The sequence below is a fragment of the Populus nigra genome, chromosome 15 (assembly GCF_951802175.1).
Source record: "Populus nigra chromosome 15, ddPopNigr1.1, whole genome shotgun sequence".
NCBI classification, from domain to species: domain Eukaryota; kingdom Viridiplantae; phylum Streptophyta; class Magnoliopsida; order Malpighiales; family Salicaceae; genus Populus; species Populus nigra.
Window position 1 is genome coordinate 12131643 of NC_084866.1, and position 63331 is coordinate 12194973.

Genomic DNA, 63331 nt, shown 5'->3' on the forward strand with positions numbered 1-63331 from the left:
TTTATCCATGATAACTTATATATATATATATATATATATATATAGCATTTTATTTGTCTTTTTTTAATTTGAATTATGTTCCATCACTGCAAATTATGCATTTATTATCATAATAATTTTTTTATTTTTAATATCATTACATTAAAATTCTTAGAAAACATTAAAAGATTAACAATTTGATATTTTTTCAAGCCATGTATAATTTTAAAATGCATCCAAACACATTTTTTTAATGTAAAAACAAATAGTATCATTAATTGATAATAAATAGACAAGGTTTTTGTTGATAGTTTATACTTAAATTTATGTGTTTTTAAAATAAAAGATAATTTATAGAGAGGAACGTTCGACTTTTTAAGAAAATATGAAAATGCTTTAAACATGTATGGCCCTTTTTGGGAGGAGTCCATGTATACATGTAATGAAGCGGTCTTTGATCTTTCACGCCTTGCGATCATATTGTTTAATTTTAAAACATGAAAACATGATTGAATTGAATTAAATTAAATTGTATAGTTAAAGGACTCTTTTGTAGTTTACCCTTTTTGTTTTTGCCAAGTGGAGGCTGTGGGGTTTATGAGCTGGTGATCAACTGGCTGACATGTATATCTCAATAAAATTTGTGTGCTTTTCTATTGGCCACTGGAGTGGAGGGCCCACTTATACTTGTTCCACGCGGTGGCCTGTCGTGTTGAAGCAGTTGTGGTCAATTTGGGTGGACTTGGGCCCTCTACGAACTACGAAGGCAGATCTACAAGGTGGGCCCCTTGTTTGGACATTTGGACCGCAGGAAATTATTCTGGTCATTGTCATTTGTTTAGCTTACAGGGTGGGGCCCCTTGTTTAGCTACATTGATTTTGGTTTTCTTAAAAATGATATTATGGGTTTTTTTTATTAGCGAAAACCCAAAGTAGATCAAATTATTACATGTATTAAAAGAGCTCCTTTTTTTCTTTTTCTTTTTCTTTTTATTGTAGCCTGATTATTTTTTACCATCTTGTAAATCATTGTAGATGAGAGTAATCATTTTTTAAAAAAATCAATTTATTTCTTAAACTTTTATTTTATATTATTTAAATTTTTTGAGTCTAAATTAACACTCAATTTCATATATTTTTTTAATGAAAGATGGTTATATTAAAAGATAAAAGACTAGAGTGAAAAAAACAGGTGAAATAAATGACAGTTTTGAAATTTGTTTTAAAAGTTTATTTTCACTGCTTTTTTTTTTGCTCTTTGATTAATCCGTTCCTTTATTTTTTTTAAAAAAAATCAATTTTGGTACCAAAATCCATATTTCTTATTTTTTTAGTTATTTTTTTATGGGAAGGGAGAGAAGTAGTGGTAGATTTCGAAAAGAAAGTTGTTATTAGCGACAATTCCAGCCACTAAAATAATTGATTTTTGTGTTAAATAGTTCTAGAAGATTAGATGAGTTCAAACTGGGTGTTTGTTAATTTTGAAAGTGCCTAAAAATATATATGAGCTCGGGAATATTTTTTGTTTAAGGTTGATTTCTAATTTTGAGGTTTTTTTTGTATTTTTTAGGCCATGAATTAGTTTAACATGGTTCCTATAGTGTTTTACAGGTGTTTTATGTAAAAAAAAAAAAAAAGTTGAAAATAAGTTTTTGAGTGAAAAAACATGAACCTTGTTATTTTCAACCACCTCAATGGCTAGAATCTGGGAATCCAGATGATGCATCGTTAATTTTTTTGAAAAAAAATTTGAGATAGATGACATGTCGCCCAACCCATTAACAAAAATAAATAAAAAGCTCACGCGTGGGCTATTTTTTAATGAGCGAGGCACTTGGCCTAACTTACCAAGTCCAATAATGTCTGACTTCATTCTTTTCTTTTCTTTTTATTTCTTTTAATTAATACTTTTTTATATATTTTTTTACATGATTTTTAAGTTTATGTTTTAATCAACGCTAATGTGATTTCTTTTTTTGCTTATTTAACAATTTTAAAATGGAGATAATTTTTTAATTATATCATGGGTGTTTAAATTTTTAGGAGGCTAGTATAATTCATATGTAATTTTTTTATTTTTTTATATATATTAAATTTACTTTTAAAAATTTAAAAATATTTTATTTTTTTATAATATTTTTAATGTATGTGGCCTTGCATAGTCTTTTTTTCCCCCAGTAAATTTGACGTGTGTTGATTTATGTTAATAAACAAATTCACTAAACACAAACGGATAAATAATTTGTGTTGCGATATAAAATATTGTGATCTACATTTGTTTCTCAATTTTCTCAATTTTGTTTTTATTTATTATTAATTTTTTTTTCTATTGAATTATCTTAATCTCAGAGTGCATAATAGGCATGTAATATGAACATGTTTCATGTCCAGGTCACGAGTTTCACGTGTTAGCTCAACTTTACCCTGTGAAATATTTTTTTTATTTGTTTTTGTTACCTTATTTTTTTGTATCATATTATTAAATTAATCAATATTTAATTTGGTTATCAAATTTCTCTTATTTTTCTAAAAATATAATTGTCTTCTAATTTTTTTTTTGTCTGGCTCGTGGCATCGAGCAAGACACCAATTTAGTAAACATTGTAATCAAGACATAAAAACTATGAATTAGAATAATATTATGGCCTTTTGCCTTTCTTAACAAAAAAAAAAAAGCCTTTGTGGATGTGGGTATTCGGTCTTTTTCACATGACTTATTGATCATTGTTTAACCGATTGGTGATACATCAATATTTTACTATTTTTAGAGCATAATAAAATTATTAAATTACCTAAAAGCAAGATTTTTTAAAACTGGTATCCAGGTGCTTTTCTAGTATTTTACTTTTTAAAGCATAGAAAAATGATTAAATTACTCTAACAAGCAAAAATCATTTGACTAGCATCTATGTGCTTTCTAGAATTTTCATAGTGGATTTTTTGGTAATAATTATTTGAATGGTGAACACTTTAGTAATTGAATAAATATAAATATTATTAAAAAAAAGTTTTTAGTGCGTACATTAAGGCGTGGATTGTTTCAGCTCCTTCAGGAGGCGTGCGTGGGATGATTTGGCTACCAAACAGTGACTTTCAGGTTGGCGTTTGAATCATCTCGATAGCCTTTCCATCCCTGGAAGGTACGCGTGATAAATAAACCTCTGATTTGGCTATATTGCTCTTTTTTTTCCTTTAATTTCCTTTTTTCCCTCTATCTCCATGATTAACCCTCCAAATATTTTTTTCTTGTTATTTTAATCAATCAATCTCAAATGTATTTATTTTTATTGTTATTTGATTAAATAAAAATTTGATTTTGATAAATAAATTCATTAAACATATATATATATATATATATATATGTCTTTTAATTTTTTAATTTTCATCTCCATTTATCATTAATAATTTTTTAACATGCATGGTTCTCAATGTATATGATTACATATATGCTTAAGCTTTTTAATTTATATCTAGAATTTTTTAACATGCATGGTTCTCAATGTATAGTATTTTACTTTAATATATGATGCTATGCTTATTACATTGAACATGAACAATTAACAATTAACAATTAACTACTGCAAAGGAAAATGACAACTATTAATGCCGATAACTAGTTCTGTCGCAACTGGTCGGCGGGCAAGCTTAGCAAGGAGAAGAGGATATACATACAGGGGGCTTTCCAGCATAGGAAGTATTTGAGATTGTTACGGTGATTGTAATTTAAAATATTTTTTATTTAAAAACATATTAGAATAATATTTTTTATTTTATTTTTTAAAAATTATTTTTTATATTAATATATTAAAATAATTAAAAAATTAAAAAAATTGAAATTAAAAAATCAACGCGTTCCTAGCCCTGAGATTCTCGAGCTGCATGTAATTGCTTGACGACAATTGAAATGATGATTATATGATAATAAGACAATTGAAAAGACAATTGTGATAATAAGGCTCTAAGTCTTCTGTAGTCTCAATAATTTATATATTTTTTAATTTGATGCAAGCTATGTTTGATGACGATACTAATAATATAAATTTTAAAAAGTTAAATTTAATTTATTAAGTTCTAAATTTATTTTCTGAAAATTAATAATTTGAGTTTCATAAACTTGAAAGGTACTAAAAATTTATATAGTTATTAATTTTAGAATATATGAGATTAGTTAAGATAAATATAATCCAAATATTTATATTAATAAAAAAATAATATCATTTGGAGTGGATGATAATGCTAATTTCAATTTATAGATGATCTGGATCGACTATGTGATACTCTGACTAAAAGGATTAATCCTGAACCCTAGACCTAATCCGAATCGATGGCATGTTGAGGCTAGACATAAATGATTGGAAGCTTTGACTCGGGAGAGCAGGCTAGAAAAAGAGGGGAGAGAGAGATAGAGAGAGAATTAATCGTTTTTCCATTACCTTTCCATAAGCGACCCAATTCCAGATCCATGATCCATCCATTCCATATTATCAAAGCTATTTTTGCAACATGGCAAAAATTTATGACAGCTCCATCCCATTGAAGACCATAAATCAAAAAGTAGCCCAGAAATCTCTATTTTAATTTTTCTACAACTTTTCGTAAATTTTAGTGTATATTTGTCGGGAGTTTAGTGCAAATTTGTGGGCATAATTAATGAGAGAAATTAAAGAGAAATCATGTGCACTTAAACTTCCATTAAACACTAATTAGCGGAGCTTCCATTAAGTATTAATGTTGCACTGGATTGTGGAGCTTTATTAATTAAACATTAATGGAGCACTGATCGTGGAGCATTAAGTGCACTTATTAGAAATATAGTATAGATTTTTGTTGAAAGAGTGGCACTTTTAACACTTCTCATTGACACTCTTTCCATACACTTCGAGTTTGCTTTTCAAAGATTCAAATTTGTTTTTGGGCAATGTTTAAGTTAAAATACATGCAATTTGCTTGTTTGTGCCACAATGGATGAGCATAACTTTGTTTGTGCCTTCAGTTTCTCTAAGAAAATGATATTTGATATTGATATACTTTGTTTTCATGTGTTGGAGTGGATTTTTAGCAATGGCTAACTTGTTACCGCAATAGGGAGAATTCTTCTTACTCATGTTGCTTGATTTATCGTTAGTTAGATTGCGCGTGTGTTTGATAGTGTGGTAATAATTATTTTTTAAAATGTTTTTTTATATAAAAACACATTAAAATAATATTTTTTTAAAAAAATTATTTTTGACATTAACATATCAAAATAATCTAAATAATTATTTAAAAAAACAAACACCCTTTTATCTAATATATCTTGTTTCTGTGACAGCCACAAAAATATACCATTTCCTAAAAAAAATTAAAAAAATGTAACTGGATTATCCAATGAATTAGCCCAATCATTAATTAATTCTGCATTTCCAATCATTAACTTGTACGAAATATCAAAATCAATAGTACATTTGACACACTCAGCAATCTTTTAGTTGCATTGTAATGTAATTAAGCTAGTTTTTGCATGAACCAGGCTTGTTGGAAACATGATGTCTGGTTTTTTTCACCAATTTGTAATTGGGAACTAGTGGGGGTAGTCATTGCCTTTCAATTCTCCATCTTGATTTTTTTTCAATAGATTTTTGGCAATGAAGATGCCTTCTTTATTTTAACTGATCTTCATGCCTAAAAAGGAGTTCAGAAAGCCAAGATCTATCAATTTTTTATTATTTTTTCATATCTTCCTTAAATATTGTGATCATATTATAATTGCTTCAATGTAACAATAATATCATTAACATATAAAGAGACAATCAAGATGTCTTTAGTTTCCTGAGCTTTAATGTAAAGTGAAGGATTGTTAGGACTCCTCCCATGTAACACCCTTAATTTCCAGGGCAAATTCTGCATAAAGTCCGATTTCATATTATGATATTAGCTCGTAGAATTCTTGGTTTCACAAAAATCAGGGTAATGTTTATATATATATATATACTTTACTAAAATTTGACAAAGTTTTCTCGTATTTTAATAACATCGAGTTATTAATAATCTTTAATTGTAACACAAATCAATTCAATAATCATGATACAATCATTCTCAACCTCAACTTTCAATATCACAATTCAAGAAGAAGATGGAATTAATTCAAATCAATGTATAAAAAGAATAAAATTTAAAAAGACTAATTCAACATTTACATATCTTGTATAATTAAATAATGCACACTAAGTTATATTTTTAAGGCAATCAAAACATCCATACAGTTATTTTAAGTAGTAAAGTAACCTATAATAAATACAACATTAATAATTAAAAACTTAGGTGAAATAGTGTCGTTTTGCTCAAAACACATCGTATGTCGGCGGGGATAATTTTTTTTATTTTTAAATGAGTCCTCTAAGTTTAAAGTTTTTTTCATCTTAGTCCTTGATTTGCCAATTCTTTTATTTTTGGCCAACTACAACCTTTTTCTCAATATTTCTTTTAATTTCGTCCATGTTAATTAAAAAAAATCTTGTATGTTGCTGCCTTTTACAATTTAATCCTTGGCCTTTTACTTTCAATTATTTAGCTAATTTCAACAATTTTCTCAATATCTCTTCTTAATGTCACCACTAACTATATTAAAATGTCCCCTCAACTTCTCTGGCTTTTCTACTTCAATCATTGGCTTTCCAATGAGCCAGGTTCAACCCTTTTCTCAAATTTGATTCACAATTACACCCTTGTATTTTGTTTTCAAATCTTTTTATTTAATATATATTTTTAAAAAATATACATTTTGAATCATAATATTAATTTTTCTGAAATATTTTTAATTTTTTTTATTAAAATATATATTTTTTGGAATATTTGAGGAGAGTAAAAAATTGGTTTCTGAAAAATTACATGATTATAACCCTCTAATGTGGTAATTTTTTATGCACATCTTATGTGCTAATTTAATGGGCCTTTAAGATTCTATTCACCTACACGACTGGGCTTGATTTCTCTTCTGCATTGTCCAGCAAACCCTCTCGAGCCAGGGCCTTTCCCAAGCCTCGAGGTATTTTTCAGTGCATATGCGTAGAGTAACAGCAATCAAATAAAACCCTAATATCAAATTTAGTTTCCATTTAAAGCAAAACCACAAATATATATAATTAACCCCAAAAGTATTAATAATTTATTCCATGTGATTTATCAAAAAAATTTAATTAATCCATATAGTACAAAAAATAATTAAATAGTCTTTTGATCAATGCTGATCATACCTAACTTGTAATTATTTTATTTAAAAACAATATCTTCTTCTTTCATTAATCTTTTCATCTTATTTTTTCTATTTCTCAAGATACACAAAACTTTTTTTAAAATAAAAAGCATGGAATGGACAAAATAATAATAATAATTGAAACCGTGAGAACTAATTAATTAATTAATTTTACTAAACTATATAATAAACTAAGTTATAATTAACTCAACTAAACAAGCAGGGGCGAAGCAAGACAAAAAAATTAGGGGGGTCAAATTATAAATTAAAGAGATCAATTTTTATTTTTATTTTTATTAAATATAGGGTATTTCTTTGCAGGGGCCGGGGCCCTTGCCACCCCTCTCTCCCTCCCTCCCTCACTGTAAACAACAAGTATATACTAATATTTTCTCATCAACTATATTATAAATTCTCATAAAAAACATCAACAACAATTAAAAATTTCGAAACATGATTAACTAGTAGGCAGAAGGTGTTTGATTCAGTGCTAAAATATTCTTTCTTTTTTGACCACTTCTTCCTCGTTCTACCAATCAAAATCTAAGATTAAACAAATAGCTATTAAACCAGATTCAAAGTTGAGATGATGTAAAATATCTGTCACGAAATTAGACAGATTAATAAAAAAATATATTTTAAAACTAAAACAATATTTTTTTTTAAAAAAGAACAACTAATTTTAATTAGATCATTCCATCCAAAGTAATTATTTTTTATATAATTCAAGCAGAAATTTAATCCAAGTCAACCTCTACAACACTACAAGATTTTACTAACATATATGTAACTTTTTTTATTATTATTATTAATATGAATATTCGTGCTAACTTGTGTATATTTAAATTAATTTTACGGGTCCTGAAATTAATGACTATATAAATTTTTAATGACCCTGAGATTTATAAAACTTAAATTGATGATTTCAAAAAAATAAATCTGGAATCTAATTAATTAAAATATACTTTTTGAAGTATTTATTTATTCTTTCTTAAAAATAACTAACCCAATTCATTGATATTTGATACAATTGGTTTGGGGCAGTGTGCGATCAATATATAAAAAAACGATGTTTTTCGCTAATTGAACCAAAATAAACAAGCAATATCTTCTTCCCCTTCTCGCCATGGTCAGCCACCATTCATGATTTCGAGATCCGATTGACATCACAGCTTAATTTGGTACTTTGTGCATACTTTTTAAACACTTACATGATGTGTACTTGAAAGGCAATGGGCACCGAACTCGGGGGAGAAGATGACAAGGTAGAAGACCTCAGATCCATCTGGTATCTTTGGCTTCAAGATAGCTTCTAATAATGGCATCATGAGGCAGAAGCAACAACTTGATTATTTTCTGACAGAAAACCTAGAAGTTCCTTTGGCGAGCATCAATCATGATCCATATCCCTCTTTCTAAGCATTTTTATTTGGATGCTTTAGATTTGTTTTTTATTTTATAAAAAAATTATATTATTTTTATTTTAAATTAATATTTTTTGATATTTTCAAATTGATATAAAAAATAATCTTTAAAAATAAAAAAATATTATTTTAATATATTTTCTAATAAAAATTATTTTAAAAAGCAACTACTGTCACGCTATCAAATACCATCTAGGTTTGGCTAGAAGTCCTAAACTACCATGTTAACCATGTTTTTCTTTGTCAAATAATCAATTTAAACCAAAAGTTTAAGTTTTTATGTGAAATCTCAAAATAAAATTTATATTATTTTTTAATACATCTCTTCAAGTGAAAGCTCTTTAAACTTGAAACTTATACAGACTCGCACTACTTTGTGTTTATTTTTTTTTATCAAATAAACAAGGTTGATGAGATTCAAACTCGTGATTGTTTGGTCATCGAGACTTTGATATCATATCAAACAGCCAATTCAACTAAAAAAACATGAAATTTTAGGTGAGGTCTGACTTGTATTATTTTCCAACAATAAAAACTGTTTTTGACATCAGATAATCCATGTCAAACAGTGATTATCACCGTTGATTTATCCTTCATTTTCACAACTTTGACAACCATATATTAGCAATATATCCATTCTGATTTCTTCCTAACATAGTCAACTCTTAAGTGGACATGGCATATTAAACGAATGATTCAAGTAAATCATTTGCGAGTCCAAATGCTAAAGTGTTAGGTGCTTAAGCACTCAAAAGGAATTCAAAAACATAATTAGCTCGTAAATTGAGATAAAGATTGTATGGTGGCTCAAGCACTCAAATCGTTCTAGAGGGAGGTCAATGGGAGAAGCAGTAGTTGTCCGAAAGTCAACAAAAGGGATATAAAAATGCCTTTCGAGAGAGAGTGCCTTGAAAGAATGAACAGAGAAGAGCAGTAAATTCTACAATCCGACTAATTATTAGTCTTTTAGTACTTAGAGGAGCCCTTATAAGTGTCATGATGTGCCGTCCACGACCCGCAAAGCAATCGCACCACAGGGTCCCGTGCTAAAATAATATAAATAAATAAATTTGTGGCGGTCTGCGGTTTAAAAGGGTGTTTTGTTTTGTTTTTTTATTTAAATTTATTTTTATGTTTTTAACTTATTTTTATGTATTAATATAAACAATATTTTTTTAAAAATAAAAAAAATATTATTTTAATTAAATTTTAATAAAAAATATTTTAAAAAATAACAACTACTATACTTCCAAACAAACATTCAAAAGTAAATGACTTATTAATTTCCTTCTCATTACTTTTCTTCCACTTAATTTCTCTTACACGATATTATTGATTATTAATACCCGAATTAATACAGACCTAAAATGATTATTTGAGAGTAAAATCTTTTTATTGCTTAAACCGGCACAACTTCCTATCATTTTCCAATTTGAAGGCAATGAAAGCACTTTTTTTCAACCGAGAATGAATTTTCCACATTATGAACTTCAAGGAAAAAGTCAGAACAAGAATCTTCATTAATGCATGATTTGAAGGATTAACTAAAGCAATTAGCCTCATTAAAAAATTCTTAATTTTCGTGTCATATATCATATCATATTCAAACCAATCAATGAAACATGAACCCACCCCCCAAGTACACGCTCTCTCTCTCTCTCTCTCTCTCTCCGAAGGTCAATAGAAGAGCTGAATTTTCACAAGGAACCCGCTGAGCAAACAAAATTCCATGAGATCATTTCATATAAGTTCAGATCACCACCATTGATCATCGCTCTGATACAAAACGCATGGAGAGAGAACAGAGCTGACATGGAGCCCACCATTTACTTGTATTTATATAAAGCTCAACAATGTCTGGTCCATTTGGAAGGAAGACCAAGGGAAAGATAGACGTGGAAAAACAAAGAGAGAGGGAGAGAGATTTCAGATATAAATAAATCAAAATGGAACAATATTTTTTGAAATCCAAGTGCTTCAAGTCTCCAATTCCTCCCTACCAAATTCCTTAAAAATTAAAAACCCACCTCTAAAAACCTTCCCTCTTCAAAACCCAGATCTTAATTTTCCTTAATTTCATCGAATTCTTTACCTTTTTGAACCCCTATATCTGTATGTCCCCTGTCTCAAGCTCTGTTTTTGTTCAAGTTCTGTTTTTTTGAACTTCTCTCAGTTCCAGAATCAGGCCTTGTGGTTCATGTGTTTATGAGCTTTCTGTCTCTGTTCTCTTCATGATCTTGTCTATTTCGGTTTCTTTTTTTAAAAGGGCTAGTTTTTCCTATTTTTAGCTCAACCAAACTACATCCCAATTAACACAACACGATCCCCCGATTCCCTCCAACGTTTTAGGAAACTTTATCTCTCCTTCAAATTATATCTACACGCACTCCTCCATTTTTCTTATAATTCTAATAATATCGAATTCCTAACTTTCTCTGTTTCAAAATTCTGCCTCTCAAAACTCATTTTCACCATGAAAATCCCCAAAGACAGAGTTAGATTCAATGTAGGAGGCAGAATCTTTGAGACGACCTCAACAACGTTAGCAAATGCAGGAAGAAACTCCTTTTTTGGTGCATTGTTTAGTGAAAACTGGACCTTAAAACAACCAAATACTGACTCATTTTCCAATTGTGAATTCTTCATTGACAGAAACCCTGATTGTTTCTCTGTTCTCCTTGATCTTCTTCGCACCGGCGACCTCAATATCCCTCCTAACGTCTCTGAAAGACATATCTACAGAGAGGCCTCCTTTTATGGTTTATTAGACCATGTAAGATCAGCGAAATGGGGCCAATTTGATGGCAACAGGCTCCGCCATTCGCGTTCTGTTACGGGGAGGGCACCAGGGGATGGGACCGCGATTCGTGCTGGTCCTGATGGTGGGTGCTGCGTGGCTCATGGAAGCGTCGTTCATGTTTATGATTGGATTATGGAAGAGCACCCTCCATTGAATCTTGATTATCAAAGAGTCAATGATGTTGCCTGGGTTGATAGTGAGAACATAATTATTAGTGCCTGTGAGAGATTAGGCCGCGGAGACGGAGGGATGGGGTTGTTTAGTAAGAGTACAGGAGAATTGAGGTATAAGTTTCAGGTGTGCCATGAGAATCAAGTGAAGAGTTTCACAGCCGGGGCTTTAAGTACTAGTTCAGATTATAAGATATTTAGTAGTTGTAAAGGAAGGAGTAATGAGTATGGGGTTGGAGTTTGGGATCAGGTTACTGGAAAACAGATTGATTTCCTTTACGAGAGTCCAGGTTGGTCATTAGGCGATGCTGACAAGTTGCAATGGTTGAATGGGAGCAATTGTTTGTTGGTGGCCACTTTGTTTCCTAGGAAAGATAACTGTTACATTAGTATGTTGGATTTTAGGGATAAGAGAATGGTGTGGTCCTGGTCTGATTTTGGTGCTCCTATAACTGTGGACGAGAAGCGAGTTCGAGATGCTATAGCTATGGAGGATAGTAATGCTATTTGCGTGGTGAATGAGTACGAGGATTTGGGATTTATGGATTTGAGAATGAATGGAGGGAGTGTGAGGTGGAGCTCAAGAAGTCGGATGATGAAGGGGAAACTGTCTGATGAGCCTTGTTATCCCAAGCTGGCATTACATGGGGGGCAGCTGTTTTCATCTATGGATGACTGCATTTCTGTGTTTTGTGGTCCTGACTGGGTTTTGACATCTAGGCTTCGTCAGGGTTATGGAGGTTCAATCTGTGACTTTTCGATTGGTGGGGATCGGCTCTTTGCGCTTCACAGTGAGGAAAATGTATTTGATGTATGGGAGACTCCACCCCCACCAATTTCATGATTCAGGTCATGGTCTGCTTGGCTTTATAGCCATGCGTAATATATCTTACAAATGGTTTTTCTTTCTTTTCCTCGTCAACTTATAGAAAATGATAGAAGATGAATCTTGTTAGAATTTACAGCATAGAGAAACCTTGGTATAGAGAGGTCTAATAGTTTTGTGTGTGTACAGATTATAACTATCATATAATCTCGAGTGCTGAATTTGTATGGGTTTTTGACGATTGTCACAGAAATGAAACAGATTGTTTGTTACTACAGAAGAGAAACTGATTGTCCAGATGCTGTAGAGCCTGTAATGGGACACCTTGGTTCTCTGTAGAGGATCGGATAATCATCAGATGGTTTTTCCAGAAATGAATTTGTTAAACTTTTCTTTGATATCCATTCCTAACGACACATCTGTTTGTTTGGTAGGGACGTGCACATACCATTTAGGATCTATTTCCACAAACTATTGCCTCTTTTTTTTTTTTTTTTTTTTCTCATTTTTGAACTGCCCACGGAGGCTCTTTTACATTTTCTTTTCTTTTTGACCCCTGTCCTATTTTGTTCTTTTGACCCCTGCTTTCACTTCAAGTTCTTGGTTCCTTTCCTCTTTAGTTGCGGTACACTCCACAGGTCTCTTTAGATCTCATTAAAGATTGCAGGCTATGCATGTGTCTGTGCGCGCGCGCACGACGAAGAGACAGAAATGCTCTTTGCATGTGAGCAGCTGCAGCTGCTAAATGTCTCGTTAGTTTGCCAGTTAGTAGTTCACTTTGCATAAAGTTCAGCTATTGCCTATTGCTTTATTACCGTGAGCTTGATTACTTGGATTCTTAGGATATTATTGTATGATAACATCATGTACAAGGAACGATTAACTTTTTTCAGTGCACCAAATCTGTTAATCATCACACCAGCATCAACAAATCCAATTCTCAGCTTTTATTTGTTTGCCACTGGGAAGTCTCGACTACTTTTCTTCATGAATTCTCGTCTTCATTTCAATCTTACAATATAATCCAGGAATGCCTTCTCCTCTCTCTCTCTGCTTGAATAAATTTCTCAATTCCATGGAGGGAACAAATCCCTAATAAATAAGGCCACTGACCACAAAAAGAACTGGGATCTTTCAGTTTTATATGCATGTGTCAGAGCTTTTTCCATGTGAGCAGTTGCAACTACTCAGCTGCCCGCCCGCCTGCTTTTTATGTATAAAGTTGATGAACCTATACCTTAGTGCACTTTCAGTGCCCATGATGTTATGCATTATGGTTCTCAGTACCAATGATCTTTCTTTTTTCTGCTTTACCAAACATGCAAATTAAGGTTCATCACCCAAACTCTGCCTACCTACAATACCATTCATGAACTGGACTTTCCAATGAATTATCTATGAATTGTTCAATAATTTCTGATACTAAATCAACTTTTTTTTTGGCTGGCTCCATGGTGTCAGTGTTCTAAATTAGATTCTCCAAAAGGGAATGAAAAACGCAGTTTGACCCTCTCCCTCTATTGCCATAAAGAAGACAGCCCTCATGTGTCACAAATTGTTAAAAGTTTAAATTCAATGTCAGCAACACGCACTTGCTTTACAAAAGAAAGATATCCTTCAGAAAGAGATAATTGTCTTTTATTTTATTAAGTAGAGCCAACCAGTTTATAGCATGATCTTTGTCCAATAGGACCATGTTTAACCTCAACGAGAAGGAAAAGGATGACAAGACCAAAACTTATCAATAAAACGTCACTCCTCTTTATAACAGATATATCTCATAGAAAAAGACAATAGTGGACTTCCAGGGAGCTTCTTCATTGAGATTATTACCCTCTACTTAATTAACAGATAAGAAAGAACCACGACAATAGACACGATGAGTCACAAAAAATCAGGCATAATCAGGCATCACTCTTTTGAGGAATGTGACTGGATGGGATTCTTCTGGGGCAAGCTTGTCAAAAGCAACTTAGTTTTCCTCCTTATCATAAACATGGCACACTGTCATTATTGTCTTCATCAAACGCAATTCCATGTAGCCTCATTCATATACTGCTAACATGATGGGTAAAACCTAGGTTAAGGTTCATGCATGTGATCTATACAAGTACCATTATTAATAGAAAGAAAGTTCATTCATGATTCTCATAAACAAAATATATGAAAGTGTATTGATTGATCATACCTTTCCCCAGTTTTCTTGAAGAGATTTATGAGCCAACCTTAGATCATACTGTGGTATCCTTGCTGAAACATGGTGGGATATGTGCACATTGATATCATGGCAAAGGATCTCAATCCTGTAAAGTGGGAGAACAGCACTTCACTAACCAACTATCGATGGCAACTATTTTATTAAAAACTGCAGCTCCAGGAAATAAACACAAGGAACATTTTAAATCATGGCAAACTGCATTGATCTGAAGCAAGTCCAGGCTTATGATAGAGTCTTAGCTCACAAATAATGATTTTATACATCAGCTCTATCAATTTGCTAAGCATTTTGTTTGAAGACAGCTTCGGAACTTTCCTAACATGAGGTCATTTTGTGTAGTATTGAGAAAGAACACATTATTAAATGACAGTCGATGAAAAAATCTGCCACTTCCCATAGTTGAAAAACTTCTAGGCCAGATGAGCAAGTATTTGGATGCATTTAGAAGGAGAATCAAACAACAGTCTTCAAAAGTTTGAAAGATTATGAAATTAAATCTAACCGATCTACCATCTGATTTCATCAGTTCCTAGACTACATCCTGTCAAGAGCAAGAGACTAACAAGAATGGAAACAACCAGGGCAGAGAAGACAATATTACCTACAGGGGTAATCACAATGAATTGTTCCATTAAGCTGGGCCTGAGCTGCATTCCACTTGTCCGAAGATTTGAAAGGAATGCGAGGAGCCGTATGATGCATCATTGTGAAAGTACTCATCTACAGAAGTCAAGAAAACCAAACTAATATGACACAAAGATAGATAAAATACAATTTATCAATCAAGTATATCATTTTTTGAGAGAAAAAAAACCCAGCAGATCACTAAGTCAAAGCATCGAGCCATAGTAAAAACACATGAAACTCTGCAGTTATGCATAATGCACTACTAATTTTTCTCAATTGCGAAATGGGCTGACAAGTTAAAGGTAACACCAAACTCAATCCTGAAGTTCCAGGCGCAAGAGCATAAATTGCAGTGAAGGAAAGCAATGCGCTGGGAACGAAGAGTTATCGCAACTCCCTGCACAAAGCATGTGTTATTTTGTGAGGAAAGCAATACTTGTTAACTTCTAAGAAACACCTGTTGGAAGTAACCTGCTTAGGCATTGAAATTTCAGCGTTTGATGCCTATAATGCATTCTGGTTAATGATTTCATGTCAACATGATGACAGCACCATAGAATGCATGTCGAGATTAAGGAAGGAAAGAGAGCAAATGAATTTAAAAGAACTGCGGTGGATATTGGAGAAGTGCAATGCTGAATCATACAATCAACGAAGACCCAGCAACTAGCATACACAAAAGTGATAGCCTAGCCATGGCATTAACCAGAACTTGATCCATCCCATGATCCCAGCTTTATAGATAATCAAAGGCCATCCGATTGCCATGAACCCAAAAACACATGCCAAACTTATCTTCACCCTTTGGATTTGATTTGGTCTGATTTTTTTCAAATCGAAGTGCCATATCAACCTGTTTGGAAGCTTAAAGATTTTAGGAGAACAGAATATAAAATTGGAGAAGGTGCATAAAGCTCAAAAAGTTACAGGCTCTGATATGATAATTAATATCATACCAGTGAGCTATAGACATCCAAGGCCGAAATGGGCCATATCCAAATATAATTGCCTTGCGTAAAACAGGAGAGCAATCAAACTCCTCTTCCCGAACAGGATGCCAAGCTGTATCTTCCACTGACCTATAAGTACAAGATGAAGCAGAAGAAGTGGCAATTTAGAAAGCTAAGACGAGAAACCAACTTTTTTGTCAACAATTTTAATAAAAGCAAGAACCAGACAGATACCAAGCAAAGAAACAATCATAAGCCAGGTGCAAAATACATGTACGCAATAACAAAAATTCAACATTTTCCACTGCTCCATGCTTCAAAGAACGTGAAAAACAGATAGCACTGATAAGCGAGAATGGAGCATTTCCTCTTCATTTATGCCACTCGGTCATTAGAAATGGTGACGTCCAAATAAAGCATTCCTTCCCAACATGACGAAGAGGTAGCTACTGGAATGATTGGGACAAACGAAATGGAATTTACTTCCACAAATATAAATGAATCACTAAGGAATATCAACCATACATGTTTGTTTTCGCATGATGCTAGTCGTGCTTAAACCTCCATGGCTCATATGGGTAGATTAACGGCAGAAAGGCCAGAGTTCCCACAATGTCTTCCACCAATTTGTTCTTTGAAAATGATTTGTGAGCACAATCATGGCCTATAACAAAGAACTTCATTGGGAAAGAAGCAAAATTAAGAAAGGTTTGCAGAGATGAGGAACTGATAGTACTTATAACATGTTGGCAAAAGAAACAAGATTACGGGTATGTAAAGAAAAGATGCTAGAGAACTGACCCCAGTAGCTGCAGTCCCTGTCCATGCCCAAGCAAAGGGAAGTAGATACCATGGGGCCTTTGAAATCATAAAGAGCCCCAACGCATATGAAGTGACTGTTTTTAGAACTGCCTTCCATGCTTTCACATTATCGATCTCAAACACCTGACGACCAAAATTTGAAATAGAAAGAGAAGAATAAGGAAATTGATACTAGAGTTGCAATTTTTTTTTTCAAAGCTCGTTTCCATTAAAGAATCAACAATAGCTCTTTGCCTAAAGGCATTGGAGGCCACTGCCTAGCTATAAAGAAATTAAAGGCCACCACCCAGTGATGATATCACACCCCACAGAAACAGAATCAAGATCAGGAAAACGCAGATATAGTCCCCTGATAATGCAACTTTTTGAATGAAATGGCTGCTCTTAAACTTTGAACTTGTAAGAAGCAGAGAGGGACAGGGCCATCCAGATCATCCCCATCAGCAAACCTTCTAAGCTTTCTGGGTTTCTGGGTTCATTAAATTACTCTGTAATCTTATAAGTGACATTTGAAGTTGGCATTAAAAAGTTTGGCATCAAAAAGTGAAGCATCATTCAACATTCCATGGCTAATCCCTTGTCACCAGAACATGTGTAAAGTGCAGTTATTTAAGCAGATAATTGACATAGCGAGACAGCTAAACTTATAGCAGGTCTGCAAGACTGATATCAGTTCAAAATTCCCCTAGGTTCTCAGAATGGAAATTTCTAAAATAGTGGACCATGTTCTGAGCAAACAGCATAGGCAAGTTGGATGCATTAATGTAGCTGATTCTTAGAAAATTCTACCTTTCGAAAGATATGTTGGTTTTACAGGAAGCAAATATGCAGGAATCACAAAACGTAGATTCACAGAAAAGTAACCAAATTGAATAAATGAGCATGCATGGAGCATTTGCAAAATTCACATCACCAGCTCCAAACTTGAATGAAATTTGAAAGCACAGCATGTGTAAAACGTCTGAAAACTTCAAGTCCAATAATTAAGTGAATTAATTTGTAGCCCTCCACTATTCATTACTTTTCAAGCTTTCTTTCAAGTTTCCTGAGCTTAAGCAATTTCCTTTCCACTCTTTTCATCAGCCGAGGGTGAAAGAGATTTCAATTCAAGTGATCCCCAGTCAAGGAACAACAGAGCTCAACTAGAGGACAGGGATGAAATGACTCAACCAGCAGGAAGGAAATTATAAGATGAAGATTTACCATAAATGAACATGGAAGTACTTGATACTGAAGGGAAGCCATCAGATAGATACATTGTCAGATTGTTAGCTATAGAATTTTTTAATTCCAATGCAGTTAAGAACTGAATTACAAAGAACTTCAACTAGATAAATTACTGTTACTATTACTTACGAAACTAAAAGATTTGGGTGTTTTCACTATTCATTGCATTGTTTAGGTGACCAATGAAGTTTTTTCTTTTCTTTTCTGGTTCATGCACTTTTTTTTTTTGCACTCTTCACAATTTTCTTTTCCTGGTTCACGCACTTTTTTCCCCTTTCTTCCTTTTTTTCAGCACTGTTCATGAAAAAAAGAGAAGAATTTCATGAATTGGGAAAGAAACTGACATTGGAAAAAAAAGGGTCATTTTCAGTTCTTCTTCCCAATTCATGCAATTCTTTTTTTTCGATTGTCCATTGCACCGAATTATTTTCAGTTTGTGTTTAATTTATTTGGCTTTTTTCCCCCATGGTTCTCCATTGTACTGTGTTATTTTCAGTTGTTGTGTTGTTTGCTCTCTAAAACTCATTTTACTTTTCTATCCCAAACTCTTTTTTTTTCAGTTCAGAGATGAGAGAGAAGGATTGTCCATTCCACTATGCTATTTCCAACTGTTATATTATTTGACCCTAAAGTTTTAAAATTCTATGTTTCAGTCATAAAACACATTTTTTTTCTTGTTTTAATCTTGGGTATTAAGAGATAAAAGAAAAAATTATCACATAATGAGAGAAGAGAGATTGAGATCGATTGTGCATATTTTCATCAATAAAATGATCTAGTGTGATATTAATGGTTCATATCAACGAGAGAAGTTTTATATAGATGGTTTAGAGATTTTATTTTTTTAAAAAAGTAATTAGATTAGGCTCAAGAAGAGGTTTTTATTTTGTTTATTTTCTTAGTTTTTAAATTAATTAGAAAATGTTTTTATATTAAAAACATGATGTTTCAAAAGGTTATTGAGATTCTTAGGTGCTTACAAGTGAATACAAGTTGAAAAATAGATTTTTTATATTCAAAAACTCAGGTTTTGCTTTTTTTATTACTAAAAATGATGGAATTCTAACCGGTGTGAACGACGTATTATCCATTCTAATAAAAAAAACAAATAAAATAGAACGAACGACATGTTGTATGCTTTTTATTAAAAAAAAAAAGCCAGACACATGAGTCTAACCTCCTATACGCCGCAAGACTTATTAGTTTGGGTCATATGCGTGGACCCCTCCTTTTAAGCTCGTGCATGCCTACTTTGTTTGTTATTATATTATTTCTTTTTTTGTACAATAATTTTTTTTTAAAATTAATTTATTAAAATGATATTTAGACATTAATCCAATTATTTCATAGTTTTCAAGAATATTAGAGATTTTTAAAATAATATTTATAATTAATTAATAAATATATATATATAACTTGATATGTAGAACTTTTTTTTAAAATATACTCATTAATATTCAATAAGAATATAATATTTATTTTATTATTATATATTTTGGATTTATAATTTTCTCAGATTTAGTATTTTTAAATTTATACATACATACATACATACAAATCAATTCATGATTAATTTTTTATTAAAACTTACTTTCACAATGATAATAAATTTTTATTTAAAAAACATTTTTTTGATAAAATAAAATATTTTTTCCAAAATATACAAAAAATACATTAACAAGGAAAAAGTGTTTTTGATTAAAAAATTACTTTGTTCTCTTCTATTCAAGTCATTAGAATTTTGATGAATGTTTTTTTTTAATTACCATTAGTATTTTTTTTTTCCAGAAAACCATGCTGCTAATCATAAAAAGATGGTATTGTGGAACAAAAAAAAAAAAATGAATAAGAGAAAACAATTTAATAACCTTGCAATTCCACCGAGATTGTAACACGAGTACATTAGCCAGTAAAACCTAAATCCCATTTAATACAAAGACAACTAAATTATTAATAAAAAAAACCAGATTAGAATAAAAGGAGGGATCATTACCATACATGGAGAGTAACGGGTTGCAATCTTTTGGCTCCTTGTTCTTTGATGGGGGCCCTGACAATAAACCAAGAAATTCCAATAAAAAAAAAACACCAAAAAGAAGAAGCAAATAACCATTTTAATTAACTCACACACACACCAAAAAAAAAAAAAAAACATGAAGAGGAAAACAGAAGGGTCTGCGATTTTGCAAGCCATGTTTTCGCAGAAATGCAAGAATCCCAGCACAAAAGAAACCCCCTCTACCTCTGACCAGGCACCATCTGCACTTTGCCTTCTGGGTTTGAGACTATATATGAATGCAACGATGAGAGAGGAGAGAAAGGATGTATCCTACCTGTCCTCTCTGGTTTTAAGACAAAGGGACCGACCATGGAAGAGGGTTTCAAGAGTCGGTCTGTGGCCTTGTTATTATACTGCTAACTGCCAATAAACAGAAGTCTGCCAGTTGTTGTTGCTGGTAGAATTTCAGGAGCTCTGCTAACCTGTCGACTATTGTTCCTTCCTCGCTGTCTCCTCGTTACCATTTCCTCTTCCTCTTCCTCTTCCTCTTCCCTTTCGTGCACCATCCTTAACACATGCGTGGCTGTGATAATTCCTACAAACCAAATTCTTGCACGAGTGAAGATCTCTTATAATGCAATTTGTGTATGATATTTGCAAGTATTTATAATAAAAACACAAAAATTTCCGGAATAATCTATCCATGCATGAATCCTAATCTGTATTAATTCCAGCTCTTATGTTTTTTATGCCCTAAACTTTTAAAATTTGATCAAATAAAACATTTTACAAATCATTTGATGATATAAATCCCGACGTTTGATTAAAAGATCAAAATAATACCATACATCATTTATATTTAAAAAATATAAATAAAAAAATCATAATATATCGAACTAAAAAATTATATGCGAATAAAAGGTTTAAACTATAGACCTATCATTAAGATATAAATAAATAAATAATTTTATGTTTTTCCTAAATGAGTTAAGCATTGCATGTACTTGTGTGTCAACATTAATTGATTTTATCAAATATATTGTTTTTTTGTTAGTTATTATTTTAAGGTTTCAATCTTTTGTGGTCTTTCTCTGATTAATTATTTTTTATATAATTTTCAAATCAATTTTTGATCTTTCTTTGTTTTTACTCTATACGTACTACATCGAAGAAAAAATAAATTCTAAGTTAATCATTGTGTTTTTAAATATAAATAATAACTGTGGTATTATTTGTACCTTTAATACGAATACGATATTTGATCCCATCAAAGTATTTTAAAGGGGTGTTATTTGATTAAATTTTAAGAGTTTAGGGATTTTTTTTTGTTATGTTAGTTTAAGTAACCTGAAGGGAAACTTCGATATATGATTGAAATTTTCAAGAGGGGCATTGCCATCATCAAAACCTAGCTTAAAGAGAAACTGGATTTGCTTTAAACATTAAGGGAATATGTAATATCCTATATTTTCAGGTGAAGAAGTGATAGTTAGTTTTATTAAGAATATTGGTTGCCAACTTGTCATATGTATTTTGAAGCATTAGACTTAGAAATAGACTCGAGTCACCAGGAATAAAACCGTGAGGATGGTAAAGTTCAAAACGGATAATATATGGCAGGTTGGGCCGGCCGGACTGTTATAGAATAAATTAAAATTAATGCTTTAATATTTTTTTAAAATATGTAAATGATGGTTCGATTTCTAACATGATTCATAAGCACGTTATTTTTTGAAAAAGAAGAAGTTTGAAAGGATAAAAAGAAGGAAGCAGATCCCTTATTTATTTTTTCATTGTCTACCCATGAAGAGTTACCTAATTGATAAATAGATTTGCTTTATATATATATTTTCATGCATGCAGGGAATTTGCAAAAATCCTTTTGCACTAATCCAAGAGTATACTCAAATGTGAAGGATGTAATTTTGATGCATGAAATTTGTTTTGATAATATTTCTAATTAATATTGATAACTAAAGGAATTTGTTAACCTTAATAAAATTGTTAATTAGCTAGTTCTATGCTCTAATTTGTAAGATCTTAAATGATCTTTTTTTTTTGGTTTAGTAATCGAGAGAGAATATTAATAAGATTTCGTCAGTGTCATTAAAAAATAATAAACTAATTAAAAACAAATTAATAGTGTAAAAAACAAAGAAACAACAATAAAATATTAATTTTAAGCAGTAATTAAATTACCTCGTCATACATACAATCTTAAATAATCTTTATATAAAATTTGATGGAAAATTGGTATGGATCTCTCACGTCGACAAAACTAAATGCAATAAGCAATTAGCATGTCTTATTCATTTTCCTCCTCCACCACCAATAAATTAATTAATAAATAAATAAAAACTCTCAAGTATTTCTATGAATTTCGTTTCTGACTTGAAATTGTCTGTGACATAAAATGGTCAAAGAAACCCAAAATTATATAGAAGTTCGAAGATTCGATACGTATTTACACTCAGGGTGAGATGAATAGCACATTGAGTTCTTTAAATAGCTAGAGGGAAAGCATAGCTCATATAATATGTGCAAGTAAGTTATACAAATGCTGGGAAATTCACCTTTAGGGCACTGCATAATTTGAGGGAAATATATACAGCAGCAGGTCCTGGAAAAATAAACCTTATTAGGTACTGTGCTAGCTGCTGCTATTTGGTGCACCTTTTTTGCACAACAACGTCCAATTGGTTCACGGATTAAATTGTTTTGGTCAAAAGTGATAATTTGGTTCCTTTTAAGGTTCCTAGATCGATGGTTACTTTATAATTAGTCATTGTTTTGGTCCTTTTTTTTGTTCTTTAGACCACACAATGTTGAAATTGGACTTTGTTGTGAATTCCAAGTTCTCTGTCATTATTTTGGCCATTTTTTTTAAAAAAATTAATACATTATAAGTACTTAGTTTCATATAAAGGCTTGTAATGTATGGATCACTTTTGTTTCATTATTCATTGCAGGCGCATTTGGCATGTATGATGCACCTAATAGCTCTCCGCAAGCAGCTAAGTTTTTCATGCATCAAGGGATTAAGATTAAGAAGAAGAAAAAAAAAAAACTAAACTGCATGGCGTTTCTATGTAGAGCCTCTCACAAAACATGGTCAGCCACAATAATTTTTTTGTTTTTTTTAAGTTTTCTCATATTTTTTTATTTCAAATTTTGAACATTTTCAAAAAAATTATCCTTGAATAACTATTTTTCATTCTTTTTTTTGGCACCGAGTCTTATGAATTATTTTAATTTGCTTATTATTAATTGTTTGGGGGTGGTTGTAACATGCATGACCTAAACTTTGCTTCATGCTCTTGAAAAAAAATGGTTCTTGTTGCTTGAAAAGAAATTGAAAAACAAGGAACTAATTTGATGTTGAGAAAAAAATTAAGTCCTTCTATAGGTAAGTGGAGAAGGAATCACATGTGGAGGCCGAGGGAAGAATGGGTTGCCGGAGCCAAGTTGGATCTTATCGACCGCCTCGCTCCGCCCCTTAAAAAAAGTCACCATCACCAATTTTTCTTTGTTTCTAATTATTTTGTCTTCAATTTTAATCCTAGATTTTATCCTATCCAAGCTCAATGCTGGCCCAACTAGAGAGGAGAAGAAAAAAATAAAAAAAGAAAATAATATTTTAATCCAGTTATCTCATTATTCTAGATTATAAATTTAATGAGTTAACTTGAGTGTACGAGGTTTGATTTAATATTATATATTTTTTAATTTTTTTAATTATATCTTATTGGATTAGGAAAATGTTAAAAAAATAACTACTTAAAAACTTTTTAAGAGCCACATTGGATTTGAGTGGAGTGACTGGTTTGGATGTGCTAAATTGAACATGCCATGCAGGGGACCACATATCATAGGACAAAGCCGAATCAATAAAAAGCAAACCAGCTATACTATCAAATTATTTTGTTTTGGTTAATTTTTTTTTAAATCATATAATTAAATAAAGATGTTAAATAACATGATGTGGCACAAGGTCATGCTTTTCTATTTACATATATCTCTTAATATTCCGGTTTATTTTTTTTATCATTAATGTTTTTTTTTAGTATTTATTAATGCTTGTGATAATAGACTAATTTTATTAAACACAAGAGTTGATTTTCAATTTTCATTTTATGAAAACAAAAACCCGCATGTTTTGTTTTTATTTGTTTTAGTTTAATGTGAGTGTTCGGGTCAGCTTGCGTGTACTTTGATTAATTTCACGGGTTCGGAAGTTAACGACTATGTAAGCCTCCAGTGATCAGCATATGAACAATCACAGAACTCGAACATGAGACTACAAAGAGAACAAATTTTTTAGTCCTAAATTTTTATCACTGACCACTATCTAAATGAATTTTTTTTTCTTATACTAGAATTGGCTTTAGATCATTCTCTGTTTATTTATAATTTATCGTTATTTATCAAATGATCGGGGGAAAATGGCCTAATATTCTATATCATGTAAACCTTTTAAGTGGTGACTCCAAAGGTACGGGAGAAGGCTGCGTAGTTAATTCTATAAAGGGCAGTCATTGTTTGAGTCGGTTGGCCCTCAAGACGGCTATGGTTATGGGGAAAGCAAAGTTGTCAAAACCTCTCATCTTCCAATCAAAACTTCTCTGTATCTCTTTGTTATACCTCATCACCACCCTCTTTCTAGCTCTCTACACCTCCATCTATCCAACCAAATGTCTCTTCAGATCCTCTCCTTTCGATCCAATTCAGACTCCTTTCTTCTCTTACCCTTCTTCTTATGGCGAACACAAGTACGTGATTCCCACACATCGCTCTTCTTGCTCCTCCCCTATTTATTTCTCTGGTACTGCATCATATCTTGTTTTGTTTTGCTCTTCTTGTATTGAGTTATGTGTTTTCATGGTAGGTGATAATGTTTTGATTAATGGGTTGTAGTTTTTGTTGTTAGATTATTGGATGGTTTTGAAGGAGATCCTACAATTGTGTCAGAATTCATCAGTTTCATCCCATGCATTGCGGTATATGAAAGGAAACAGTAAGAATTTTGGTGGGAATTTCGGTACCCAGAAAAGGATTTCCTATTTCGATCTTTTAAATGACAGTGTAGAGGTTCCTTGTGGGTTCTTTAAGAGGTTCCCGGTCAGTGATTCTGGTCAGTTGTTCTTTAATTAGCATCTTTTTCAAGAGCTCATTTTTGTTTGGAATGAGTTAAATTAAATAAAGGATGAACCTTTAAAGACTAATGGATTAAGATTCTCGTTCTAAATTTCATTTCTTGTTAAATTCAATTTCTTGAGTGATCAATTTCGATTAATGGGATTTGTTATCTTGATTTTTTTTGTGTGTGATTCAGATAGAATGGCGATGGAGAGTTGTCACGGAGTTGTTGTAGTCTCGGCAATCTTCAATGACCATGACAAAATAAGGCAGCCGAAAAGCCTTGGATCCAAAACTCTAGATAATGTGTGTTTCTTCATGTTTGTGGATGATATTACCCTAAAAGGACTGGACCATCACGAAGTCATATCAAGAAACTCCCATGAATACAATGTAGGTGTATGGAGAATTATTAAGGTCTCAAGCAAGGATTTGTACGATAATCCAGCTATGAATGGGGTGATCCCCAAATATTTAGTTCATAGACTCTTTTCAAACTCAAAATTTAGCATTTGGGTTGATGCAAAGCTGCAACTAATGGTAGATCCGTTGATATTGATCCATGCTTTGGTCGTGTCAGAGAAAGTGGACATGGCTATTTCAAAACATCCATTCTTTATTCATACCATGGAAGAGGCGCTGGCAACCGCTAGGTGGAAGAAATGGAAGGATGTTGATGGTTTGAGAAATCAAATGGAGACTTATTGTGAGAACGGATTGCAGCCATGGACACCGAAGAAACCCTACCCCTCAGGTACCAAAACAAACTCCATACTCTTAACGTCATAAGTTATTTTTTTTCTTTGCTTCGTCATTTTTTTTTGCAAATGCCATTACGAAATATCATATCAATGCATCATAACGTTTAAGACCCTTTATGGCTTTTTAAAGTGCGGAGGAAAATTAGGCTTGAAGCTTCTGATCCTTTATAGCTTTCGAAAAATACTCGTTAGAAATAAGCTTCATAATTAATGTCTTCCCTGTAGAGGGTCATTAATTGAGAGGTAGGTGCCGCCTACACCAAATGTTCTTATGAAACAAATAATGACCACCTGCGTATGGATTTCTCATCTGAGGTTAATTAAATATTGATGAAACTAATGGTTGAGGTGTGATCTAAGGAAGGGAAGATAATATATACCTGCGAATTTAAAAGGTTTCGCCGTGTCAATTCGATTGGATAGCCTTGATAAGAGAAATAAGTAATTACAAAAATAGGGAAACAAGCAGGCCCGCCATGCATTTATGGAATTTGTAGCTCCTGTCCACCTTGTCAATCCCTTGAATGACAACAAGGAAAGAAGCTGGCCAAGGTGGGACGTCGGGCTTTGTCATTAGTATTTCGTGATCTCTACCTTGTCATTTTCATTCTTTATACTGTGACATTATAGGGCATCATATCTAGCAAGTGGGTTTAAAAAATGAAATTAAAGTAGAGTTCCTTGCTTTCTTTTGGTACAAAAGACAATTTTTATATATATGCGAGTTGGCAACCTGGCGTAAGACAACCAGATAAAGAAGAAGAAGCTGGCGAGTCCTACATTAACTCAATGAATTTTGACTTGAAGTTAAAAGTGTGTTAGGTGAAAAAAGAGTAATATTTACACTTGCATCATTTATAAGAAGGCACTTTGTCGTTCAAGCAATAGAAGAAATCGCCTAAGAATTAAAATGCTTGCGCATGCCGTAAAATCCCATCATCATATATATGGAGCTCTGTAAATAAATAAATATTGCTTGTTTTAGTGCATGTGATTACGAGTCCTTGACCCCAAGTATGATCATCTTGCACAAATTGTACCCGTTAAAATGTCAAAGCAATTCTTTTATTCATAAAAAATACCGTACCTTCTTGATAAATAGTCAAAACCATAGAGATTAAATTTAAAATGGATTCTTTTTATTCTTTTATTTAAATTCAATAATTTAATTGGCATTCGTTTTGGGGTTCTGAACCAATCTATTAATAAAAAAGAAGATGCATTTCCTTCCCTCCTTCTGTTCTTCTTGGCAGATGTACCAGACAGTGCTCTTATCCTGAGGAAGCATGGACTGAATAGCAATCTATTCTCTTGCCTTGTATTCAACGAGCTGGAAGCTTTTAACCCGAGAGACCAACTGCCCTTTGCGTACGTTAGAGATCGTATGAAACCGAAGCTCAAGTTAAACATGTTCGAGGTGGAAGTGTTCGAGCAGGTGGCGTTGGAGTACAGGCACAACCTTAAAAAAAAAGGGACTAGCGCCGGTGGAATTCCCAGTTCTAAAAGTGTCAGCAATGATTTGTATATTAATAGCAGTTGTTGTAGCAAGTGCCATAACTATCTTTTGGAAATGTGGGGTGAATCCCATAATTGATCTTGTCTCCATCCTACAGAGAGAAAAGGAGGATTTAAAGAATGAAATTAAAAAAAACAAGAAAATAAAGCTAACAGGCACCATTGATCTTTCACGGGGAAAGGTGACAAACAATGAGAGGTTGTTAGGGGCATGTTCTCTCTCTCAAATGCCTAATCATTTTCGAGGAAGGCTTCAACCGGACTAATCAATGCGTTTGCTTTAATTTTTCCGTCGTCCCTTTGCCTCAGTATCTCGTGTCTTCCTTTTACTGTTTTTGCCGGCGTTATTAAACGCGATCGAGTGGAATCATGCTTTACCTGTATTTTTAAATGTATTTTTTATTTAAAAATATATTAAAATAATTTTTTTATAATAATATATTAAAATCATTATAAAACACTAAAAATATATATTAAATTAACATTTTTTTTAAAGCAAACACACTTACACACGGTTAAAAACACATTATCAAACATGCACTAAATCTATTTGAGACTCATTGTTTAACCATATGATTTGATGATATGAAATTTAACTTGGGTTAGATTCTATATTAAATTAGATAGAAGTTAAATCGATCAAACTCAATAGATTCAATGTATTAACTCGTAACCCAAACAAAATCCAGATGAGATCAGGTGTAGTTTTGGTTTTTTTAATTTTGAATACATAGGTAGATTACTTAAATGCCTTTGAAGTAAGAAAAAAAAAGCATTTAGTAAAATGGTTATTTTTGTCTTTTCAAGTTGCTTTTTGGGTTATTTGCTATTTTTTTCAAGAACATTATATAGTCTTTTAACCAATATTAAATAATATTATTTAAAAAAGAGTTATTTGTATGTGCATCATGTTAGAGGCACCATCCACTTTGGGCTGCGAGTGCGGCACCTCCCTTGTGGTAAAAAATACTCTTCCATTGTGTTTTAGATATACAATCATGTCCTCTTCCTTTAGTGTGGCTCATGTCGGTAGCAGTAGAGAGATTTGTCATCGATGAGCATTTCATTTTTCTTTTCTCTCTTCTCCCCATGAAATTATAGATTGATACTCTTTGTTTTTTATATATATATTTCTACTTTGATCCCTTCTCTTTTAATTTTTTATTTTTATCCTTGGCCCTTTTGGAAAAGTTTTCTTTCTTTTCAATTTAGTCCTTCAATTCTAATTTGTCATATATTTGTTTTCTTTTCAATTTGGTTCTTATTCTTTTTATTTTTATTTTTTTTCTTATTCATTTTATAAAAGTTTTATTGGTTTTCAATTTCACCAATTCAAGTTTATGATGTCTTATTGTTTTCAATTTGGTTCTCATTCATTTATTTTTTCCTTTTTGTTAAAATTATTTTTCTTTTCAATTTAGCCCTCAAATCAGAAATTTTTAATTGCTCTCTAATTTATTTTTTGTTTCAATTTTCACCCTTATTTTTTTTAATTATCATTTTTTAAAATCCTTTTGTGTAGTTAATTGTTATTCCCGTTTCATTCTTTAGAGTTTAATTTGCTTGGGATTATGCTATACTATTTTTTTCATGTATGGTGCTTTCGGTTTAATGATCCAGGTTATAAGTTTGAAAAATTAATTCAGGTTATTATTTTTTTTACTTATTTTTTTATAATTTCATTGTTCGACATTTATTTATTTATTTAGAAAAAATATCTTTGTGGTTTTCTTTAATTTTTTTCTATTAGGTTATCCCAATCTCATGACCTAGGTCATAAATTTTATGGGCTAACCTGGGTTAATTCGCCTTTTATTACCTATGTTACATGTCTATCGCACTACCTCAAGTTGACTTGAGCTATTTTTTTATTTTTTTTATTTTTTTAATCCAGTTTTGTACTTCCATAGTTTTTTTTTCCAAGTTATCATGATTTTTTTAAAGAACAATTATCCATTTATTATTATTGCTTTTTTTTTTATCATTTGATTAAAATAAAACTAATTTATTAAACACAGTTGGTGTTATAACCCTAATTGTTGATTTCTGTTATTTTCTTAAAATGTGCTTACGGCACCAAGATGTCGTAAGCAAAACCGCAATGTAATGCGGGCCCATGCCTAGTCTTATGCTATAATTATATATAATTTGTGAATTTAATTTGCTAACTATTTTACTTTTCATCTAAAGATTTATACTAATTAATGTAATTTACTCTATTTATGTAGTTTTTAGCATGTGTAGATGTAAGAAAAAGAAGTGTTAGAGTTAATAGTAATAAGAAATAATTTACTTGAATCTTAATATCATTAACAATATTCTACTTATTTAAATTATTTCATAGCAAATCAAATAATATTGCACCACATACTTTTAAATTCGAGCCTATAGATAACGTTCATTATTGACAGAAGTACTATGGTACGTACCATGGTGATAACATCCTTTTTTATACTCTAAAAAAAAAATTGATGGGAAAAATTCTGGGTTGAGATCGAGCCTCCGTGACTCAGTAAATTAAAAATAAATAGTCAATCGTATGACTTATTCTGTTCCCGTTCCGGATTCGACCCTCTATATGCACGCCTGTCACCCCCGCGGTGCCTTACCTGCTCCTGGACTTGCAAGATGTCCAGTGGGCCGTGAGGAATACTCGTGGTACGCGCAAGCTGGCCCGGACACCCCACGCAAAAAAAAAAAAAAAAATAAAAGGATATCTTTTAGAAAACAATATTACAAAACTAAAATTTGGAAGCTTTCTTTTCGTTATACCATTTGTATATCATCATACCAGTGCTGTTTCAGATGTTATAAAGTTGAATTAAGCCCGGTCTTCCTCCTTGATTTACTTGATTAATGGCATTTAGTTGTTTGGCCAGTAGCAGAAGAGCTACAGAATGAGTCAAGCAGAGTGCTCGAGAATCCAACAAAAGTACTTAGAGTGCACAACAGCTATACTAATTTTGTGATTAACCAGTAGCATTTGGCATGTATTGTTATCTTCCAAGGAAATTGTGAAATGCAAGGGTTGATATTTCCTCTAATGAATGAACTTTAAAACAGTAGGGTAGGCTAGCATTTGCGCTTGCATGCAGCTTCTGGGAATTTCTTAGTTGTGATATTATATTCTAGGACGGCATGTACGTGCCGCCTTATATCCTATTTTCGAAACAAATGGCTTCATCACAGATCGTTTTTTTTTTATATATTTTCTGGTTAAAAGGTAGTACTTAAATACAAGATTAAGGCACTGTTTAAGACCAAATCATTGTGTGCAGCCTGATGCTGCTCAAGCTTAAATGCTGGATTAGATCAAATCTTAAGCTTGTTTACCTAGAAGTTGTTGATGGGCAGCATTCCCATGTTAAAGATGAGGAGACTAAATCATAATTTTGGAATTAAAGAACAGATTTTCTTGATTATAAGTCACTGCAGTAGCTTTTATTTTTCAAAATATTTTTTAAATTACTTTTCATCTAGAAAAGCATTGATTTATATTTTTTATGATCATGATATTGATGTAAAAAAAATCTTAAAAAATAAATCATTTTGTATATCAAATTACCAAACACACATTAACAGACCTGCGTTTCACAGATGCAGGAAAAACTTATTCCAACAAAGAATTAATTTGGATGACTAGGTCAATTGCACATTGTTTTTGCCTAGTTGTAGACAGATTATGAATAGCGACAAACATTCATTCCTGACTAGTAAAGTACAAAAAATGAATTCATCAGAAACTCTTAGAGAGTGTTACTATTTGACTGACATTCTGTAAAGGAAAGAAGGTATAATCACAATTCACAAAACATATTTAGTGCAAAGAAGATAGCCAGAGAGCTCTCAATTGCAAGCAGCTAATGGCCATCTCCTATCTGTTGTTATTCATCTTCATGTTTCTATGCAATCCTCACACTAGCTATACAAGTAAGCCAAAACAAAAGGATGAAAAGAAATTATCTTTAATTGGTTTATGAGTTTTCCATTGTTGTTTTTTCAGGTGCTTGTTCCCTGGATTTCAACAAGTTCCCGTATGAAGCACACAGTGAGTGCTTAGGCGTAGCCAACGTCAAAGATTCAGCCATGCAGTCGTGCTGCCACTCGGCTTTACAATCTCTGTTCCAAGCAATGGCTATAAGAGCTAACAAGTCTGGGTCAATATTTCTTGAATTAAACGAGGCTCAAGATTGCACCAAAACATTCCAAAATCTTCACAACAGGACCAACCTCTCGACATGTGAACTGCAAGATTTTATCTCTTCTTCAAAGACACCAAACTTATGCTCAAAAGATGTTGATTCACTCATAAATCTTCTTGGGGTTGAGAGATTCGGTGCCCTTCAATCCAATTGCAATAACTTATCAACTAGTAATTACAATGATGATGCTTGTTACAGTTCTGTCATGTCATTTAGAAGTTCTTTGCAAGCCTTGAAACAAAGTGGTGATAGCCCAAATGGAGAGTACTGTGGGGAAGCTCTTCTTCTTAGTCTTTCGAGCACTGCTACAGATTCTGCAAACTCGATCCCAAGAATTTTTTCTTGTTTATGGGGTGAAATAGGTAAGATTTCTCAATGTTTTTCTACTATATACATGGAGGATTTTTTATTTATATATAATTCACATTTCCCCCCCTGTTACTACATTTCAGTGTCATCATGGCCTAAAAATACTAGCAAAAGAGGTGAACTTTCTTATTTCCAATTTTACATAACGCAAATTTTTTGTCCTTCACTTATAATGCAATTTATATGGCCTATTTGGTTGATGAATTTCAAGAAGGGAATCTCCTGGAATCAAAGAAACTCCTTTCTGCGATAATAGTAGCAGCAATCTTTGTCCTCTTAGCCCCAATTCTCTACAAGTTAACAAGGAAGCAACTACAGCATGCACGTGACAAAGACATTGGTGAAAATTTATCAGGTGAGTGCTTGGTATGTCCATAGATGGTATCTCCACTAGTCCTGTTTTTTTATGAGGCCAAACAGAACTAAATTCTGCATGATATTATAGTTCTTAAGAAAAAACAGGAGGAAGAATCTGTAAGTTACTTAAACTGTTGTGATCTCTACGTTTTCTCACAAGATGAAGTAGCAAAAGCTACCAATTCATTTGGTAATTCAAATTTTATTGGAGAAGGCGTTCTAGGTATGATCCACACTTTATTTTTATGCATTTTAAATAATAATTAGCAGTCACAAAAGCCCAAAAATTAAAATAACACCTAACGCATTTGATTTACAAATTTTGTTCAGGGAAAACCTATATTGGAATGATGCCTAGTGGGATGAGAGTGGCAGTCAAGAGACTTAAAGAAGGGGTTGAAGTTTGTCATTTTCTTGATGAGATATGTGAAAAAGCAAAAATAAGGCATCCAAATTTGGTCGGCATTATTGGCTATTGCAATAAAGGAGATCAATCTTTGGTCTATGAATATTGCCTTAATGGTGATTTAGCAACATGGCTTCTAGGTAAGTTTTCTTCGTCATTAATTGCACACATCAATCTTGTTTTGTTCTTTTCCTTTTTTTTCTTTTCTTTTCTTTCTCAAATAGCATCTATCCATAATTATAAAATGTAACTCCGTGCAGCTAAGGCCTGGATTGCAAGTTGAGTAAGTTAATCTAGATTTATTAATATTTTAATAAAATAATATTATTTTAAATAAAAGTTAAAAAAATCGTTGATCAAGCCTTGCTCAGATTAACAAGTTACCTAAATTATTGATTATCCCATTCATATTGATTTGGTCAATTTTCTAGATGGTTTAAAAATAAACCTAACTCAAGCTATATTCCATGTTATTAGGTTAATTTATAAATTGAAAACAGGTTTAATAATTATAATTTTAACCATATAGTAGGGTAACTCTCTGTAAACTTAAATCCTCATCTTCTCTTTTTCAAGAATGAACATAAGACTCCAAATAGAAATCTCAAAGTTTTAACCATTCCGCATCCCTTAATTTCGGGACAGCTCACACTGATGTTCAATTACTAGCCCATGCAACCATATCATATAGTAGGATAACAAGATTGGTGTTTAATTTTCGGGATTGAACAAGTAGGATTTGTTCAATTATTTGATCAGGCGCCCCGCGATGGATCAAGGAGCTAATGTTTTCTGCAGCACCCCTGCACTTCTTGGGCACACTCCCGATCCCTACCTCGTCGATTGGGTTAATGTAAGCTCGACACGAATTCGAAGAAGCAGTTCGGTTGGCATATCAGGTGTAATTTAACCAGCTCGGTCTAAAAGGGCACCTAAATTGGACCGAATCTTTTGTTGTTCTGTTTTCCCTGTTGTGTGCTGGATCTTGTGGAATCACGGTAAGAACGCGGTCTTCAACTCAACTCGACCACCTCTTTAGAGTGACCTTGCTTTTACTTGCCTACTCTCGCTTCCATTCACCAGCGCAGACTAAACAAAAATTGCTCTCCGAACCGAGCTGGATAGTCACCTATCTCACGGCTCTGGCCAGTCTCTCTTAATTAAGGAAGATAGGAGTTCGTCGGGTCTTGTACAGGTAAAGGCAAGCCAATCCCATCAACTTAAATGACTTTTGTTCTAGTATGCCTTTTGCTTTTAACACGGACGAAGGAGCTCCGGGCTACGCTCATGAGTTTGAAAACAAAAGGAATTCGTGAAAAAAGCACCCATTTCTGTACCGGTTCCGGAAGAAATTAAAGAACCAAAGCGTAAAAAATCCCAGGAACAAAAAAAAAGGAAAAAGAAAAACATCGTTGCTATCCACAATTTTTTCTTTCCAGGCTACGGTGTTTTTCATATGGCTTTGAGTTTCAAGTGGTGTTTTTTTAATGAACACTCATTATCTATATTAATATCCTCCAGGTGATCGCTTGACATCAATCTTGACATGGCAGAAAAGGATGAATATATCTATAGGCATCGCTAGGGGCTTGTGGTATCTCCATCACAATCCATTGAAGAAGATATGCCATGGAGACATGAAGGTGATTGGCTATTAATTAGGTTGAGGGTCAATACTTCCTTGACAATATAATTTTTCATGAATCTCCTAACACTATAGTCTATTGTGTCTCAGCTAACAAAAATATTACTGAATGAGAAACTAGAAGCCAAGATTTCAGACTTCAATCTGTCACGTTACAAATCCAAGGAGAAAACGGGACAGGAGAAGATTGCGAATGATGTTTTCAATTTTGGGATTTTACTGCTTCAAATCATGACAGGAAGAAAGTCCGCGTCTATTGCTGAGGTTTGCTCATGATTTGCACTATAAACTACCTTTCATTTATCATGACAAAAGGGTATAATTGATGCTCTACAGGCAAGGGATGCAGTTTTGAGAAAAGAAAGCTTGAGTGACTTGGCAGATCCTCGGCTAAATGGAGCTTACGATTCAGCTGCATTTCAAAATGCAATGTCAATAGCTGTTCATTGTACAAATCCAAGTGAACGCGAAAGACCTAACATGGAAGAAGTGCTGCAGAAGCTTGAGCAGACTCAGACACAAATCTTGGTGAGAACCAATTGTAAAGATGTGATTTATTAGATCGACGGCCATATTCGAGGTGTCCTGTGACAGCACTTGTGCTTGCCCATTCCTAATTTTCTTTTTTTGTTCTTTATTTAAGCCAAGTTGCGTGCTATAACATTATTTATTAGAATCAATCTTCTATTTAATCAAATAATAATAAAAATAAACATGTATGTATAAAAGAGATTGAATAAAATAAAATAAAAATAATATTAAGCAATGTTACACATATTAAAAAAAAATATATTATCATTTTATATGAAAACCAAGTAAAAACTAAATGATATTTAACCAAATACTAAATTGAAAAAAATAAAGAAATAGATGTTGAAGTAGATATTTAATCCCGAAACATGGGCATAAATCCAATTGTTTTAATAACATTGATTCTTTGAAACCAATATTTTATTTAATAAAACAAAAAAAAAACTTATAGAAAAACAATTGAATAAAATTGAAGAAAAAATATTTTAAGTAGGGTTGCACATAAAAAATGCCTTTCAATATAAAAAAAATATTTGAAATTATATTTATAAACTAAATAAATATTAATTCATATTCAATTAAATAACATCATAAAAATTTGATAAAATTATGCAAAAAAATTTGAAAAAAAAACATCCAATAAAACAATCTAAAGAATGAATTGGAAGGAAAAAAACCAATGGAAAAAAAAAAACCCAGCCATGGGCTCTTTAAGTGTAACCCCATGTACCTGAGCTGACTTTTTTTTTCTTTTTTTTTTTTAAGTTTGTTCTCCCTTTATTTTTTTTAAAAAAAGATAATGCATCTCTTGCTGGACCAATTTCAGGTAAGGGGTGATTGAAAATTCAAGTCATAAGTTTTTTTTTTTTTGCTAAAAAGTTTCTCAATATGTTTTTTATTCAAAATATCGGGAATATATATATATTCTTGAAAAGAAATAATCTCAAATAATCTAAAAAACCAGATGAAAAATCTAAAATTAACTTGAAAATTTTTTAAAATAACTTTTTGAGTTTACACCAACTTTTGATATAGAAATGACAAATATCATTTAGGCAGAACACCCTTCTTCCATGAGTTCAACTTATGGGTCCTTGAGTTTATAACTAGGGGTGCGCTTGAAGGCCTCGCCGATGTGATTTTTCCCAAATCATAAAGAAGAAGAAGAAGAAAAAACTTCTTTTATACCCAAAATACATCCAATTTTTGCAAAATTACTTCAAATTATTGTGAGGGACACGTTATCTTCAAGAGGGCCCATAGATAATCTGGGGCCTAAGCAGATGATATTCGGCTATTAGCCCACTGCTAGAAGTCAACAGAAAGTAGCCCATTTGTAAACTATTCAACTTTATCCAATCAAATCTTTTGTCATACTGACAATAACAATAAAAAACCCAAGTCACTGAAAAAGTCGTAAGGATCATGCATGATGACTTCAACTATTTCCTCGATGTCGATAGTTAATGGCATCCACGTAAGACCAAGCAACCCGTCATGCCATCCCCTCTTATCAGTTAGGTAATAGTAATAAAATAAATTTCATGCCGAGGGGCAACAGCTACCGGATGGATGGTTGATTCAATTGAGCTTGGCTTTTTTATGGTAACAAACAAAACTAACAACCAAAGACTTCCACTTTTCTTTCCCTTGAAGCCAACTTTTTCATTTCTTTCTTAGTTACTACCCAACCGAACTCCTCCTTGTTACGTAAAAGGTTGTGTTGCAAGAAAAAAGTTTGGAAATTTGAAGGAGAGATAGAGGAATCATTAAAAGATGTCGTTGTTTCGCAAATTGTTTTATAGGAAACCTCCTGATGGTCTTCTTGAGATCTCCGAGCGTGTTTATGGTCAGTTTTCTTTCATTTTTAAGAAAGATTGCAATTTTTCTTTTCTTTTTGAATTTTAAGTTCATTTTTTATCTAGGGAGAGAATTGGTTGATTGTGTTTGAATAATTGAGTCATGTTTTGAAGTGGGTTTGATTCAAAAAATTTCTTTTTGTGTTAGGATGGTAAGAAAATGTATTGTGGAGAATGCAATTCGGGGTTGTGGATTTTGATTATTACTTGAGTTGTGCTCAGTTTTAGACGTCTATTAGAAACTCATTAGCTTAATTACAGCAGTAAGTTAAAAAGTAATGAATTCATTTGTATATCGTAGGGATTTTGAAATTTGAAAATTTTTGGGGCCTGGTGGCTTGAGTCAAGAGGATTATGTTTGGGATCGTTTAGAAAAGAAATAATTTTTTGCTGCCTTGTGGGGGGGTTGTGACTTAAAACAACAACTGGGTTAAGTATTAATTTGATGGCTGACATTTACACATTCTGTGTGAATGCAGTGTTTGATTGCTGCTTTAACATTGATGCTTGGCAAGAAGATTATGAAGGTTACATTGGTCGAACAGTTGGTCAACTTAAAGAACATTTCCCTGATGCTTCATTCTTGGTGTTTAATTTCCGTGAGGGAGAGAAACAAACCCAGATTGCTGATGCTTTATTCAAGTATGATATGACCTTAATGGAGTACCCTTGGCAATACGAGGGTTCCCCATTGCTCACGATGGAGATGATTCACCATTTTCTAAGATCAGGTGAAAGTTGGCTCTCCCTTGGACAGCAGAATATTCTGTTAATGCACTGTGAACATGGTGGTTGGCCGGTTCTCGCTTTCATGCTGGCTGGACTGTTGATTTATAGGAAACAGTATAGTGGAGAGCAGAAGACCTTGGACATGATTCATAGGCAGGCTCCCCGAGAGCTTTTGCAGTTGTTCTCAGCATTGAATCCCGTACCTTCTCAACTGAGGTATCTACAATATGTCTCAAGGAGGAATGTGGCCTCATATTGGCCTCCATTGGATAGAGCTCTCACATTGGATTGTGTCATTCTAAGATCTATTCCTAATTTTGATGGGGAGGGGGGCTGCCGTCCACTATTTCGGGTATACGGGCAGGACCCTTTTCTTGTTTCTGATCGAACTTCCAAACTTCTGTACTCAACTCAAAAGGAAGGAAAAATTCCTCGGGCTTATAAGCAGGTAACTTTGTAATTCTATGTTGTATATACTTGCTTTTGTATTTTGTATATTCTTCATCGTCAAGCCATTTCCCACAAAGATCTATTAATCTGTGCTAGTCAACTGTTGAAACATCATGTGACAGCATTTATATTCCAATTATTTCTTCACTTTGCACTCTTAGATGGTGATGGTGTCTTTGGATTGTAAAATTTAATAGAAAAGGAATAGCTTTGGCCACCAACTAAGATTTTCAAAGAAATAAACTTGAACCAAAATAGCCTCATAATTGCTCAATTGAACAAGCAGTGTTCATCTCAACAAGGTAATTTCCCCATGAAAGCTGTCAGAATGGATGGAGAAAACCAAAATATCACAAGACACTTGTGTTTCTGATGAACCTGATTCTTGGGAACATTAATCACTAAGTAAGACCTTTCTTTTCTGAATATTTAGAGCCAGACATTTTTATGGTTCAATCTTTTTACTGGCGAGCAAATATTTTCTTGAATCTTTCTGGAGGTGTTCTTAAGAGGCTTATCCTTAGGGGAAAAAATAGGCCATTTATGATTAAGCACTTATATCCTGGGATCTTTTGTTCAATGACACCTTCCCACTAGTGGAATGTATTTATCTACTGTCCCAAGATGATAGTAGACACCCTGATTATCAGTCTGGTTATTTTAAGTGCAGGAAACCTAATAGTGTGAGAATTTAATAATGAGCAGCACAAGGTGAAAGTTTGAGTGGCTTTTGAATCTAGAATTGACACAATATGGTTGATGTTAACCAGAAGAATATGTTTTTTGTCAGTCCCTATACTGATCTGTTGTGGACAAAGGATTATGATTAATTCATGAGCTACTCTTTCTCGAGCTCATTTTTCAGAGGCTTAATCTGCAGTGAGCTTGAGTCTGTTACGTTTAAGTTTTGTTCCAGTGACATTAAAGTTGCATGAGAAATTTGGTTGTGTTTCAACACATTTCCTATTCTTTCTGTTGTAAGATTCACTTTTCTTCATATGTTCTATTTGCTATTTATTTTGGCATATGCTCTCCACAAACACTGAAACTGGTGTCTTTACATATATGATTTTCTGAACCCCTTATAATTTATTGCAGATAGAATGTGAACTTGTTAAAGTTGACATTAATTGCCATATACAAGGTGATGTTGTGCTGGAGTGTATCAGTTTAAATGATGACATGGAACATGAAGAGATGATGTTTCGAGCTGTGTTTAACACAGCTTTTATTAGGTCAAATATCTTGATGCTTAACCGTGATGAAATTGACATGTTATGGGATGCAAAAGATCGATTTCCAAAGGACTTCAGGGCAGAGGTTTAATATTTCACCATATTTCATTTGGCATAGCTGCTTGTTGATATTTTTATTCTCCTTCTAACACGGAGTTTATTCTTTGGATGAAGATTCTTTTCTCTGAAATGGATGCAGCCGCATCCGTTGTTGCAGAAGATTTCACTGGCTTTGAGGAGAAGGAAGGCCTTCCTGTGGAAGCATTTGCTAAGGTTAAAGAGATCTTTAGCTCTGTTGACTGGTCTGATCCCAACTCAGATGCTGCACTTCATTTGCTCCAACAAATTAGTGCATCGAATATTGCTCAGGAAGACTCAAATGCAGATTTGCAGCACAGAGTAGAGATTAGCACTCAAAAGCAAGAAATGAGTCCTAGAAAGGAACTTGCCAGCCAATCTATGGTCACTCACACCACTGTATCTACAGTCTCCTCAGAACAAGCTTTGACAGTTTCAGCTGGAATTGAACTCATGGAACCCAAAGGTGGTTCTATCTCACCATCAACACCTGCACAGCCTCCACCATTGCGGCCTGCTGTGACATCTAGTGCTGTAAAAGTTTTTCCTCATCCACTACCAACTCTTGATCTTTCAGCTTCAGAATCAGTAGATCATTCATCAATCAAAGAGAATGAAACCTATTTAGAGAGCAGAGGTAAGTCATTATCAGTTGGCCTTCAACCTACTACTCCAACAACACCACCGCATCCACCTTTTAAGGAGGATAATTCCACTTTCAAAACTGAATGCCCAACCCCACCTCCTCCTCCAACGCCACCTATGAAGGAGATTCGCACCTCTAGAGCCGGACCTTCTCCACCTCCTCCGACGCCACCCGTGAAGGAGAATAACACCATAGGAGCTGGACCTCCTCCACCACCACCACCTCCTCCACCACCACCTTTAAAGGAGAATAACACCATTGCAGCTGGACCTCCTCCACCACCACCACCTCCTCCAACACCACCTTTAAAGGAGAATAACACCATTGCAGCTGGACCTCCTCCACCACCACCTCCTCCAATGCCACCTTTGAAGGAGAATAACAAAATTGGAGTTGGACCTCCTCCTCCACCACCACCACCTCCGCCTTTGAAGGAGAATCATGTTATTGGATCTGGACCTCGTCCACCTCCCCCTCCTCCCCCTCCTCTTCATTCAGGGCCAACAACCAGCCTAACTGTTTCATCTCCGATGCCACCAGCGCCGCCGCCTCCTCCCATTATGTCAACCAATTCCTCCCATGCCCCTTCTGCACCTCCTCCTCCTTCTGGTAAGGGCACTTTAAAGACAGGCAACAATAGAAATATTAAATCGCCTGGGTCTCCATCTCTTGCACCACCTACTCCTGCACCTCCCTTAGGTTCTCCTTCCATCTCCAAGGGACGTTTGTCGCGTACTATAAGTTCACGGAACAATCAAACTAAAAAGCTGAAGCCATTGCATTGGTTGAAGTTAACAAGAGCTGTACAAGGAAGCTTGTGGGCTGAGGCGCAAAAGTCTGGTGAAGCCTCCAAGTATGTGCTGCTTTCCAAACATTCTGCCATACCATGCTCTCATATTCTTTTAAGTCTCATATGCCTTTTCTTTTGTGACCTCTTCACATAGGGCCCCAGAGATTGACATGTCAGAACTTGAGAATCTTTTTTCCGCAGCAGTTTCAAATACAGATCATGGCGGGAAATCAAGTGTGCGTGGCTCACGGGGACCTAAAGTTGACAAAGTGCAACTGGTAAATGAATATGTTGTCCTAATTGATGCAATGCTAGATTGCTGCCATTTTTCTCTCAGTTGAAGAAGTGTGCATAAATCCTTTCCTTCCAACCCTCAGACTGCTGCTGTTATCTTTTTTGACAGTCACGGGATCAAATTTAATACTTCAAACCCATAACTGTAATGCATGACTGCTGCAATTTATTTTGTTTCTTGAAATTGTCTACATTTACCTCTTCTTTTATCATTCAGACTTCTGGGGAATTTTGTTGTAAATGTCAATTCAAAAATTACCATCTTAGTCATTCTAGTGTTTCAAGCATCACAGTTTAAAGGCTAAACTAAGCAATCTCCTGTCATGGATCTTAAGACAATATGAGTAATACATTATTTTGCTAATTGATAACATACTATTTTATGAAAAATTTCAGCATTTCAGCTTTTATATTATGGGAATGAAACTGAGAAATTATATAATATGTGTGTGTCTAAGTATTTGTATGTTCTCCTCATTATTATTTTCTTGCAGGTTGACCACAGACGGGCATACAATTGTGAAATCATGCTTTCAAAGGTGAAAGTGCCACTACATGAATTAATGGTAAGCTATAATTAATGTTCAGAGCAAAGCCTCCTAGTTTAGATGAATACAGAAGCCAACTTCACTGTCCCTTTATCTACCTGTATAAGCGCGGCAGCACAAATACTTTATCATATCTAGGATAATTTTTGGGAATCATGTCCTTCTCTGAAGTTGTGTTTGGCATACTCCAAGACCATGAATGCAGTTTAGGTGTTTCGGGGAAAGCATTGCAATTAATGCTTTGGGACACCACCACAATTGGCTTTTGTGGAACAAGACCACAATACCAAACATATCCTAACTACTGTAGCTACAGTTTTTTTGTTTTCTCTTGCAGCCATAAGAACACCTTACAGGTAATATATAGAGCAATCAAAAGCATGTGATGCAGGACAGCCTATGGGCTGTTCTAATCTGACTTTTAGATGCTGTTATAGGGCTGTTTAGAGCTGTATTTATGTGGATTTCAGCTGGAATTTGAGGAAGGATGTGGGCGGGATAAGATTCTAGGAGTCACACCTAGAGGATAGAAAAACCTATGCTCCACACCTAGGGTTCGTAGGAGTCACACAATCAAAAGCAATTTGCTAGAATTTTTATTCATAAACTGTAATTAAAATATTGAAAGATTGCATGGCCGTTTTATAGAGATGTTAGTACTTCTAGTCCAAGGACTTGTTTTCCCATATAAGAAATCTATTTAGAATAGGAAAAACCTAATAAAGCTAATTACTTTATAATAATAGAATGCTAAATATAAAATCAAAACCTAGACAAATTTTCCAGAATTTTCAGCAGATCTGGAAATTACAGAAATGCCCTTGTCTAAAGAAAGTTATCAATCTTGCTTCTTTTGTTGTCTGCATCAGCATGTTTTCTTAAACAATCATGATACCCCTGATGCCAATACAAGCATTTCTGTAGCTTACATTAATGTCATCCTGCTCATTGTCATCTCAATAGTTATGCCAGTACATCTATTTAGAGGCCCTATATTTTATAGTTTTTGAAAAGAAATCTCATCCCTTGCAATGAAAGTCAGATTACGTTATTGAGGTCTAGGAATTGTAAATCACATAAGAAGCATTTTTGAAATTTCCTTTCCTGTCCTTTTTTGTTCTTTCCATCTTGCACTTTCTATAAAATATTTCCGTGTCTGCTATGATTTTATTTATTTTCTGTTATTTATCGCTTTCAGTCACAGCCCATATGGCTAATATTTTATAACTTGCTACCCTCATTCCATTGCATGATGCATTGACAGAGTTTAGTACTTTCCCTTGAGGATTCAGCATTAGACGTTGATCAGGTTGACAACCTCATAAAGTTCTGTCCAACAAAAGAGGAGATGGAACTGCTTAAGGTGATTCCTTCTTCTTTTTTTAAGTTAGTATTATGCTCTATCATGTATCATTTGGGGCTATTGCTAGGTATGATGTTATGATATCTTGCACTTGCAACCATAATGGTGCATATTCAAATCTTGGGCCAGCCACTCTATTAAAAAAATGTTCAACAGTGGGATTTTCTCAACTTCTTCTTTCTATGACTCCATTTTGGTGGGTTCATAACTGGGAGATAGCCCTTTCTTTTGCTCTGTATTTTATGTTTATAGTTTTCAACTCAGTAATTTTGTCCTGTTATCTCATGGGCTCTAATTGATTTCAGTCAGGAGCTTCAAGATGATAGTTTCATGTGTTTTGGGCTATAATTGCCATTTCATTTCTTTGTCCAGGGATACACTGGAGAAAAGGAAAAGTTAGGGAAATGTGAACAGGTCAGTAGATGTAGTTTTTGTCTTTACAATTGTTTGTTATTGTCTTTTGTAGAAAAATTGAAGTATTTCTCAAAACTACACAGCTTACACATGGATATTTATGATACTTCAAAATTGCTACCTCTTTTGGTTGAACTTTGGATGGACTCGGGGTTTTTTTTCTTTTTGTATATTGATATCACATCTTTTGTCAACAATGGTTAGATGTATGAGAAGGTAAACTGGGTATGTTTTAGATGTATATTTGTTCTTCGTTATGTCAAACCAAACATTCATGCAAGTCTGAAGTTGCAGTGTTGACATAATTCCTATGATTCAAACCCATCTTCATTTTCTTAATTAGCATGGATAAAGAGGGCACCCAGCATTTTTCCTTAGAAAGGGTCGACTAAGAAAGAGAGAGTTTGTGTTAATTGAAATGATCTGTTTTTGGCATCTATTTCTTATTTTATAAGTTTATGGATCTCTTTGGCAGTTCTTCTTAGAGTTAATGAAGGTGCCAAGAGTAGAATCTAAACTCAGAGTTTTCTCATTCAAGATGCAGTTTCATTCCCAGGTTAGGAAATGCATTCAAATGTTTGCTACTTATTATGCTTGGTTTTGTGTTAGATTTGAGCCTGTCATTTTATGTTTGCAATTTTAGGTCTCTGACCTCAGAAAAAGCCTTAATGTTGTGAACTCTGCAGCAGAAGAGGCAAGTTAGACTATATTACTCACTCTTTTAATTTGTGTTAGTGTTTTGGGTACTAATTCACATGTTCTAAGTATTGGAATCATTGTTTCTGGTGCTTTATCAGATAAAGAATTCTGCCAAATTGAAGAGAATCATGCAGACTATTCTTTCGCTAGGAAATGCTTTGAATCAGGGAACTGCTAGGGGTAAGCAGAAACTTTTATTGCTCTACTATCTTGCTGTGGTGTAGTTTCTTGTATACTTGGAGCTATAAAAAAATCTGCTGCTTCCATGATTGCCTGCGGGAACATTATGTTCATGGGAAATCGTAGACTTGTGAGGGCTTTCCTCTGCATGTAGAAAATTTTAAAGGACTTCACTTCATTTCCTAGTTTTAGGTGGTCAATTATGCACCTGATTTTTTTCTGAGCATTTGGAATTATCTTTTTAGAACATGTGGAATAGTCTTTCTGCTGATCATGAACAAGAAAGGGACAAGAGAGAGAGAGAGAAAAGAGAGAAGATGAGGGAGAAAGGATTAGCAATAGAGAATGAGAGAGCTAAATTTCAATAACATCCAAAGCTGCCTCAAAACATAACATGAGATGCTTTGAAAAATATATAATTAATATCCAATTCATGCATTTGCTTTCTAGCATAAAAATAATGAGATCCTTAGCGTGTCCTCCATCATCTGGACTTTCTGATGAATGATACAAGCTCTTAAATATTTTTCATGCAGTCATTAATGGATTTTGAAATGGAGAAAAATTGTAGATTTCTTGGAAACATGCGCGCTGATTTTGTGATTTGGTGTATTTGGACAAAGAGTAATTTAATTTTTTGAGATCCGCTATTTTGTAAGAAACTAATGTTAAATAGAGGGGTTTCCTCTTTTTTATTGAGGTGGTGTTGTTCTGTTTTTTTATTTTTTTTTTATTCCTGGACGAACTCTTTTAGCTGATATTGAATTTGATTTGAAAAGCCCTTTCATTTTTGTAATTTTTTTTTTTATCTAGAAGGATTTCTTATAAAATCTCCCTATTGTCATACTTCTGCATTCCTCCTTTCTCGATAAATATTTCTTCTTTGATCAGAGAAAACTCTTTCCTATCTCTTATAGTCTTAAGTCATTTCCATAAAATAGGAAGGTTGCTAATTGGTATTCTTTTGACACTATTCATGAAATTTTGTTACTTCATCCCACACTTTCAATAGCACCTTGAAGCAGTATCTATTTCTTTAAAATAGTTTATGATGGCATGTTTGTCATTATTGTTGTGAATGATTAGTCATTTCTTCTAACCTTTGCTTATTGATTGTTATTTACTGGATGAAAATGAGAGAAATACATGCATGACCAGCAATTTACCACTCATCAGATAAGTTATAATTGTTCGCTTTGACTACTGGTACTAAGATTATCTAAGCCTTATTCAAAGAGCAACCATTCACAGCCATTATGAAAAGTCCTCTATGAGAACACTGGCAACATGCTTATCAATTAGGTTTTGGATTACTTTTGCAGAGTCCATGGATTATAATGATTGGAGATCGAACTTTTGGTATTTTTCATTTACTCACAAGATTAGAATTCCTTATCTGAAGATACCAAAGTCGTATTTTACATTCTGTGTACAGATTTCCTCAACCTCTTACCCTGTCATCACTTGAGAATTCTTTCTATTTGTTTATTTTCTTAGAAATTATTTGAGAGTTGAGACGCCTTGGGTTATCAAATCTTGTCATATGACCTAATTTTCATTTTGTAGCTCTGTTTTTCCCTTTCAGCTGGTAACTGCATTTTATTCCTTAAGTTGAATAGAAAGTTTTTTCCCTTTTCTTTTAGGTTCGGCTATTGGATTTAGATTGGATAGCCTTCTTAAACTAACGGATACACGGGCAAGGAACAACAAGATGACTCTCATGCATTATCTTTGCAAGGTACAAATTCCTACTTTCATGAGTTTCCTAAGAAACTAACTTCTACTAACTTTTAATATAATGATTTGAGAATTCTATGGAGACCTGCTGTCATTTTCTCATCTTGTTCTTTTGTGCATGACTTTTCATAGCATATATTTCCGTACTAGTAATGTATAACATAACATGACAGATCTAAAACTTAATGTATTTGTATGTTTGCTTTATATGATTGTACAAAGTTGTACAAGTGTATGCTGTTGTTTATGTTATGAAGTCAGTACATGGTTTTGAACAATGTCAAGTTGCCAACTATCCATGGAACTCAACTGGCCCAATAATTCGTTCCTGTTCTCTTTGTTTTTCTGGTCCAGTTTTGATTCCCATTTTTCCAAAACCAAGAGGTCTGTTCTGCTCTTATTATTTTATTTGAGCTCAAAGCAGACATGGCTTCTAATTTTTGTTTACAGAGGCTTGTCAATGGAAATGAGATTATGTTATGTGCATCAAATTTATAGATGTTATCTTTACTGCCATACTGAGGATTGAAGCTTCTATTTCTTATTTCACAGAGAATTTTCTGCAAATCATATACATTCTGCTTGATATGTTGTAGGTACTTGCTGACAAGCTACCAGAACTTCTAGATTTTTCGAAAGACCTTGCCAGTTTGGAACCTGCATCAAAGGTACAACTGTTGGTTTTGTTGATCATTTCAATGTATTCGGAAGAGCCAGTATCTTGTGACTAACATGTTGGATTTCCATCTAGATACAATTGAAATTTTTGGCGGAGGAAATGCAAGCCATAAGCAAAGGACTGGAAAAAGTTGTACAGGAACTGTCTGCCTCGGAAAGTGATGGTCCTATATCAGACACATTCTGTAAGGTACTGCAAATCAGCTGATGTTTTTTGTCATGCATATAGGAGAAAACAAAACTTTCCATTATTACTTGTTTATCAATTGCAATTCTTAATTCTTCTGTCTAAGTAGATTACTATCCCTTTGCCATTATTCGAGCTTAAAAAAATTGCTGCTATGATCACTTGTTTTTCTTAAACCAAGCTTTGGACTTTACATTATCTATTCAGATAATATATGTGCCTCAATGCAAGCAAACTTTTTCCTTAGATATAATAATAGGCAATTTGGAAATGTTAAGGATGAAAAGGAGGAACAATCCTATAGAATTTGGTAGATACATATCTGGAGGGAAAGATCCTCCTCTTTTGGTCAGTTGTGCGTTGAGGAGGGATATATTTTTTATTATATAAGATGTACACATTGAGATGGTTATTATATGGCTGCCAGACATAATTTATTGTGTTACTAGATCAGGTAATAAACCTAATCCTAGCAAAGATTTACCCTTAGTGATCCATTCATATGGTGATTTTAGATTGTGCTCCAGTTTCTGTAACTGATTGTAGAATAACATAATCTAATGTGATGTTAAAATGAACTCCAAATTAGAACTGATTCGGGTACTGGTAATGGGAAATTAATGAAACCATGGTGCATAGAGGACAGAATGTTGTATTCAGATTCTCTAAAGAGAGAATATAGCTTTGATTTTGAATGATTAAATGTCAGAATTTCTAACACTGAAGATGTAAGGTAGCTAAAAACTACAGGTGAATTTGTGGGAATGATTTGCACCGCACCCAAATAGTGATCTTATAGATTTCTTAGAAGCTCTTTGTGTGTGTGTGTGTGTGTTTGCTAGTCCTTATACAAGCGCAAGCATATCTACTTGTGTTGGTTAACACAGGCATGCCTGCACACATTTGTGTGAGCATTTCCATACAAATTTTCTCATGTAGCTTATCTTCCATTGTTCAGACTTTAAAGGAGTTCCTTTGTTTTGCCGAAGCTGAAGTAAGGTCTTTGGCTTCTTTGTACTCTGGAGTGGTAGGTTTTAAAACTTTGCTTGGAGAGTGGTGCTAATTTAGTGTTTAGTACTCTCGATTTTTTATTTTTATTTTTTTGAATCTGGAATTTGATGTTATTTCAGGGGAAAAATGTGGATGCATTGATTCTTTATTTTGGAGAAGATCCAGCTCGCTGTCCCTTCGAACAAGGTATTTGTTACCTGCAACAGTTTTGTGACATCGTTCTTTTTATTTCTGATGAACAAAAATTGAAATCTTTGCCTAAGAAATCTTCATAATATGGCAGCGCTTGTTCTTTATCATGATCCATTCTAGTGCAGTAGATTATTGTTAGTTAATTCTATTTAATGAACATACTGGCTCAAACTTGCTGTTTTTTAGAATACCAAAATTGGTCCTGTCTATTTGGGTTTTGATACTTGAATGGAAGTCTTTATGGACTGCATCAGGGTCGTGTTTGGTTTGGGTTAAAGGGGGTTAACACGTAACTGCGAACTCCCTTAACTCTCTTTGGCAAGCTTTGGGGATGGAGATTTTTAAGGGGGTTAACAAGCAACCCCTGAAAGGATTTAAGTGTTAACTTTTGAGTGGGCTATTGAATTTAAATTTATTGAGCTCCACCATTACACAATTTTGCACACCTGCCAAACATCCGTAACGCTTCATCCTTCAACTACTTTTTTACACTCCTGACACCAAAATCCAATTTTTAACTCCGAACCAAGCACGACCTAGATGCCATATTTTGTGCTAAATTGATTGGTCCAGTATCCAGCATAAACCTCATTGTCTATGTGTCTAGCCGATCCACCCATCATCGATGTGAAGTGATAGGAAGCTCAAAAGCTGACCCTTTATGTGATCTAATCATAATTGTATCATCTGTCAGGTCAATTTATCTGAAGGATACTTCTAAACCCAGTCTTGTTATCTTTGTAGTTTGTATTGATCCTGATTGCTACCACCTTTGGATCAATAAATTTTACACTGTTTTATGCACCGAAGACTTGATGCAAATTTTTTGTTATGTGACAAAGCTTCATCTGAAAGTTCATCAGTTTTATTCCATCTACATAAATGGCCGTTAGTGCCTAATTTGAGTAGCTGGCAATGCATTCATTTTCATAGTAATTTCCATCTCTTGAGTCTTTAAAATACTTCTGCAGTTGTATCAACTCTGTTCGATTTTGTGAGACTGTTCCACAAAGCCCACGTGGAGAACTGCAAGCAGCTAGAGATAGAAATGAAGAAATTAGCAGAAAGTGAGAAGTCAAAGATAGGTGCTCACAAGGAGTTACATGCTCGAATAGAGAGTGGCAGTGTCAAGTGAGATCAACTAATAATTTCATTTCTAGGGAGAACTCTGGCGTAGCAGCGGCATCCGATACAGTTGATTGAGAAGACAGATAGGGATATCTTGTCGCTGTCGGGGAAAAAAAAAAGGGTAAATTTGGCTGGTAGATTAAGTCAGAAATGTAGGTATATCATATAAAGTGACAATGTGCTGCAAACTGAGATTGAGTTCGTCTTTTTAAAGGTCAGTCTCTACCCCACTCTCCCTATAATGCATTTTGCCCTTTCTCACTCCTACTGAAGTAACCAACGCAAACACTACTGCTATCTTTGGTACAGATCAGAGGAGTCTGCAGAATCCTGTTCTTGTCGAAGGCAACCTGTAAAGTGTCCATTAGCAAAATTTCTTCTTGTAGATATTAAAGCCAGGAGTTCGGGACCTTTTCCCGTTACAATTTTGGTCCTTACAGACGGATTAGGTACTGAATTGTTTTTTTCTAATACCCACCTCCTGTGTATGTACAGACATTCTGTTCGATTGTATATATCTGTAAGTCGGAGACTGAGCTTAGAACAGTCTTTTTCCTGGGACTTGACTTCCTTTGCGTTTGAAAAATACCGGCCAGTGGCCACCCTCAAGAACATAACGGTAACAATGGAATGGCCGACGATGTCGAAGAACTTGCAAGTGATTATTAAACTACGATGCCTGCCAGCCAGAGATGCTCACGTTACAAACACTTTAATGGTCACAATCCTTTATAGTAAACGATTAAACATGGTCACCATTATGTCTTTTAATGAAATTCAGTTATATTTCCCAGCGACGCTAATGGGAATCTCCATGTCATGTCTTTGAATGAATCTCAGCTCTTGTTATAGATTCGAATAGTAAACGATTATACATCAAGGTATCACGTTGGTATACAAAGAGTTCCTATTACTAGTTATATCATTGCAGCATTTCTTGTGAAACTAGGTTACTTCTCGCATTACACATTGGTTTTGGTGTAAAAAAAATTTAAGATGAGTTTTTTATAAGAATATTAAGATATTGATATATTGAATTTATTTAGATAATTTAAATTGTTTTATCAACTTGTAATTCAGATGATAAAATTAATTAGATTCAATAATATTTTTTTAATTTAGTTAAATGATAAAAAAATGTAAAAATAAATTCAAAATCAAATAAATTTTGAAGAATAAAATTTAAAAACAAAATAGCATTCAAAGTCAAGCATACCTGTGAAAACGAAATGAAATTAAATGTTGATTAAATATTAGAATATATTACACAGATAGCCATTAGGCAAAGTTTTGTATTTTGAAATAAAATGGATGTAAAAGTTTTTACAATTCCTTAAAATTATTAAATGATAATAATTAAATTAATTAAATGATACTTTAATCAGTTTTATGCTCATGCATTTCATGTGGTGAATATATTGATTACTACATCTCAACATTATTTTTGAAAGAAAATGTCATTTTCTTTAGCATATTCACATTTTCTCTTGCATGTCATTTTTTAATAAAAATATCACTCAAATAAAAATTTATAATTTTTAAGAAATTAAATAATTAAAACACTTGAAAAACACAAATAAAGCCAAAAAAATCAATGCATTGATGAAAACAAATGTCCAAGCAGGCTTTTAAAAAGAGAAGCTAGTGTGTGTGGGCCTCCCAAGCTCGTGCACTTGAATCAGTTTGTTTTTTAAAAAAAAATATGTAAATTTATTATTTATCACTCATAATCCAACAATTATAAAGCTGATCATATATGTTTTTGGGGTTAAAATTTTTATTTTTCAAGCTATTTTTATTTAAAAACAGCTTAGAAACACCATAATTTTTTTAAAACCACCTAAATCCTAATAACCCTAGAAAACATAAAAAAAAAACACTAAAAAATATCACAATCAACCAAATAAAAAAAAACATAAACAATAACCGATCTTCTTTTTCTTGGATGTTTAGAAATAAAAACCACTATCATTAAAATTTTCTTATCAAATAAAATTCATTTACATCAATAACAGTAATTTTTATAATGAAAAATAGTCAAACCAACAATTTTTTCTCTTTTAATATTTCCAGGCAACTTTCTCTATATTTTTTTTCTAACTTAAAGATTGAAATGCAAAGAAAGTAAACTTTTGAATTAAAATTGAAATTTAAAAAACTAGGGAATGTAGAGAAGAAAGAGAAAGGAAAGTGTGAGGGATAAAAAGAACTTTTTTCGAGATAAACCATGTTTTTTTTTTCTTTTTTACTCGTTGGCCCCCCTTTTGAATTTTGTCTACCCTTGTCATCAAATTAGACATATAAAGTTGCAATTGTAAAAGATCGAGGATAAAAAGTGAAAGAAAAATCAGTCATTATTTACTGCTACAGTGTTTTACCCGATCATTTCAGTATATTCCAGTAATTTATAAATAAAAGCAAATAATTGGAAATTAGAAGGGGAAAAAAAACAGTCGTTCAGCTGGGCTGTCATCTGTGTACTGTACAGAAATATGGAGACATTTTACGGGGAAGAATATTGGATCGTGGTAGACACGATTTTTCGGGGGCATGGACAAATCAGTAGAACGAAGATCACGTGCCTTAAACGGCACGTGCTGCCTGCCACAGATGAAATCCCAAATTATACACAGCTGAGCTGTCTATAGGATTTTAACAAGTCCCAATGCACATCCCCAGGAAAAAAGACCTCCTTCCACGACTCTCATGTCAGCCGTCGCCACCTGTCTCCGCCACCGCTTCCCCCAATTACATTACTTTGAATTATCGAATAAATCCCAAGATTCTGTATTTAATCGGAAAGATGAAATCAAATCATGAATGCACGTAAGTATAATTTACATTGAACAATTATTAAAAAGGAAAATATTATTTAAGAGATCGAGTACACGACAACAAGTTGTAATATTTAAGCTTAGTTGTGTGTGTAGAAGTAAAATAATTCAATAAAAGATTATACCAAGAAGAATCTTTCTTCTTTTTTTACCCCCATAATATTGCCTGTAATATAAAAGGCATGACTCTTTTACTATAGATGTGTTTGTTGTTGCTCCTCTCATATTATAATAATGAGTTTTTTGAAACAATTTAATTTGATTCTTTAACTTTTTATTTGTATAATTGAGCCATTTTAAACCCAAATTAAAGCTCACTTACATATTTTTTTAGGGATGAGAGTTGAATTGAAAAATAAAAGACTGAAGTGAGAAACAATTGTAATATAGGTCGTGGCTTTAAATTTTTTTAAGAATTTCATTTTTTCTCCTTGGTTTTTTAGCTATAAGGTAACTAATCCCTATAATTTTAAAAACATGCATTTTGATATCAGATTTTTTTTTTTCATTTTATGAGTGGAGGTGAGAGAAGAATTTGCCAGATTCTAGATCAGAAAAAAAATTGTCGTTGGAAAATATTTAGGCTACCAAAATAGTCTGTTTTTAAATCAAAATGTTATATGTGATGAGGGGGATTAAGATTGAGTGTTTTGTACCTTAAAAACACCTATAAAAACATATGTGAGCTCGAGAAGTTTTTTAGATTCAGGTTGATTTTATGACGGTTTTTTTGTGTTTTTTGAAGTTATGGATTGATTTAACAAGGCTTCTATGGTGTTTTTTAGATATTTTTGGTCGAAAATAGGTTTAAAATGAGTTCTTGTGTAATAAAGAAAGAACCTTGTTTTTTCAACTACACTAGTGGCTGGATTTTGAAATTAACAAACGACGCGTCATCTTTTTTATTTTGACAAAGAATAGGGCGGACGATGCATTGTTTATCCCATTCACTTAAAAAAAAAAACATGTGCATGTGGGCCTAGACTTGTAAGCCCACGTGTGGGGTCCTTCTTATAGCGTTGAGCCTGTCTTACAAGGCCCATAGCACAAGGCCTCACTCTTTTCTATTCTTTTTTTATATACTTTTTTTAAAAAAAATTACTACTTTTATATGTGTATTTTTCAAAATATTTTTTACATTTGTGTTTTGATTAATATCAATTCTCAGTGATTTTTTTTATTTATTTAGTCTTTTTGAAATAACAATTATTTTTTAATTATATAGAGCGTTTTTAATTTTCTTATGAGGTTGGTATGATTCATCTATAATTTTTTTTATATTTTATATAGATTAAATTTATTATTAAAATAAAAAATTTTATTATTTTTACAAAATTTTTAATTTATGCAGCCTTGCATAAAAATTTTCCCTTTTATTTTATTCAATAAATTTTATGTGTGTATCGATTTCTGTTATGGATTGATTTTTATAAATAAATTTATTAGACACAATTATGTAAACAACTCGTATTGTGATATTAAATATGTTGGCCTATACTCATCTTTTAATTTTTTCAGTTTCTCTTTTGGTTATTGTTAATGATTTTTTTATTTACATAAATGATTATTGGTCTATTTGATTAGATGCTTGTATGAGTTTTTTTAATTTATTCTTTGAATTTTTTTAGAAAACAAGTTGTATACCTAGAACTTTTTTAAAAGAAAAATTTACGACATGTGATAGCGTGTGCTTCAAATAGTTATATATATGTTAAAAAAAGTTAGATTATGTATATTTGTTTTTGCATTTCAAAAGTGTTTTTGAAAAAAATTAAAATTATTTTATTTTATTTTATTTTTTAGCGCTTTTAAATTATTTTGTTGTGTTGATATTAAAAATAATTTTTAATAAATAAAAAATATTATTTAATATACTTTCAAATAAAAAAATATACTTTAAAAAATTACTATTCTCACCCTCTGAAACAATTATTTACAATGCAGAAGCAGGAAATTTGTGTCGGTGAGAGAGAAGCTTGGCATTGTCGTCGCATAAAGACAACCATACGTATGCTTTGGACTCGCATGATCATAGCATCTTAAAAGAAGGGGAAAAGGTTGGCAGGGCACCCCTCCCCTCCTGTTGCCAGCAGGTCTTGCTTTCCCTTTGGATTCATGCACTCAATCTTACGCCAAACATTTTCTTCCCCAATGCGCTAGCCTTTTTCATGCTGTTATTAGACCCATACTCGACTCAGTCCGATACAAGATTTGGTTTCATTCATAAAATAAAAATAAAAATGTTTTTATTTACTTGGCACACAGCCAGACCTGAAGGCATTAGCAACACCCTAGCCTTGTATCAATCTTGGACTCGGCGACATGTAGTTGAGTTCAAAAATATTAGATCTAATAATTTATATTTAATTAGGCTCTATATAAAGTCAAATTCAAAAACACTAAATCCGGTAATATGTCATATATATCTATGCCTACTTGAATTTAGCTCGTTATCATATCTAAAGATGTTGAGCTTGAAAATGAGCTAAACACATGTTATTTGAGCCTAATATTTTGCTAAGCCTATAAATATTAGACATGCACGTAAACCTCACCGACCTGTCAATAAATCACAACCTTATTTTGAACTTTCTAAAAGGATTTAAAGTCAAAATTCATTTCTCAGTATCATATATTGATCCATCAATAATATATATATATTCCCTTTCCAATATGAGAAAATCCGAACGAGTGAGTTCAGACTCACATGTAGTAGCATAGTTTATTTGTTTGTTAACCATTGAAGGAAATTGGCAGCCACATTCATTTCATATGCCCTAAAATGACCGCACAAATGTAGAACTATTTTCCCAAAAAACAACAGTGATTGAGACATTTTCAACCTAACAGCTGGTTAGTTTTGCATAATGATCACCCTGGATAGTGCTAGGGCGCCCCCTTAAGTTACCAGCTATTTGTTGCCGCAGGCAGCTTGGGACACCATGCAATTGCAAGCAAAGAGATAAATGAATCGGCTTCATATTCCTGTTTTTTTCTCCATCAATGTTCTCCAAAATATGATACTGATGTTTTTTTAATGGTTATGATATTATATTAATGTAAAAAATAAAATAAAATAAATATTTTAATATATTTTTAAATAAAAAAACTTTTAAAAAACATTACAAACCGTATCAAAGTACGGTTAATAAAAAAAAAGTTTGTAAGAGAATAAAAAACACTTGTTTTGGGGTTAAAAGTGGTAACGAACATGTGATTTTAGGGCTACTTTATTGTAGTTTATTCATTAGGTAAACTACTCAACGTTTGACTACCACCGGCAATTGAATAGTTGTTGTTGTTGTTTTATATGGTACCATACTATATGGTTAAATAAATGGGAAAAAACCACCGATAATAAATTGACATTTATTCCATAGAAAGACCATTTTCACCTATCGGATTGGGTTTGAAGAATTTTGCGGTAGTTTTCAGTTTTCACACCACTTAGCAGTCAAGGCCCTTTCAGTTTTCACACCAATTTCACCTATCAGATAAACGTTTATATGCCAAATTGCAGGTCGTGACAGTCACAGAGTCCAGAATCGTTTTTCGATGAGGTAGTAGGTATTAGTTCAAGAATGTGTCAAAGCAAAATCATAGTTTAGTGCAGGCTCTATACTTCACATTAATAACCAGTTAAAACACTTGAATTTTCGAATTTAGGGGTATACGTTGTTTACTTCGGCAGATGACTAATGCTTTAACAAATTGTAGCTTTCAACACCACATGAATTTTTCTTTTGCCTTTAGCTTCCGGACAAACTAGCTGAATTACACCTAACAGGACAGCTTTGACACAGATTTAATGGCAGCGTCTCTATTTGCATGTGAGACCAATGAGTTCGAGGGTTTTAAGCCTCGGTTACAGTGCTCTTCACTTAGATCCTTTGACAAAAAAAGTGAAAGAATAAGTACTCCTCGAAGAAAGAAAGGAAAAGCAGCAAAAAGGAGAGAGAGGCGATCGTCCTTAACACCCAAATCATTTAACCCCACCGATTTTACTCTCTTTCTCTTCCCTTTTCCATTAGTATACAGAGAGACCCAACAAAATTGTACACTAGTGAGAAAAAGCTTAGTAGTAGCAACCAACCCCCACCACCTTTTATCGTCTCTTAGAAGACAATCTTCTTCCTTTCTCTCTCTGTCTTCTCTTTCTCTTTGCAAAAGCTAAAGGGATCCCAATGTATCTATCTAACATCACCAACAAGTGATATTTCTTGAGCTTAAAGACTCATAATCATTATTATCTATCATGACCCAGTTGCACATGGTTACCTTTGCGAAGGGTAGATAGGATAAAAAGGGTCCAAAATGGATGTGAGTAGGGGAAGAGCTGGGGTTAAAACTAGTGTAGTAGCAGGTTCTGTGTGGGAGAACAGAATGAAACTTGATGAAGTTAAAGGTGGAATTAAGGTATTTAATGGAGAAGAGAATGTTGAAGAGAGTAGAAGTAGTAATGGAGATGTTGGAAAAAAGATGGTAAAGAGAGGACAGACTGGTACAAGTGCTAGTGTGGCTATGAGTGGCAAGAGAAAGACTTGGAAATCTGAGAGCTTTGATGGTCCAATTCAGATTGCAAAGGGAAAAAATACTGATCAGCTCTGTAAAGAATTGAGTGTTTCGGTTGATGGAATCAAGAAAAATCCAGTTCAGGCAAGAAAGGGAAGATCTGAAGGGAGTAATAAGGAGCTTAGCTTGTCAGTTGATGGTATTGATAAAAGCTCAATTCAGGTCAAGAAAGGAAGTAAAGAGCTTGATGGGATTGTAAGAAGTCCAATTCAGGTCAAGAAAGGAAGATCTGAACCAAAGAAGGAGGTTAGTGTTTCTGTTGATGGAAATGAGAAAAGCCCGAGGCAGATAAGGAAGCAAAGATCTGATATAAAAGAGGTTGTTGAATATGATGTAGAATTGAGGAAAGTAAAATCTGATTCTGTTAAGGTTGCAGAGCAGTCTGAAATAGTTAAAGATCCTGTTCTTGATGGTGGGGTTGAAAAGAATTCAGTTCAGTTAAGGATGGCGAAGTCAGAAGCTGACAAGGTACTGGATGAATCTGTTAATGGAATTGAGAAGAGCCCGCCTGAAATTGAGGAGACTGGATCTGAGGAAAATTGTAAAGAGTCTGGTGTGTGCCAGGAAAAGGTCATTTCTATCAGTGAAACCAATGAGTCAGTAGAGAAACCACCTCCCAAGCTTTTGGTAGATAATCCTCCTCCTCATGAAGATGACGATGATGTTGTTATTGATGGTGATGAAGATATTGAGGGAGATGAAGATGAGGAAGAAATCGAAGAAGAAATTGAGATTCAGATTGAAAAGAAAAGCTTAGATATTAAGGAGATTAACATAGCAGAAGAGAAGCTTAAGAAGGTGGAAACAAATGTAGCGGAACAAAAGCCTAAGAAGGTGGTATCAAATGTAGCGGAACAAAAGCCTAAGAAGGTGGAAACAAATGTAGCAGAACAAAAGCCCAAGAAGGTGGAGATTTGTATAGCAGAACAGAAGCCTAAGAAAGTAGTGAGTGAAGTGAAAAAAGTTCAGCAATTTAACAACAGAACAGCACCAGCTTCTTCGATTGTGAATAAACAACCTCCTCCTGTAATAAAGAGAGCAACTCTTTATCAAAATCTTGCAAAGGCTGCTCCTAATCCATGTAAGTATGCTTTATTGATTCATTAAGTTATTGCGCTTGTTGGGATTGCTTCATTTTTTTTCTGGTATGATCTGATTGTTTTACCATGTCTTCTGCCAGCAATTCCAGTTGCTAATGAATACCAGAATTTCAAAGAAACTCGTAGACATAGCAAGCTTGAAAATCTAGGTGAGTTTTCATTTCTTGGGAAAGTTAGTTTCTTTTTATTATTTTCTTAATCAATTTGTTTATTGAAATTCTCTCAATTTTGGCTATCTTTGAGAATTTTCAGTGGATCTAGTAATGTGGAGAGACGTATCAAGATCTACATTAGCCTTTGGAATGGGTACATTTATCATAATCTCATCCTCCTATACTAAAGACCTCAATGTCAGGTGCAAATAAAACAAGAACACTGAATTCAATGTTGGCCTTTGTTTACTGTATTTCCTCTGCTTTAAAACAGAGGCCTATATACTAAACTCTGCTTGATCATTTCTTTTGCAGTTTCATTTCTGTGATGTCCTATCTGGGACTTGTTTATCTTGCCACCATTTTTCTGTATAGATCGCTTATTTGCAGGTAGTCAACAAATTAAGATTAAAAAGAGCAGCCGATTAGGTAGTCCCAAGCATTGGTTTTATTTATATTTCTTTTTTTCCTTGAAATTCAGGGGAGTCATAGATATAGATGATGATGGAAGCTATGTGCTGGGTGAGGGTGAGGCGATTTGGTTGTTAAAATTGGTTCTGCCATACTTGAATGAGTGCTTGTTGAAAATTAGAGCCCTTTTTTCTGGTGATCCAGCAACTACAATGAAGGTAAGTTCCCTCATTTGAGTTTAATTAGCTGGATCTTGTTTGGACCTCGAGAAATATTCAAATAGTTATGAATAATGAGTCTGTGAACTATGGCAGATGGCTGTGTTGCTCTTTGTTTTTGCCAGGTGTGGCAGCTCCATCACCATTTGGAAGATGGCAAGATTGGGTAGGTTTCCTTTCATTTGTCTAATTTCAGAAATTTAGAAATTATAAGAGAATGAACAGTTTTTGTAAAGAATCCGTGGGGCTGCGTTTGCACTATAATTACTATAATTTCAACAATTTTTATTTTTATTTAAAATTAATTTTTTATATTTTTAAAATGTTTTGATATGGGAATATTAAAAATAATTTTTTATAAATAAAATAATTATTTTAATATATTTAAAAAATAACCGTTCACTCTTCATTAGCATTTTTTTGGGATTCGGAAGATACTTTTGGGATTGGGACGATAGTTTTGACATAATTATCAATTCCATTTTTACAAGTGTAAAGCTGTCTTTTCAATATTTTTAAGTGGTTGGTGGCAGGGATAGGTTAAAAGAGTATTTGGTATAATTTTTATTTTTATTTTTAAAAGCTTTTTAAAAGTATATTTGGCTTTAAAAAAATATTAAATTGATATTTTTTATGATTTTAATGTATTTATATAAAAAATTAAAAAAATATTATTTTAATATATTTTAAAATAAAAAAACTATTTAAAAAATCATTTTTTATCAAAATTGTAAACACCCCTTAATAACGTGGCTATTTACCAAGCATAAACCAAAAGGGTTCCTTCGGTAACACATGCTAAAGGAAACATACATTAATTTCTACAGTCTGCTCTAATTATTGAAGCTTCTTGTTGGCAGCAAAACACAAGGAGAACTGCTAAATTCCCTGCATGTTGTTTCACTTTTTTTTCGCTTACTGAAACTATGCTCGTGCAGGCTTTTTTGGAGTCTTCACTGTACCAAAAGTCTGCTCTTCCTACTCCACACAGTTAACTGCTTATGGTAAATCCTTGAATTATTACCTCACTAGATCACTCCACACTTGCACTGGTCATAGTTTACCCTACTTGGGTTGACCTTGTAGAGTTGTAGTGCCTGGCAGATCTTCGTTTTTATCCTGTAACGGCTCTATTGATTGATGCTGTCTCCTCCATTGGAGGATCTCGAGAAAGGAAATGAAGAGCGTCTTAGAATCCATTTCTGACCATCTCCATCATAATATCATTTATCTCTAGTACTGGATGCTAATTTGGCCAGCCATAAGGTACAGAGGAGATTAAAGTGTAGGGCCATCCTCATAATATCATCTTCCCTTTCTTGTAGGGCCATCAGAGAGCATGGCTCCTCTGTCATCACTTGCGTTTTTTTATTCGACAATATAAGATTGTTGTAAATTATTCCAGATATGGATCTTGATTTTCTTAAAAATAAAACCCAATTGAAGGTAAATTCTGGATTCGACGATTTCGTGATGCTTGGGAATCATGCTCGCACAAGAAAGCCGTGGCCTTGTGCATCTTCACCCTCGTATGGAACCTCTCTTCAATGGTGGCTCGCATCTGGGCAGGTAAAAGCAACCCTCTCTCTCATCTTCTTTTACTTTTTTTATTGGCCACGATGCAAGAAATTAAACTACACTTTGTTTCCATGCAATGCTGATGCATTGTTTTTGCAGTGTTCATGATGTTCGTGGCCGTCCGATATTATCAACAGACGATGGAGAGAGATGATTGGGTGGTGGAGGAGGAGGTGGACACAGAAGCTGATGGAACGTGGCATGGAGACATTGCAGGACAAAGACAAGGGAGTGGTCCCACTTCGGTGGAAGTGAATAAAGTGAAAAAGGGATCCTAAGAAGATTGGTTGTAATATTGTATTAATCGATGTGGCGTGATACGAAAATAATAATAATAATAATAATAATTAGTATTATTATTTTGATATAGCTCAATATTTTACTGTAAATATGTTGCTTTTGGACATGACTAAACAAGCCTTAATGGCAAGTTAGCGAGTAATTATCTTTCTTGGTTCATTTCAGATTTGTCATAAATTATATAAAATATCCAATAAATAATTATTAATTTCATATTTACTGTTCAATAAAATACTATAATTTTTAAATACACATAATTTATTGAGCATAGATTAATTTCGTTGGAAGAGAATAAAAAGGAATGAATAAGGCTTTTGTCGAGGTTTTCACTAACAACATTACTAATAAAGCTTGAAAAAACTTCATGTCGTGGATAATTACAAGTTTGGTGGTAGGTGTTACTTGCAAAACAATTCTATGATACTAAAGTTAATTTAGAGTTTTTTTTCGGATGTAGTTTTTTTAATTGTTGAGATAAAAATCTCTCTCTCTCTTGTGCTGAAACATAGAATATATACTTAGCGTGCTTAAAAAAATTATACATTAACAAGCAAGCAACTTGGTAATTATGTATCCGGTGAAAAAAATATTAATGAAACAGGTTTGGGTACTAAAAACTTTAATTTATATAAAGCCTGTTTATTTTAACATTTTTAAATAATTTTTAAAAAAATTAAAATTTTTATTTAATTTTTTAAAAATTAACTACTACAACAATTTTGAATACCCTCTTCCTTAGTCGGACTAAACCTTCATTGCATAGTTTAAGAAAAGTTAAGTATTGCACCGAGGCTTCTAACCCAGCAGTCTTGGCAGGGTTTTTCTATCTATGTATCTCGAGTTCAAGTCTCAGCGTGTACGTCTATCATCCCCGCGGTTTCTTACCTGTCTACTGGGCTTGCAGGGTGTTCAATGGGTCCGGGGATTAGTCGTGATGCGCGTAAGCTGATCCGGACACCTCGGGTTATCAAAAAAAAAAAAAAGTTAAGCATTTAATATATATCATATATGATAATAGTTTTTGTTTATTGTTAATCTGTTTCTTTTATATGAAAAAATATAACCACAAGCGTACAAAACAAGCTATAATTAAAACGGCAACGACCTTCTAAATTAAAATGAAAAATAAATAAATAAATTATGACAGTATTTTAACAGTGTAATGGACGCGGGCCTTGCCTTCACGTCTTTAGATAAGCAAGAAGATGGCCCCCCAAGCACTATATAAAAAACTAAACTCTCCTAAGCCCTTTTGTCTTTGTTTTCATTCTACTCCGGCAGAAAAGCAAAACTCTAAAAAATATCAGCATGAGTGTATTTTTTATATTTTTATATTACAGTAGTTTTTGTGGTTATGTTTTTAAAATAATAAATTTTAAAAAAAAGTTATAAATCATAATATTTTTTTAAACTCAAGTTTTTATCACAATTTAAAATAAAAATTAAATTTAAATAATGAAAATAAATTAACTTTTAAAATTATGGTCAACCTGCACCCGCAATATAATGCCAAATAGAGTTTGAATCCCTCTATTCCAACAAACAAAATAAAACCCAAACCGGTATGAGTTTATCAAAAACCACCTCAAAAATTTGCCCGGTCAAAGCCATTGTGGTGACCCAAGAACCGGGTGAGACCCGACACTTACCTTTTCTTTCTCAGTAAATATATACAGCCAATATATAAAAAAATCTAGGGGAGACCTAGCTATTAATATTTTTTAGCTGTACTATATATATATATGAGCCCGCGCTACACCGAGAGACCATATAATTTTTTTTATAAAAAATAATGTTTAGGTGCTGTGAGCATATTTAAAAAAATAACAATTCAAGTTATAGACTCGAGTGAGTCAAATAAGCTAGTTTTATTTTAATTAGATGATAAAAAAAAGACAATGATATTAAAAGAATAAAAAATAGTGATTAGTATAACTTTGTAAAAAAACACTTTTTCAAAAGAAAAAAATAATGTAATTCAATTTTCAGCTAATTAAATATTGAATGATGAAATTGGGTAAAAAAAAAAAACAATAGCCTGAGTCAACCCGAGCTAGCATGACAAACATGTAACTTGGGTAATAAAAAGCGAGCTAACTCGGCTTAATCCACCAAACTTACGATCCATGTCATGAAATCGAGATAATCAAATAAAAAATAAATTGAAGAAAATCACAAAGCCCATTAAAAAAATATCAATATCGAATGATGAAATTGAAAATAAAAATAAGTAAAAAAAATTAACCTGCATTAACTTTTTAAACTCGTGACCCAATTTACTAGACTAGAAGCACAGTACATGGAAAAACTTTAAAACTCAATCTTTAATAAATCAAATGTTGCATGATGAAATTATAAAAAAAAAATCAATTATACAAAAGAAAAAAAATAATGAAATTCAATTTTTCATGAAATTGGATTAAAAAAACAATAAAAAAAACACAACCCAAGTTAACCCGGGTTAGGATGACAGACATATAATCTTGGTAATAAAGGGCAAACCAACTCAAATTAACCTATTAAACTCATCATTTATGTCATGAAATTGTGATAACTTAATAGAAAATAAATCTAAGAAAAATAAAAGTCATTTAAAAAAAAACTCAATGTCAAAAGATGAGATTGGAGAATAAAATAAGTAAAAAAAGCAAAGAAAAAAGGATGTCAACTTGCATTAACCTTTTAAACCCGTGACCTGGGTTAGATTAGAAATACTACACATGGAAAAATCACAAAGCTTATTCTCCAATAAA

The 63331-nt window shown here is 33.1% G+C and overlaps 5 protein-coding genes and 1 pseudogene across 8 annotated transcripts; 5 read left to right on the forward strand and 1 right to left on the reverse strand.

Annotated features, from left to right (window-relative positions):
• Positions 1 to 10297: 10297 nt before the first annotated feature.
• Positions 10298 to 12828, forward strand: LOC133674874 (BTB/POZ domain-containing protein At2g24240-like). The gene has a single exon (XM_062096163.1). The coding sequence runs from the start codon at positions 11108 to 11110 to the stop codon at positions 12446 to 12448; it is 1341 nt and encodes a 446-aa protein (XP_061952147.1). The 5' UTR covers positions 10298 to 11107; the 3' UTR covers positions 12449 to 12828.
• A 1340-nt stretch (positions 12829 to 14168) lies between these two features.
• LOC133674723 (omega-6 fatty acid desaturase, chloroplastic-like) lies at positions 14169 to 20839 on the reverse strand (annotated as a pseudogene).
• A 3938-nt stretch (positions 20840 to 24777) lies between these two features.
• LOC133673989 (alkaline ceramidase TOD1) lies at positions 24778 to 27767 on the forward strand. Of its 4 annotated transcripts, none has more exons than XM_062094944.1 (4): positions 24778 to 25095; positions 25201 to 25404; positions 25606 to 26163; positions 27424 to 27767. In XM_062094944.1, the coding sequence occupies exons 1-4, from the start codon at positions 24840 to 24842 to the stop codon at positions 27762 to 27764; spliced, it is 1359 nt and encodes a 452-aa protein (XP_061950928.1). In that variant the 5' UTR covers positions 24778 to 24839; the 3' UTR covers positions 27765 to 27767. The 4 variants fall into 4 exon arrangements, with proteins under 4 accessions (XP_061950928.1, XP_061950930.1, XP_061950929.1 ...); XM_062094946.1 differs by having other exon boundaries at positions 24902 to 25042; XM_062094945.1 differs by having other exon boundaries at positions 24920 to 25042; positions 25188 to 25404.
• Positions 27768 to 31548: 3781 nt separating this feature from the next.
• Positions 31549 to 35225, forward strand: LOC133674724 (probable serine/threonine-protein kinase PBL8). The gene is made up of 8 exons (XM_062095931.1): positions 31549 to 31615; positions 31689 to 32249; positions 32471 to 32611; positions 32702 to 32836; positions 32944 to 33159; positions 34541 to 34662; positions 34755 to 34928; positions 35001 to 35225. The coding sequence occupies exons 1-8, from the start codon at positions 31549 to 31551 to the stop codon at positions 35223 to 35225; spliced, it is 1641 nt and encodes a 546-aa protein (XP_061951915.1).
• A 1436-nt stretch (positions 35226 to 36661) lies between these two features.
• LOC133674392 (formin-like protein 18) lies at positions 36662 to 49959 on the forward strand. Its single transcript, XM_062095471.1, has 18 exons — positions 36662 to 37044; positions 37534 to 38231; positions 39332 to 39553; positions 39643 to 41045; positions 41137 to 41260; positions 41771 to 41842; positions 43089 to 43187; positions 43560 to 43601; positions 44077 to 44157; positions 44245 to 44295; positions 44399 to 44480; positions 46124 to 46218; positions 46814 to 46885; positions 46969 to 47085; positions 48041 to 48109; positions 48213 to 48279; positions 49257 to 49627; positions 49723 to 49959. The coding sequence occupies exons 1-17, from the start codon at positions 36972 to 36974 to the stop codon at positions 49418 to 49420; spliced, it is 3531 nt and encodes a 1176-aa protein (XP_061951455.1). The 5' UTR covers positions 36662 to 36971; the 3' UTR covers positions 49421 to 49627; positions 49723 to 49959.
• Positions 49960 to 56102: 6143 nt separating this feature from the next.
• LOC133674413 (reticulon-like protein B21) lies at positions 56103 to 60737 on the forward strand. Its single transcript, XM_062095500.1, has 9 exons — positions 56103 to 57900; positions 58000 to 58068; positions 58172 to 58274; positions 58387 to 58461; positions 58553 to 58700; positions 58797 to 58866; positions 59639 to 59704; positions 60147 to 60269; positions 60378 to 60737. Exons 1-9 carry the CDS (start codon positions 56562 to 56564, stop codon positions 60554 to 60556), a joined length of 2172 nt encoding a protein of 723 aa, XP_061951484.1. The 5' UTR covers positions 56103 to 56561; the 3' UTR covers positions 60557 to 60737.
• Positions 60738 to 63331: the final 2594 nt, after the last annotated feature.

What these genes read in the sequence shown, in the direction of transcription:
- LOC133674874 (XM_062096163.1), top strand. Translation starts at nt 11,108, where the DNA reads ATGAAAATCCCCAAAGACAGAGTTAGATTCAATGTAGGAGGCAGAATC.
- LOC133673989 (XM_062094944.1), top strand. Translation starts at nt 24,840, where the DNA reads ATGGTTATGGGGAAAGCAAAGTTGTCAAAACCTCTCATCTTCCAATCA. An exon ending in CTCCCCTATTTATTTCTCTG is followed by an intron (nt 25,096 to 25,200) that starts GTACTGCATCAT and finishes TTTTGTTGTTAG; the next exon opens with ATTATTGGATGGTTTTGAAG. An exon ending in GTTCCCGGTCAGTGATTCTG is followed by an intron (nt 25,405 to 25,605) that starts GTCAGTTGTTCT and finishes TGTGTGATTCAG; the next exon opens with ATAGAATGGCGATGGAGAGT.
- LOC133674724 (XM_062095931.1), top strand. Translation starts at nt 31,549, where the DNA reads ATGGCCATCTCCTATCTGTTGTTATTCATCTTCATGTTTCTATGCAAT. An exon ending in TTGTTTATGGGGTGAAATAG is followed by an intron (nt 32,250 to 32,470) that starts GTAAGATTTCTC and finishes AATTTCAAGAAG; the next exon opens with GGAATCTCCTGGAATCAAAG. An exon ending in TATTGGAGAAGGCGTTCTAG is followed by an intron (nt 32,837 to 32,943) that starts GTATGATCCACA and finishes AATTTTGTTCAG; the next exon opens with GGAAAACCTATATTGGAATG.
- LOC133674392 (XM_062095471.1), top strand. Translation starts at nt 36,972, where the DNA reads ATGTCGTTGTTTCGCAAATTGTTTTATAGGAAACCTCCTGATGGTCTT. An exon ending in AGGAGATGGAACTGCTTAAG is followed by an intron (nt 43,188 to 43,559) that starts GTGATTCCTTCT and finishes TTCTTTGTCCAG; the next exon opens with GGATACACTGGAGAAAAGGA. An exon ending in CTTCTTTGTACTCTGGAGTG is followed by an intron (nt 48,110 to 48,212) that starts GTAGGTTTTAAA and finishes ATGTTATTTCAG; the next exon opens with GGGAAAAATGTGGATGCATT.
- LOC133674413 (XM_062095500.1), top strand. Translation starts at nt 56,562, where the DNA reads ATGGATGTGAGTAGGGGAAGAGCTGGGGTTAAAACTAGTGTAGTAGCA. An exon ending in TATAGATCGCTTATTTGCAG is followed by an intron (nt 58,462 to 58,552) that starts GTAGTCAACAAA and finishes CTTGAAATTCAG; the next exon opens with GGGAGTCATAGATATAGATG. An exon ending in CACACAGTTAACTGCTTATG is followed by an intron (nt 59,705 to 60,146) that starts GTAAATCCTTGA and finishes ACCCAATTGAAG; the next exon opens with GTAAATTCTGGATTCGACGA.